We start from the raw sequence: 68,989 nt of genomic DNA on the forward strand, positions 1-68,989 counted from the left end.
GGCACTAGCAAACACTTCTAAACCTCTTTGAACCAGTTTTTATTCTGTCACATTAGTAGTTTTTGTTGGTATAGCGCAATATGCCATTTATTATTTCCATCATTACATGTCATTCGCTGCATATTTCCACATGGTCAACTCCAGATCCTATGCCAAAGGCATCTTAATTCAGGAAGTTTGCTATATTGAGCAGATTAAAGCTATTTTGGTCATAGATGGGCACTGGTAACTATGTGTGATAATGAATGTGTTATTTATTCCACTAACATAACCATTTAGTATATATGAGTCTTATAAATCTATTGTTTCTTAAATATACATGATAACAATTTTAAAAAGTCTATCTTGTTTGTTGAATGCAAATGGTCCATTGTAATCTTCTCTCAAAGACCAAACAAAGGCCTTTCATAGCAATATTCTCTGCACTGAATTTGCTGATCATTCATAAAAGGCTTGTCTGCCTGAGGAAATATTGAGGCTTTAACACGAGAGTCATAAATACTCAGACATTGTTCTGAGATTAAGAACCAAACGGCTACTCAGCAAAGTTAATTTTGATAGAGGTTTTACCATTTAGAAGGAGAATGTGAACAGATTTCCATATGAACTGTATGTTCCAATTTTGGAACTTTCATTTGGAACTTGATTATCTTGTTTTAAGTAATTACATTTGTACTAATGATATAAAAGTTTGCTTGTATATTTACATATAAATATCTACACACACACACACACACACACACACACACACACACACACTCTCTCTCTCTCTCTCTCTCTCACTATTTCATCATGTTGTACTTTAGATCTCCAGAATTTTCTCATTCTATATTTCTGAGAATTTCTGACCTTTGTACCTATATACATTTAATGAAATATTATTTAATCTGAAAAACAAAGACTTTCCATTTATGACAACATGGATGAACATGGAGGATTTTAAGACATTTATATTTAATTGAAAAATAATAATTGTATACATTTATTGGGCACAGTGTGACATTTTGACATAATTTATAGTAACATGAATGAGCCTGCAAGAAATAATTTCTTGAAGAAACACTTATTGCATTGATCTTTTAATATTATAATTTTCTAATACAGTAAAAATTTGGCTGACTCAAAAGCTATATCATATTTTCATTATCCTTAAATTCTAATTCTTTTGTGTCTTCTATTGTGGTTTATCTTCTTATGGTTATTGAGAAATGTATTACTTAATTATTGTTGGAAGCCCTCTTAGTTATCAGCTTTAAGGTCACCTCAATCCATTTTGGGAGGGGTACAGACTGCCCACACATGTAGGTTTGTTTGTACTGCAAGCAAGTTTCCAAGAATCACATGAGACTGATAAGCAGTGACCTTGACAACTTCCTTTTTTTTTCCTGATTCATCATTTGTTGTTTTTTCCTGACTCATTCCATGACTGCTTTGCTGTCTCCTGTGATTAATTATTTTTACAATGTTTTGGTTAAAATCCTCAAAATAAAGACACTGGTATAAGGAGAGTGGGAGACCTCTCTCTCTCCAAGCTGCCCAATTTCTCTAATAATAAATCTGACTGCCTGCCATTCATGTGAGAGACTTCTAATCTCATCAGTCCATCAACAACACCATTCACAATGAATTATTAAGTGTATATGATTTTTCTGTTAACATCAACATAAATTAGTATTTTCAATGTATTTTTTCTTACAGAAGCAAATAAATTCAGATTCTGGACTATTGTATACATCCTCTGATTCTTCTTCTTCATTGATATAAGCATAAATACTAGTCTCTTCACCTCAAATGAAATAAATATAGGTAATGATGCCTCCTAGCATGTATCAGTGATTCATCTTTGAGGCATAATTTAACCCACAGAAATTTGATAACACTATCTTAGAAGAAATATATTGCACTTGAAGTTGTTAGATTTGATTTCTTAGTTAGGCAAGTTGAATTTTTCCAGATTTTAGTGGAGTCCATTACCTGTTAAAAATCTTTATTTGGGCCGGCAAGGTGGCACACGCTTGTAATCCCAGCGCTTGGGAGGCAGAGACAGGAGGATCACACAGGTTTGAAGCCAGGCGCGCTGGTTTGAGACCCTGTTTCCAAATAAAAAGTATAAAATAGGTCTGGAGAGTGTAGCCCGGAGGTAGAAGGGCTTCCAGGAACCCCATTACCACCCCCCCCCAAAAAAAAACTTTAGTTGGTTCTGATAGGTTCTGATAGGTACCTGCATTTAAGGTTTTATTTCACAGAGGATCCAAAATATAAACAAATGATACTCATTGGAGCTCATATTAAGCCAAGTTAAGGGAAAAACACACTGGAGGTCATTATGCACTGTTTGCATTTTGGAAAAGAATTATTTTTTTTCTTGTAGAAAGAGTTGTTTAATAAATATTGGATTAAAATTAAATAACTGAATTGAAGAAATGGATATTGTTGCTGTTCCAACTGAAACAGATTCAAGCCTTGATCAAAAACCTCAACAGAAAGTGCAGAATTACAGTTTTCTTTCTTTATAAGAAATGAATGTTTATTTCAATAGACTCTTCAGTTCCAAGCTTCTTGCCTCTGAGCCTCAGAACTTCTTGGGCAGAGACTGTCACATTCAGAGTGAGAACATCGTTCGCTGGGTAAGGAACTGGAACTGTTTTCTCCTTCAGTCTGGTTTAAATATCACTTGTCTTACATTAATCTTTCAAAATTTAAAAATCACCTTTACCCTGTGGAACTTTTATTTTTTCCTCATTCTTTAAGTTTATTTCCAGACATGTTATTCTTTGGATACTATCATAACAGTCATTCCATTATACTTTCTAGAAATATTTAAACTTTTTAAAAAGAATTTTATTGGCACAATATAATTATACATTATATTGAGATTCGAAGTGATACATTAATACATGTATGCAACATCTCTTGGTGGGGTTCCCTCATAATCCACCATAGTATCCTTTTCCCTCCCCATATGTGCTAGTAATGTTGTTAATGATGCCTTCATATGAGGACATAATATTCTTTGGTCTGTTTTATTCCTCAGTCTTCCTTATCTCCTTCCTATCGTACCTCCCCAACCTCCTCCCTCTGTTCTATTGGTCTTTCTTTTAAATTATCTGAAGTCTCTTTTCTTTCCTATTTTCTCAATAGTTTTCACACACTAGAGAAAACGTAAGACTCTTGACTTTATGAGATTTCTTGATCTCATTTAGCATCACATTTTCACATTAGAAGCTTTTTTTTCAGCACTTGACAGTCAGCTACTCTTTCTTGGCAAGACTCACATCTTTTTCCTCTAAGGAATATTTAAAAGAAGAAACCAGTTTAGGAGAGATTAACTCATTTGAATTTGTTCCAAATGTGTTAACAAACAAATCTATTAAACAGAGTGATGATGTAGAAGTGTAGTAAACTGTATCTGTGTATATAAGTGGAAAAATTATTTCTCTATTACATAGTGCCCTAGGAGGTTTTTGAAAACTCAAATGTCTAGTCCTCGAGGCACCCTATGTTCATGTTATATCCATTCTCGTTTGCACATCTTAATTTCATGGTATGAGATTGTGGAAGCACAACTGTTTTTGATTAAGAAGAGAAGGGCCATAGGAAGATGCTATTTGAACGACTGAGAGACTGAAGAGTTCTGCTTGTGCTTGTGAGAAACTCATCCTCAGCTTTGTCATGGAATTACACCCCAGCCTTTGCCTTGTTAGGTGCAGAGCTTAATAAATAGAATTATAATATGTCTTCAAAGTAAAGGCCTTTTTTTTTGTTTTTTCACCATAATGGACTAAAAAAGAAATAACTTATGTAATTAATTTAGGTGTTACATTTTATTTTGTTAAAATTTATTTTGCCACCAAATAAATATTTGCTTTGGCTAAGTTAATTTACACTAATTGAATCACTTTTTTTTAGATAGTCCTACAAACATGATTATTTTTCTATGAAGACATTTCCACAGCTGGTAAGAATATTTAGTTACCTCTGTACAATAACACTAACATTATACTTAAATTTTTATTTAAGATTTCTCTATTTAATGTATTCACTTTTACATTTTCTGAAACACTCAAATAATGGGAGGTCTGTCTGGAAATATGTTTTACTGTGGCTACTTGATACTATTTCTGGATCCAGTGGTCAGCTATACTTCATCATGTGTTCTATGAAGAAACATAGGTACATGAGGTATCTGCAGTCACTCTCAGTAAGGATGCTTTTATTTTCTAGAACAAGAACAAGATTCCAGTTGTGAATTCTTAAAACAACTGAAAATTGAAAACTGAAAGTTCCTGTGATATGTTAAAATACAGCTAATATCATAAAGGTCATATATTCTCTTAGGAATGCCTGAATTGGGAAAATTAAATCGACAACAGAAATTAGTCATAACATACAATGTATATTCAGTTTTAAAGTTATAGCCTGATATTTATTTATTTTTAATTTTGCCAAATAGCAAGTGATATATGCTTCATACCTAACAAATAAATCAATCAAGTTGTTACTTTAGCTTGCGGGATATTATATTTTACATGATATGTTGACAAAGAAGTATAATTATTTTAGATATATTTATATTAATGAATTTATAATTGCATATGTACTGGAGTACAAGGGAACACATGACTATTATGTTCTGGAAACATATAGAAAATTTTATATGTGAATCTTAAAATTATCCCAGCTAACATGCTAGCATATATAGAGAAAACCACAATAAGGGAAGTACTTTATATACTATTGGTTAGATTCATAAAATTATAAAATTTGCATGAATTTTTTAAATGATAGGATTATCATTGCAAAATCCATATTCTTAAAATTGTGTTTTTTTCTATTAAAATATTAATTTCATGATTTCAGTTAAAGCATACTACTATTATTCTCCAGTGTATATAGTATCAAATCCTTTATAACTTAAACTATGTATTATATATAATAGATACAGTTTAAGTATTCTATTTTTACTCTAAATAAAATAATAATTAAAAAGTCCAATGAATTTGTCCTGGTGAAATCCAGCACTGATAATTAAAGGCACTAAACATTGTAAAAGTAAACAGTGAAAGAAAGAGAGTTGGATGTAGACAAGTTTATATCCATGTGTTCTCTAGCAGGTGTGCTTTCATTAGTCTACAACTTTGAGAGCTATGGAACTCCTGAGTCAGATGGAAGCAGTAATGTAAGATGTGTAGAAGGCCCAGAGCCAACTGGCTTCTAAAGAAAGCTCAGACTCTGCCTATGTCCTCCTCAACGACCGAATCCGTGGGAACACAATCCTTTTGCTTGCTGCTAGTCTAATTATGTTCCTTCACAGGTAAATATTTCTAGTAATATTTCTATATGTGATAAAATAGATAATTTTTAAGGTATATAATGTTATCTCATGCCCCAGTCGTGTTCATGATTTACAGGTATACTATTCTTTATATCCTGGTCTATGAATCATTTTTACTGAACTGACACAGATCCTTATTTATTATTTTTTGAAGGATGTGTATTCTAGCTTCTTCTAATCACAGGAGATAAATGAATGAATTTCTGTTGTCACAGCTTTCCGTATATGTGATGGGCACTGTAAAGGATTAACACAGCAGTGTGGACAATATCTAACCACACAAATAAAAGTGATAGGTTTGAAAATAGAGAACAAAAATACAACTATGACCAAATTCTTAAATTGAAGGGTGACTTTCTCCAATACATGTTAAAAATCCAGACCTGTTTTTCCTCTCACTACCTTGGTGAAATAAGAAAATGCAAGGTAACTGCATTATTAAATTAAGCAAAACATCATAATGTTAATTAGTTGTGCCAAAAACATATCATGCATTCATTATTTCAATTTACACTGGAGTTGAAATTTTAAATATACCTTTATTGGTGCACTGTAACCATACATCATTTTGAGGTTTACTGTGATAGAAACATACATGCACATAGCACCAGGTGCACCTACTCCTCCCCTTCCCTATTCAAATATCCTTATTTTTCTGATACAATACTCACAGCACAACATCCAAGAATATTATAATCAGATATGATTTATTTGCATTTTACTAGGAAGCAAACAGCACTCTAGGTATTTTACATGTAATCGTCGTCGTCATCATCATCATCATCATCATCATCATCATCTAAGAAGCAGATGCTAATGGTTATCCTTATTATAAAAGTGATGAAGCAGAGGAACAGGGAGGGTGATTAAGTTGCCAGAGGTCCCATAGATAGTAACTAGCTGAATCTGAGACTGAAACAGGAGTAGCAAAGCTCCACAGCACACCTATTCATCACTATGTTATTCTCATTCATTCTCTCCTCTCTCTCTCTTCCTCTCCCTCCTTCTTTTTTCTCTCCAAGGATGTCTTCTTGGGTCTTTTCTAGGTAAATACCTAATGAGAAACTTGGAGTTCTTACTTGGTTACAGTAGTTACCATATCCCATTTACCACTGGTTAGAAGTCTTCAAGAGACAGTGGTAAGCCTGGAAATTATTTGATTATGGAACTATTTAAAATGTCATGGGGGAGAGAATGGGGTGGGAATTGGGGAAGGATTAAACGAGTGATGTGTGCACGTATGCCCCTACCATCTTGTACTCCATAAAGATGTATGACTACAATGAAGCAATGAAAAATTTAAAAATAAAATGTCAACAGAATATAAAAAGGTAGGGATACACTAATGGTATAAATAGTTGAACTGGAAAGATGATCAACTAGTTCAATCCTTTTATTTTTTCAATGTGCAAACAAACATTTGTAATTCCATTTAGAAAATGACACAAACTTATGCCTTCTCATGCTGAGTATGGACTTTTCCCTTTACTTTGGAATTTGGAAGTTCTATTTATGAACACTCTTAATCCCTTTAAAAGTGTCAACTATAAAACTATGCCACACTGGGCGTGATGGCACACACTTGTAATCCCTGCACTTGGGAGACGGAGACAGGAGGATCGTGCTGGTTCAGAGTCAGCTCGCTGGTTTAAGAGATCCTGTTTCCAAAGAAGGGCTTTCATGAACCCCAGTACCACCAAAAAATAAAAAAAATAAAACTATGCCACACTATTCTTTACCTTTCTTTTAAGTTTTATTCTCTCTTTTTTAACTACCTGGAATTTGAGTTTGAAAAAACATGCTGTCTGCCAGTGTAGCAGTTGGTAACAGTCATGAGATAGTTCAGTTCAGTTAAAAAATATTTGCTGAAAATTAGGACAGTATATGTAAATGTATTAAGTATTTGGTTTAGGTACCAATAAAATGGACATAATTATAGCTCCTTTAAAAACAGATAGAGTCAGATGAAATAACTTCGACAAGGAATAAAGGTTAACTAATTTTGTAGTTATTTGATATATTCCAATTATTGTCTCTCAAAGTTTAATGAGAGATGTATGAAGATCGAAAGTGCTTTCAGATATACACATTGGGCAGATGTCTATATCATAGTACTGAGATTGATTTTCCAGAAGAGGTGCTATTTTGATACTACCCAAATATCACTGTAAAATAACTCCCCACAAATACTACTGACCCACAGGACTTATTCTGTGTAAGATTTCTTGCCATCATTAGAAAGTATGTTCCACTCTTTTTGTGACTGCTGACTTCTGTATCAGGAAAGAATGTATTTGAAAGAATTCTTAAATTTGTGAATGTTATTCCTTTGTCTTTTCTTTATAGAGACACGGTGACCTTGAGCTGAGAGATAGAATTCTTAAATTTGTGAATGTTATTCCTTTGTCTTTTCTTTATAGAGACACGGTGACCTTGAGCTGGGATCTATAAATTGTAGGTTTAATGAAATCATCTAATGGGAGTTAAAAATGCTAATAGAAGGTCTACTAGGCTCCTTGGAATAAGATCACAACATAAATTTGCTAAGTATATACCAAATCAATACTCTACAAGATATATTTATGGAGATGTGTTTTATGAAATAAAAGATTTTGATGGTCTTGTTGACAGTTTCATAGCAGATCCTATTTTGAGTTCTCTTCTCTGAATCAAGTCTTTTAGAAAAATAAATGGGACACAGCAACAATGTCACAGAATTTGTCCTCCTGGGCCTCACTCAGGATCCTGATGGGCAAAAAGCATTGTTTGTCATGTTTTTATTGATCTATATTGTGACAATGGCGGGCAACCTGCTCATCGTGGTGACTGTCATTGCCAGCCCCTCCTTGGGCTCCCCCATGTACTTCTTCCTTGCCTGTCTGTCACTCATGGATGCGGGTTATTCCTCTGCCATAACACCCAAGCTAACCATAGATTTGCTCTGTGATAAGAAGACGATTTCCTTCCCAGTGTGCATGGGCCAGCTCTTCATAGAACACTTACTTGGTGGCGCTGAGGTCTTCCTTCTGGTGGTGATGGCCTACGACCGCTATGTGGCCATCTGTAGGCCACTGCACTATTCAACCATCATGAATCGGCGGGTTTGCAGCCTCCTGTTGGTGGTGTCTTGGGCTGGAGGTTTTGCCCACTCTGTGGTTCAACTCATCTTTGTGTACAACCTCCCCTTCTGTAGTCCCAATGTCATTGACCACTTCATCTGTGACATGTATCCATTACTGGTACTCGCGTGCACTGACACCTACTTCATAGGCCTCACTGTGGTGGCCAATGGTGGAGCGATCTGTACGGTGGTCTTCATCCTTCTTCTAATCTCCTATGGATTCATCTTAAACTCCCTTAAAACCTACAGTCAGGAAGCAAGACGCAAAGCCCTGTCCACCTGCAGCTCTCACATCACGGTGGTTGTGCTTTTCTTTATTCCTTGTATTTTTATGTATGTTAGGCCTGTTTCCAACTTTTTCTTTGATAAATCTTTGACTGTAGTTTATACTGTCATTACTCCTATGTTGAATCCATTAATATACACTTTGAGAAATTCAGAGATGAAAAATTGTATGGAAAAACTTTGGTGTAAAAAGTTTACTATGGATAGAATAAGAATGCCCTAACCTGAACATGTCACTAATTCTAAAGCAACAGATAGGCAGAAAGTTCTAACAGAGGATGATTGATAGATTCAACTCAATGATAGATGAAGATTCAACTCTCTAGGTAGGCTTCTCTTAACTTTTACAAAACAAAAAAAAGGTACAGTAAATTATCCTTTGAGATTAGAATCAATCTAATAGAGAATTCATTGAAAATGTTCAAAATAAACAGGTTTTAAAAAATAAATCTAAGCTTACCTTGTAAATTTATTTTCCCCATTTTAGACTGAAGTGAGATTTAGAAGAAAGTGGTTTAATATTTTCACAAAATCTACTTAAGCTACTTGATTTGAAAATATACTATCACACACATTGGGAGGAAGGACTCTGACTAATTCTTAGACAAATTTTTGGGACTAAAAGAGATTTTTAAATTGTTTGCTCTTCTATCAGTATAGCAGATTGATATAGCTGCATTTTATACATTGTTTTAGGATTATTTCTCTTTCTCAGGTCTTTATCTCTTTATTTTCATCTCTATGTGTTTGGATGGCAGATTACATTGTGCTTAGCTAAAGATGCTATAGTGAACAAGTTTGTTAGATGGGATGTGGTTATGAGAAAAGCAGGTTCTAGTTCTTGAATGTAAGATATTTATTTTAGAAACCCTCACCAAATCAAGTTGTAAACATGTTTTTTAGAAATTACTTACTAGTTGACAAGTACATTCTTGTTATTCACAGAATAGGTATTCCCTTACTTTGTCTTCATGATGCTGAAGTAATCAGTTAAGAAATGTGTTTTTTTTTTTACACGAGGTGCAAGTTCCCTAAAAGTTGTAAGTAGTCTCAAGATTTTAATTGTAAATAAATTATTTTGCAAAAATAATATTTTGCTTTCAATCTTATGTAAAAACAACAATTTTTTTTCTCTACCTGCAGCTGTCTTGGAACAACACAAACCAAGAAGATGGTAGAAATTGCTTTCACTGCAGTATGGAAGCATCACCTCTGCTTTTAAGAGTTTTCTTTTATTTTTCTTTTTGTTGAACTATTTTTAGTGTGTATTTAAAAGTATGCTACCTGATGATATAAAATTTATATAGGTAATGAAAAGATTATAAAAGTGAAGCATATTAACATATTTATCATCTCATGTAGTTATCCATATTTTTTTACTTCATTGTTAAAGAAGCTAAAAATCTACTTAATTAGTATAAACCCGAATACAGTGCAGTTTTATTATATATGGTCTTAATATTGACCATGAATCAGAGATTACAAGGTAGCAAAGGCAGATATATAGTATGAATTAGTCTAGAGTTTTAATGTACAATAGGTTTATTTTTCTAACCAAAATATATATTTTAGAAATTTTAATAACTTAAAAATGTTACAATTCAAACCATGTCCAATAAGATATATAATTTAGTTATAAATTTTATAGGTTTACCTAGAATATTATTAGGATTGTTGAAACTATTTGTATGTACTGTACTTTCCTGATACCATTCCTCTCTCTTGTCAGAAGTAATTCAAATTATGAACTTTATGTTAATCATAGTTAAAAATTTAAAGTACAAATATAAGCATTCTTAAAATATATCTTTTAAATTTTATTTCTTACATTTATTAAATTCGTATTACTTAGTACCTAGGTTTTAGAATTTTCTTTTATGTACTGTGTTCACTTTCTAAGATTTGATCATGTGGTTTCATTCTCCTCCTCTTCCTTGATGAGTGTTAGACCCTGTGAGAAAATACTACATATTGTGTATCCATTGACTCATTGGCCATCCGGTTGTTTCCCATTTTTATCTTGCATGTAGTTTTATTATAAACATATATTCTGAAATACATTACTGAAGTTATTTTGTGTTAAGATATTTATACATTTACTTTTACAGATGATTGCCTTTTTATCCTGAATGTAGTATTCTAAGTCACACTCTTAACAGCATTATATAACCATTCCATTATTCCATTTTCTTACCAATACTTGACATTGTGAGATGTTTAATATCTTTGTGAGCTGGGCATGGTGGCACACGTTTGTAATCGTTCAGGAGGCTGAGACCAGAGGATCGTGGTTCGGGGACAGCCTCATCTACTTAGTGAGGCCCTCCGCAACTTAGTGAGACCCTGTTTCAAAATAAATAGTAAAATATAGGGCAGGGGTATAGCTCAGAGGTTGATGCCCCTGGGTTCCATCCCCGGGCCTGCAAAAAAAAAAAAAAATATATATATATATATATATATATATATATATATATATATGTATGTATGTATATCTTTGTGATATATATATATCTTTGTGAATGTAATAGATATAAGATTGTGATTTTAATTTTTCTTTCTGCAAGTGAAATTGGCATATTCTAATAGGTTTAGTGAACAACTTTTTTTTTTTTTGGTGGTACTGGGGTTCCTGGAAGCCCTTCTACCTCCAACCTATTTTTACATTTTTATTTGGAAACAGGGTCTCCTAAGCCAGCGCCCGCGACTGGCTTCGAACCTGCGCGATCCTCCTGTCTCTGCCTCCCAAGCGCGGGGATTACAAGCATGAGCCACCACGCCCGGCCAACAACAATTTTTTCTAATCTTCTATGGAATGTGTTCTTATGTCTTTTGCTAATTTTTTCTATACATTGTCTCCCCATTATTACAGTGTGGAAATTCTTTAGGTTTCCTCCCTTCTAAGCCTTTATTGCTTCACATGTATCATCAAGTCTTCTCTCTGTTTTTTTTTTTTACACTATCATCATTGCATTTGATAAATAGGAACTTTTTATTTTTTAATATTTTTCTCTATTTTATGAATGGATATAGAAAAATTATACATTATATGATATGGACATGTTGTTTTGAAATATATATATAGTAGAATGGTTAAATTGAAATAGTTGACATACTCATCATCTCCCACAGCCATTTCTGTGGTAAGAACACAATCTATTCTTTCAGTCTTTTTCAAGAATACAATACATTGTGATTAACTATTGTCACCATTCTGTGCAACTGAGCTCTTGATATTATTCTTCCTTACTAAAATATTTTGTCCTTTGACCAACATTACTCACACACTCCTTCCAGCACCCGATAATCAGCATTCTACTCTTTGCTTCTTTGGGAACTGTTCCATGAACACTTAAGAGATCTACCGAATAATCACATACCTGTTTTCTCTTTTCCTACTCTTGTACTGATACATATTCTACACATTGGTATTTTTAAACTATGTGATCAGTATGACTTCTCAACCCCCTTAAGCATAAAAAATGCTTAATCTTTATTTGAGTCAAGTTTTCAATGACTTGTTCTGAAATAAAACTTCTTCATCTTCTGGTTGTGGGTTTATATGTCAATTGATAAGTCCTGGTTAAACTGTAGACCCACCAAATTTATCAATTGTGTAGGTCATGATTTATTTTTATGAGAGTTTTTACACATTGTTATCAAAATCTGGACTTTATTACTCTTGTTGTTATTTACATACGTTTATTGGTACATTATAGTCTCATGTCATTATGTAGTTCAGAGTTACATTTTCATTTCTTTCCAGACTGGACTCTTTCCTTATATCAACTTTACCACAAGTTGTTCCTTTATGATATTTTCCCCAGAGAGTATTGTCTCCATAAATCTTGTTCTACATAGCTATTATCCTTCTGGCATCTCTGGAGATGTATATGCTGTCCTCAGAATTATGATTAAGGTCCCAGTGAATTTAATTAGAGAAAATTCACCCTTGGAGATGCAGAAGTTGAATGATTCAGTGATGTGTGCTATGGTTCAAATACAGATAAAGCATTGACAGGTCCCTCGCACTTGCCTCGGTGTCTGTTATCTGTGTTCAGATGACAGTTCTTTCAAGGAATGGAATTAGAAACTCAAAACATGAAATAGAGATTAAAATTATTCTTCCTCCTTCAGGCAGTTCAAAGTCCAACTATGCTCTATAAAGGCAGGTCAGTATCCTTGACTAGTAATTAGATTGTTTTAAAGGCTATTTTATTATTTCATTTTTATTCTTATCAAACATATATTGCAAATATTTTTGCAATTCTTGTTCCCACAAAATTCATTTTTTAGATCTCAAAATGCTTATTTCATATTTGTTTATTATTAGGACCAATTTTGTCAACAATGAAGACATTGGGATTACGATACAACGATGTTTATTTTTGAAAATACCAATTAATAGCCGGGTGTGGTGGTGCACGGTTGTAATCTCAGTACTTGGGAGGCTGAGACAGGAGGATTGCAGGTTTGAAGCAAGCCTCAACAGCTTAGTGAGACTCTCAGCAACTTAGACCCTGTTTCTAAATAAAATATAAAATAGGTCTGGAGGTATAGTATGGAGGTAGAAGGCCCCTGGCTTCTGTCCCCAGTACCACAAAAACTCCAATTATTTAAAAATAACATACTCTCTAAAATGCTGATGAATAAGGCTTTCTATAAGCAGGGATAGAGTTGATTACATAGACATATTTCAAGGTATAGTAATGATGCTTACATGTTTTAGTTTCTGAGTCCAGAGATGACATGAGTACATGCCATTGTTATCATGTGGGCCATTGTTATCATTTAAGGCCATGGAGAAGGCCCCACAATCCAGAACTTGGACTGAATTACTTTTTTTATGCAGGTAACCAAGAAAGTGTGTTTATAGGTGAGATTCTGGGATAGGCTTCACATTATGCAGCAAAACTCTGGTGGTGAAGGAACTCACAGTCTTTCAAAAATTATATGTGATTCTGATAACTGGTCACATTAAGGGTCCTTTTTTGATTGCTAAAATATTTGTAGATTGACTCAAATTTGTAATATTCTTTTGGAATATTATAAAATTATAAAATCCAGAATAAATGTATCTTCTCTAATTTCAGTATTTTTCAAAACTAATTTCACACACACTTAGTTGGGAGACGTACGGGCAGGTATTTGTAAATCTCATGATAAGATCAACCTCCTACAGATTTTAGGTCAGATTGAAGTGAATGTTAACAGAGATTTATATGTTACTCCTTGTCATTACTAGGATTATTTTTTGGTGGTACTGGGGATGGAACCTTTCTACCTCCGGGCTACACTCCCAAACCTATTTTATATTTTTATTTGGAAACAGGGTATTTTAAGCCAGCAAGGCTGGCTTTGAACCTACGTGATCCTCCTGTCTCCGCCTCCCAAGTGCGGGAATTACAAGCGTGCGCCATCATGTCAGGCCCAGGATTTTTTTAGAGAGGTAACTGGACTACTGAATACTTATTGTACATATGATGTAGGTGTTTGTTCTGAAGCGTCTTGCTCTCTCTGGTTTGGATTCTCCCCTTCTGTCATTGTTATCCTTCCACACACACCTCCTTGCATCTTGCAACAGCAGCTTTCAACAAAGTATACACTCCTTCACATTTATCCATGCTTGTATAATTATAGACAAACATGTATAGGCAGAGGCATGTATGATATTTTTACTTCTGCTTTATAACAATATCCCATTATGTCTAATTTTATACTTATTTTTCTTAATAGTCACTTGGGGCAATTTCTTTAAGAGTCATGGTTTATCTGTAGTTATTCTTTTAAACAACTCTTCTCTACTTGGTAAACTTTTATTTTATTCAATAATTTCTTAATTAGCCACTGTAGAAATGTTACAAAATTCTATGAAAATGTTCTTAAGTACTAGGGCTTTAAATTTTATGGAATATATTTTTTTATGTATAATTGTTTAGGCAAAAGCTATATACATTTTTATTTATAACAGAGACTGGAAAATTATAAAATAAATATTTAAAATATTATAGAATTTATATTTTCACTAGTGAAATAAAAAACACCCGTTTCATTTTTACCAGATTTTTTTTATCAGTCTGATAGAAAAAAATAGTTATCCCATTTTTTAATTTTCCCATTTATAGGTGAAATTCATCATGTGTCATGTTTATTGGCCATTTGGATGCACTTTTTCATTAATTGCTTTTTTTTTGGCACTAAGGCTTGACTCAGAGTCATTCTACCTCCAAGATATACCCCAGCCCGATTTTATTTCTTATTTGGACAGGGCTTCACTAAGTTACTAAGAGCCTCGCTAAGTTGCTGAGGCTTTGAACCTGAAGTCCTTCTGTCTCAGCCTCCCAAGTACTGGGATTACAATTGTGTACCACCACATCTGGCCTGTTTCTAGCCATTGCCCATTTTGTTTTGATTTATGTTTTATGTATTAATGTAATGTCTATGTATGAAAGTATCACTACCAATTTCACTAACATGTATGGGGAGGGAGAAGTGGGGTGGAATCCAGAGAGTAACACTCTAAGGGGTGCGTCCAAGTATGTTTGTATCACTTTGATCTTCTCTAGGATGTATGCTTACCATGCACCAATAAAAATATATTAGATATTTATTAGAGCTCTTCAGGTATTTTAGATATTCACTTTGTGTATGTCCTTTCAAATGTAAATTTCTTCTGCAAAGTGCTTGTGTCTATTGACTTTATAGTATTCTAGAGATTCAAAGTGATACGAACATACATGCACAAATCACTTAGAGTATTTTCCTCCCCCTCCGCCCTTCCCCAAACATTTATGAGATTGGAAATGGCACCTTCGTATATGGAGATAACATTGTTGGAACTGTCTCCTTCCTTAGTAATTCTTTTTACCTTCCCATCTCTTTCCCTTAATCTCCTCCCACTATTCTATTGATCTCTCTCTTATCTCTCTATTACCTAAAGTTTCTTTAGTTTTCTGTTTTCTTTTTTAGCCTCCCCCAATGAGAGAAAACCTATGACCCATGACGACCCAAGACTGGGTGGATTTCACTTAGCATAATATTTTCTCCTTCTATTCATTTTCTTGCAAGTAACATAATGTTGTTCTTTTTATGGCTGAGTAAAATTTTATTTATATTTTCTTTATCCCTCACTCTGCTGATGGATACCTAGCTTCGTTCTATAATTTGGCTATTATGAAGTGCTGCTATTACCATGGGCATGCCTATATCGCTATCATATTCTGACTTTAATTATTTTGGAAAGATACTGATGAGTGGTATAGCCGGATCAAATGGCAGTTCCATTTTTTTTTTGGTCTTTTGATGAATATCCATGGTGATATGCACAGTGAGTGTACTAATTTATAATCTCACCAACACTGTTTAAGACTTTCTGTTTCCCCACATTCTCGCCAGCATTTATTTATTTATTTATTTATTTAGTATTTATTTATTTATTTTTGTATTCTTCATGAATTCTGTTCTAATTGGACTTATATGGAACCCTAGTGTTGTTTTAGTTTGCAGTTCTGATTGCTAGTGATGTTGAATAGTTGATCATTTGAGAAATGTCTATTCAGTTCAATTCCCCAATATATATATATATATATATATATATTTTTTTTTTTTGTGGTACCGGGAGTGGAACCCAGGGGCTTTTCTTCCTCTGGGCCATACTCCAAGACCTATTTTATATTTTATTTGGCTATTGAGTAAGATCCCATTATTTTGATTGAGCTTTCTTTTTTTTTTTTTTTGGTTTTAAGTTCTACCTTTTCCAGATTCTTAAAAAAACTGAAATTTTGTAATTTGTTTATTTAAAATTTCATCTGTTGGGAGGAGAAAAATTTTCTAACTGTAGGATATAAAAAGGCTGGTAATAGCTAAGAGGTAAAATACCTGTCTTGCAAGCACAATACCCTAAGTTTGATTCCCAGTACCAAGAAGAACGATACAAAACAATGTTGAGCTAAGAACAAAACAAAACACACAACAAAACAAACAATATACAAAGCCATCTTTTCTTTCTTAATTTGAAAGTAAATATAGCCAGGCACGGTGGTGCAAACTTGCAATATCAGCATTCAGGAAGCTGAGACAGGAGGACAGCAGTTTGTGGACAGCCTCAGCTACTTTGTGAGGCCCTTTGCAACTCAGTGAGACCCTGTTTCAAAATAAAGAATAAAAAATAGGACTGGAGGCACAGTTCAGAGGTAGAGTGCCCCTTGGTTCCATCCCCAGTACCGCAAAAAAAAAAAGTAAATATGAAGTAAATCTTGCTTTATTCCATTCTTATAATATTAGTTACATGTGTAATTTTATTAGCTACTAAATGGAAAACTACTGATAGCAGACATTTACTTAATTATTCATCTTTGTCCCACATATATCTCTAATTTCTTCTCTCTGCATTCATTTGTAAGATCTCTGAAGTCAGTTCACCAGCCTTATATTCTTATAATTTCCAGCTGTTCTGGAACATAATAATGCATAATGACCATTGTTGGACTGAATAAACCAATTATCCTAAGATTTCATAAAGTCACAAGTCATAATTATAATTTCAGATGATTTTGTTCTGACTACTGAAATCAAGACATACAGAAGGGTGTATGGAACAAAGGAACAATGTGACTGAATTTGTGCTCTTGGGGCTCACTCAGAGCCTCCAGGGCCAGAGAATCTTGTTCGTTGTGTTTCTGTTCATCTACGTAGTAACAATGGCTGGCAATCTCCTCATCGTGGTGACCGTGGTGGTCAGCCCAGCCTTGGATGCTCCTATGTACTTCTTTCTTGGCTACTTGTCATTCATGGATGCCGTTTATTCTACTACAGTTACCCCTAATATGATCATAGATTTACTCTATGAGAAGAAAACCATCTCTTTCCAAGCCTGTATGACCCAGCTTTTTATAGGACACTTATTCGGTGGTGCTGAGATCCTACTCCTGGTTGTCATGGCCTATGACCGCTACGTGGCGATCTGCAAACCCTTGCATTACCTGACAATCATGAACCAGCGAGTGTGCATTCTGCTGCTGCTGCTGGCCTGGGTTGGGGGCTTCCTACACGCTGTAGTTCAGCTTCTCTTTGTTTACAACCTTCCCTTCTGTGGCCCAAATGTCATTGACCACTTCATCTGTGACATGTACCCTTTATTAAAACTCGCCTGCACGGATACCTACGTTATTGGCCTCACCGTGGTTGCCAACGATGGAGCAATCTGTGTGGTCATCTTTGCACTCTTGCTCATCTCCTATGGGGTCATTCTGCACTCCCTGAAGAATCTGAGTCAGGAAGGGAGGCGCAAGGCCTTGTCCACCTGTGGCTCTCACATCACTGTTGTGGTTCTCTTCTTTGTGCCCTGTATTTTTATGTATGTGAGGCCTCCTTCTACTTTACCCATTGACAAATCCTTGACTGTGTTTTATACTGTTATCACACCCATGTTGAACCCGCTAATCTACACTCTGAGAAACGCAGAGATGAAAAGTGCCATGAGGAAGCTCTGGACTATAAGAAGAAAATGAGGTAGTAGAGAAATTTATCACCAGTTTTTCAGTGAAGAATTGTTCCTTTAAGGAAAGCCACCTGTGATTATTTCATCTTAGTAAATTTCCTCTCAGGTTTAGTAATTGTTCATGATAAAAAAAAAGCTTTTATTATGTGAATCTTTTAATGATTGCCTTATATTTTAAAATCTTGAGAATTTATAGGGAAAGCAAAGGTTCATTCTTTATAAAATATTGTGTCAAGGCTATAGATTTTTGTGTTAAAATTAATACTGTACATCTATTTTACTTAGTGGAAGATTTTCTCATGTTGCTTTCTTAAATAAAGTTAATCCTTTTTCAGAAGTAATGGTCTCATAGATTTTGAAAGAATAAAATAAATAATATGTAAATACTTAGTTTATCCATTATAAACGAATCATATTGATAGTAATAATAGTTGAAAGTACATATTTTATTTTTGTACTTGTAAGACAATTTAAGTACATAATTTGGTTTATATTGCTTTACATATTGGGGTTGGATAGGAATAATATTTCAGTTTTACTATTAATTGAGATATAAGTATGCGAAAAGAATCTGCATGAACAAGGGGAATAAGAAGACCAATACTTGAATATTATAGTTTGACTTAATTGGGAAGTCATAGGAGTGCCTTAAAATGGAGTAGCTTTATTTGGTGTCATATTTTCATAAAAGTAAAAATGACCCATCAGTCTTCCTAAGTAACTAAGAATATCTAATACTTCTGCTATTTTTCAATACACTCATCTCTTTTTTTTAGAGGAAGAAATTTTATTTTTTGTTGTTTTTAATTTAATTTTGATTTTTTATAAGTGGAACATATTGAGAGTGGTGTCATTTACATTGTGCTTCATGCCCTTTCCCCTCCTTTTCCCTCCCCCCCAATAGAGAGTGTCCAGGTTAATCGTGTTGTATTTATGCTATTACACATATTTGTATGTAGCTCCTCCATTGAACAACCTCAGCTTTCTTCCTTTCCTATCCTTCTGTTCAAACTTTGCTGAGATTTCCTCTCCATTGTCTGGAGTCCCTCTGGTATTACCACTACTCCCTAGCTTGGACATTTTAGAGAAAACATATGTCCCTTCTCTTTCTGTGCTTAACTAACCTCACTTAACATAATGTTCTCCAGTTCCTTCCACCTTCTTACAAATGCTATTATTTTATTCTTCTTTATAGCTGAATAGAATTCCATTGTCTGTATTTCCCATAATTTTGCAATTCATTCATCTGTTGATGGAGATCTAGGTTGGTTCTACATTTTGGCTATTACAAACTGTGCTGCTATGAACATGGGTATGCATATGTTAACGTAGTTCTCTGATTTCAAGCCCTTTGGAAAGATACCCAGGAGTGGTATAGCCAGATCAAATGGTGGATCTATTCCCAGTTTTCTAAGGAATCTCCATACTGATCTCCATAGTGGCTAAATGAGCTTGCACTCCCACCAACATATACTCATCTCTTTCTTAAGTGTTTCTGGCCTACTGAAAGGGACCAGGCCCTGCCTTTCATATGTAAAATTAACAAAATCCATGATCTCTGGGCTATACATATGTAATGAGTTTGATGCTAGGTATTTTGGAAAATATTGTCAAGAAAGATGCTAACAATCTATGGTGTTTTCATTCTTACTTAATTTTACTTCTAAAAATTAGGAAGGAATTTCTAATTTACCTTTCTAATATTTTAATTGTACATATTTGTGGGATAAAATGTGATAGGCAATCTATTAAATAAAAGTATTTAATACTTTTATCTTCTTGTCATTACTTTAGGTTTGAGCTGCTTTTTAAATGAAATACAAATTACTAAGGTAATAAGGAGGCTAAAACATAAGGTTTTATTGAAGAGAAACCCCATTCATAAAATCTTTAAATTTGTTCTTATTCAGGCTTGAAATAAAATATTAACTGCCCCTAATATGATAATAATGTGTGATTTATAAAATAATTTTTGATTCTCCTATTTAGTTCATATAACGGAAAGCTAAGGTTAAGGGGGAAATGAGTGATTTTTACTAGCAAAGCATACTGTATGAGTAATTTTGTAGCATTATTTTCATCCCCATTATTATTACATAAAAATTGCTTATATAATTTTAAACTATTTCCATACATAATTCTATTGGAGTTTACATAACTACATCTGCCATTTTTATTTATCTATTTTTATGTTTATTTTTTGTGGTATTGGGAATGGAACCCAGGGGCATTCTATCTCTGAGCTACACCCCCAGCCTTTTTTTCCCCTTTATTTTGAAACAGGGTCTTACTGAGATGCAAAGGGCCTCATTGAAGAGCTGAGGCTGTTTGCGAACCATGGTCCACCTGGCTCAGCCTCCCAAGCTGGGATTACAAGCATATGCCACCACGCCTGGCATTTAATCTGTCATTTTTAGACATGAAGTGATTTTTAAAATTTGCATAGTTTTAACAAACGATTGTATAAAACTATTGTTTAATTATGTATTTATATTCATTGGTCCATAAGTTTCCTGAAGTCAGAAAATGTTTCTGACCTTTGTTCTTTCTCGTCCTTACTCAATATCTGGGACATAGAAAAGACTCCGTGAATTTTGTTGACTATGTGTCCTTGAATTTTTAATCTGTTGGAATCAGTATTTTTGCTCATGAATTTTGATAACCTTTCTATATTAAATATGCATTTGTATATACTATTATTCTTTGATATCTGTAATAAATATTTACCTTACTAGCTTATTTTATGTTATAATTGACTGATTTTATGTATAGATGTTTTAATTATTAATTGCTACTATCAACACACATGACAAAATTTCATTTTTATCCAGTGACAACAAATTTTGTTTTTATTTTTTATTTTTTGGTGGTACTGGGATTCCTGGAAAACCCTTTTACCTCTGGGCTTCACTCCCAGACCTATTTTATTTTTTTATTTGGATATGGTCTCTTAAGCCAGCGAGGCTGGCTTCGAACCAGCACGATCCTGTCTCTGCCTCCCAAGCATGGGGATTACAAGGGTGCACCACCACGCCCAGCTAGTGACAACAAATTTTAAAAACTTATTTTTAATAACTTTTCCAAATTTTGTGTCACAATCCATCGGTTACATTTTAATAAGGATAAAGGACATATCTAAGTTTATTTTTGTCAAAAAGATAATCTTCCCATGAAATATATTATTTTTTAGTAGCAATATAAAATTTCTTTCAATTCATCAATTTTTTTACATCTAGAAAGTTCATAAAATGGTACACTTGTTTATTCTTCTATAATTAATACCCTGTTTCAATGGTCACTGATTTTTTCATGTTAATATATACAAGTCAGAAATAGTCTCTCCTAATAATCATTCTTTTAAAAAGTTTCTCATAATTCTTCATGTTTATTCTTCCTGACAAAGGTTCAGCTATTTTGTAAAGCTTGAAAACTTTCAATAAAATTAGGTTTAGAATTTTAGTACTCTACATATCATTTTGAAGGATGTGGTGTATTATAATGCATAATTTTTCTAGTCAGAGAAAGATACCTATTATGAAGGTTTCTTTGATAAATCTCAATCAGATATTTCCTCCCTTTTTTCTTTTTTTCTTTTAACAGTTTTTTTATTGAACATAAATAGTATACATTTAAACTATATTTGGTGCCCTTTTCCCCCCTGCCCCTGTTTTCCCTTCCCCCCTCCCACCAATGGTTGTCCAGGTTAACCATGTCTTATTCATAATTTTCCTTCCTTCCTTCCTTCCTTCCTTCCTTCCTTCCTTCCTTCCTTCCTTCCTTCCTTCCTTCCTCCCTCCCTCCCTCCCTCCCTTCCTCCCTGCTTCCCTTTCTTCCCTTCCTCCCTCCTCCTTTCCCTCTCTTTTTCTTTTTCTTTTTTGTTCTGAGAATGGAACCCAGGGGCATTTTACCTCTGAACTATATCTCCAGCTGTATTTTTTGTTCTTATTTTTAATTTTGCGGGTCTGGGGATGGAACCCAGGGACATTCAACCTCCGAGCTATACGCGCTGCACTAATTTTTATTTTTAGGTTGAATTGTTTTTTATGTAAATTTACAAGGGTTTTTGCACAAATTACAAGGTTCTAAAACATCAAATACTTAAATATATTATGCATCTAAAATAAAATTATAATTTAAACTTCATATTACCCAAAGACAAATGTATGTTGCTCAATTATCTTTCGGCATTTGAAGTAAATTTTGTTAAATTACCACCACAGTAAGTTATAGACACAAACTTTACCATAATGTGCACATGTACCAAAATATTCTACTTTGGAGATTAAGAGATATCTTGTTGGAGATTAAATGTTTGATTGGCAGAACCTTACAAAATGACTTTAAAATGATGCAATAGTTTGAAGCATGGCTGGAAACCACATATCTGGTATTTTTTCAAACTGAGGAGTTACCATCTAGTGACAGATAAAAGTTTGTCTTTACAGGGTCAAAATGCTCTTTAGTTTCCTTTTCTATTCCTAATCTACTTCTGTCTTTCTTTGACAGAATGTTTTCCAGCGAAAAGAATTCAAAGGGTGTGATGTTTCAAATTTGGATATTTATGGAATTACAAAAGGAAATATAATTGACTACAGGAGAAAACCAAACTGGTTGACATTCCTGAGTACATGTGCTACAGCAAATTTTACCCACCAGTTATTACATCTTAAGAATTTTAAACTTATTTACTAAAGAAGGAAAATAAAACCCTGCACTATTTTTTATTCTTTATTTTGAAACATGGTCTCACTAAGTTCCAGAGGGCCTCACTGAGTAGCTGAGGCTAAGTACCTGAGATCCTCCTGTGTCAGTTTCTCAAGTACTGGGATTAAAAGTGTGCACCACCACACCCAGCTCAATCAGGTTTTTAATCATCTTCATAGTCTACATACATCTTGCTTTTTAACTTTATTATATATGAAAGACATTTTCTTTTTTATTGGTTCATATTAATACTAATAATTGTTATTGTTACTTGTGGTGCTGAGCATTGAATGCAGGGGCATTCTACCTCTGAGCTACACCCCAGTCATGTTCGTTTTTTTAAAGTCTGGAAACAGTGTCTTACTAAGTTGTTTGGAGGCTCTCTAAGTGCTGAGGCTGGCTTCAAACCTGAGATCCCGTCTCAGCCACCCAAATACTGGGATTAGAGGGACTGGCTGCCCAAGTATTGGGATATGTCTGGAGGTACAATATGAATTACACAGAATGGTGAGTTTTATTGTGGTACATTGGTCCATATGTATATATATAACTCAATTTGATAAATTTTACTCCCCACTACCTTCCCTTTTTCTCTTTTCCTCTCTCTTCCTGCCCTCCTTTTTGTACCCTATTGGTCTTTCTTCTACTTTCATGATGTCAAAAGGGAGATTTTATTATTTATATTTGATTCAAATTTTCAATGAACTTATAAAAAAAGCTCCATATCTTTTGCTGCCACTAACTGAAGTTCAATTCTTAATGCCACAAGCATAGATCTGGCATTCTGCATCTGCCACACATTGGGTCTGTATTTAACCTCATGTGGGTCTCTATGACCACACGTGGCCACATAGCCAATGATACCTAATACTGTATCCGTGTCAATAAAAGAGCGTTTGTACCAACACACGTGTCTGTGTCTGACAATACATAGGTCTGCATCTAAATTTTTACTATGAAAGCACCATACTTTCAGGTTTTATTCTTAAATATTGCTATCTCTTAACACATGACATAAAACTTCAAAGTTTTGTATAACTTAAATGAATCACCATTTTGCTTTATTTCCATTTTTTTTGTGGGCCGGTAATTCAACTGTGAGTTTCTGGGTTTTTCTTCTGCTTCATGTATCACGTCCTACAGATGTTCGTGCTGTTTGGTTGAGAAGTAGGTGCCCTGTAGAGTATAGGAAGATTAATTTATGTTCATGATGTGTTGGAAGGGATGCCTTGAAGGGCTCCAGTAGGTCCCTTACCCTGCCCTTTTAGATTCAGGACATTCAGGTCTGTCTAGTGAGAAAGTCAGACTTTCCAGGATGTCCAGGGATCCAGTCCTAGGAATTCAGTGAAGAATTATACCCAGAATTGTACCCAGAACTGACACACGATCACTCTTTAACCTTCTGTTGGCCAAAGCAGTCACATGGCCATACCATATTTGTGGCAACAAAGAAATCAATGATATCCTTGAGGGCAGAATGGCAGTCACATTGCAGGACAACTGTTCATGTCTCTGAAATAGTCTACTGAGTTTATTCAGATTGAGTTGAATCTATACAGCATTTTAGAGAATGAACATGTTAACATTTAATTTTCTATTTCCTGTACACATGTATCTATTTATGAAGATATTTATGAAGATATTTTCTTTTGAAAATTTGTGTTGTTTTTAATGGTATAGGAATCTTCTACTTATAAGTATCTAGGTTTTTAGATATCATTATAAATGCTCTAAATAGTTTTGAATTTTCCAATTGTTATTGATATCAGTATGAAGATGTCAAAGTGAATTTTTTATTTGCCATTTGAGTCCTGCAAATTTGGTTAATTTACTCACTCGTTCTAGTAATTTCTGTAGATTCTTTAGGGATTTCTGTGATACATTCATGCCTAGAAACAAGAATACTTCATTATTTAAAAAGAAATAGAATATTTAGCTTTTAAATTTTGGTGTCATTTTCTGAAAATTATAGTTTTCCTTTATCTTACTAATTTTATCCAAGTTACTAAGTTTATTGGAATGTTTTTATTTTTGTTAAAACCTTTTGCTTTCATTTTATTTTATTCATGTTATTGTTGTTGTTACACAGAATTGAGTAAAGAAATTTTGTCTCCAAGATCCACTCCCACCCTTATGTTTTTTTTTTTTATTTTGAAACAGAGTCTTACTAAGTTACAGAGGCAGACCTGAAATCTGAGATCTTCCTGTCACAGCTTCCTAAGTGCTGGGATTACAAGGGAGTGCCACCATGCCCGACTACCTTATTTATTTATTTATTTATTTATTTATTTATTTATTATATATCTATTTAGTTGGTGCATTGTAGTAATACATCTTAATGGGGCTATAGGATTGTAGAGACACATGCACACATCACTGATTTAGCTCTTCCCCAAATTTTACTCCATTCTATGCCCTGCCCCTCCTTCTCATGTTTGGGAGACTGAAACAGGAGGATCATTGTAGGTTTGAAATTAGCATTTGATAGCTTAGAGAGATACTGTTTCAAAATTTAAAAAAAGGGGGCCTAGGGCATAGCTCAGTGGTAGGATGCATCCTGATTCTATCCACAGTACCACATAAAGAATACTCCTTATATTTTGGAAAAGAGGCTCAAAATGCATGCTTCAGCTCTCATTCCATCAAAACTTCATTCACAGAAATTTCATTCCTTGTTCATTTTTAATGCTTTCAAGCACACACATTTCAAAATTTTCCGACTCTTCCAGTTGATCTTTTTTGGTGATTTGGTGCAAAACATGTGATTTATGATTTTATAGAACATTTATATTATTAGCACTGATTGGCAATAGATATGTTACAGAGAATTACTGTGGATAATGGAATCTTTGGAGAAAACACCTAGACTAGCTAACATTTTCAACATATCTTTCTTGCTGAAGCAAATAACTTCTGATCCTGGGCTGCTGCTGATCTAGCAAATGGGTTTTAACCCCTTCAGATAAGTAGAAAACATTAGTAGTTTTTTTAATACTAGTTCTCTATTCTGCAATCATTATTTATGCCACACAACTTTGATCATAATTATATGGTTCTTCTGAGTTCAAGATACATTAATGTATATGTTGCCACTTACCAATCTAGGCACATTGCTTAATGTTCTATATTAGAAGAAATACATACATTTGGAGTTGCTGTATTTAGCCCATTTGTTTGGTAAGTTGAAAATTGGTGTTTTTTATGGTGCATGCCACTTGATAAAGATTGTTAGCTGGTTAAGATAGGTAATTATATGACCTTGTATCTAAGGTATTTGCTATATAAAAATCCAGTTCACATCTAGCTGTATCATGATATTGCTCAGTGAAGCCACATTAAGATATTAACAATAGAGGACTTTAGTCACTGCTCAGTTGTTGAAAAATATTTTTTTCTTTCCTGTTGAAGTAGTTATTGGATTAATACTGGGTTGAAATGAAGGTACTGGAAGGGTAGAATAGAGATCATTACAATTCCACCTGATTCAGATTCAGGTCTAAATAAAAAGCCTCCATTCCAATGAACAGTGCAGAATCATGATCGCCTTTCTTTTTAAGAATTAGAACATAGACTTTAACAAATTCTCCAGTTACAAGCTCCCACTCTGAGCCAGAGCTTCTTGGGCAGAGATTATCACAGTCAGATGAGGCGGCCTTTGGCTGGGTGGCTGAGGAAGGGAACTGGGGTTGCTTCCTTATTCAGCCTAGTTTTAATATCACTTGACTTACCTAATATTGCATAATTTGTGATTCATAGTTTATTAATAATTATGCTTAGGCATTTTTTTCACATTAGATGTTGTTCACAGCACTTGGGAGTCAGTGACTTTTTCTTGGCAAGATCACAGCCATTTTCCTCTAGAGACTGTCCAAGGGAAGAAACCTGTTCAGGGGAGATTACTTCATTTGAATTCATTCCAACTATTCTAACTAATTTATTTTTAGAGATAATGTAACAGTGCCGTAGACTTTGTCCATACATATAAGTGGATGGATTATTATCCTGTTAAAATGACCCAGGAGGTTTCTGAACACTCAAAAGATTCCTTAGCTGGAATTTGTCTTTAGGCTACTGTCTAATCCTCTGGGTGCCCTTTATTTTGTTATATTCATCACTGCTTAGAGAATTTTGTGCAAAGTCTCAATTTTCAGAAATGAGATTGCAGAGATATAGGAACATGATTTTTTTACTTGGAAGTAATGGGCTTGAGGAAAATGTTAATTGAATATCAGAGAGATTGAAGAGTTCTTTTGTGCTGGTGAGAAACCCCCATCACCAGATTTGTGATGAAGTCAGAGCCCAGCCTTTGCCTTATTAGATACAAAGCTATAGAGGAAGATAGATAAAGTATAGATTCCTTTTTGTTTTTTCCTCACTATTAATTGAAAAGAGAAAAATGTGTAAGTAATCTTCCTGTTCTTAAATAGCCCTCTTTATGCTATTAACAATGACCTTGGCCAAGTTAATTTTCATGATAAGATCCATTTTCATGCAAATGTAGCACTTTAATTTTTTCATAAATGTTATTTTTCAAGCAGGTGAGATTATTAATCTGCCTTATGCATTAAATGTTTTTTTTTTTTACAACCGGTATGTTCATTTTTATACTCTTATTTGTGCATTGTAACTTTATGTTTTAATGAGGTTTGGTGTGTCAGACACATCCATGCACATGGTGCTTGCTGTTTCCCTCTGGATCCCATCCTGCTTTCTCTGCCTCCTCACACACATTATTGAGGTTTGGATTGATAATTTTGCTTACATACATAGCATTTCTTGAACAATAACCTTTCTCATGTCTCCATTTATCCATCTTCACCTCTGTCTTCAGATCCCCTTTCTCTATTCTATTGGTATCCCTTCTAGTTTTTCTGGAATTCTTTGTCTTCCTTATTTTCTTTCTAGCTTCCACATATAAAGGAAAACATCTGACCTTTCACTTTCTGAGACTAGCTAATCTCACTGAGCATAATATGCTCTAGTTCCATCTGTCTTCTTGCAAATTTTGTTCATTATGGCTGAGTAAAATTCCACTGTGTGTTTATATCACAGTGTTGTAATACATTCATCTGTCAATGAACACCTAGGCTGGTTCTGCAATTTGGTGATTGTGAATTGTTCTGTTAGTCCATTTTGATTATATAAAACAGTGAGTTTCATTGTGGTATATTCGTACATGTGCATAATACACTTTGAACATACCCTTCCCCTCCTTACTGTCCCTTATACTCCCCAGTAAATGTTGATATTTAGGTTTGTTGATATTAAAAGTTGATATTAAATGTTGATTAAATTTGTTGACATTTGTATCTTAGCTACCCACTTTGGACACATTTACATAGTTCTGAAAGATGGAGATACTGAGAAGCCAATGTGGAATATGGAAACTCTTGCTACTTAACTACTTTTAGATCCATTGACTCTTTCTGCACATGTCCTCTTTCTCTACCAAATGGAAACTTCTTGCTTTCTGTAGTCTAAGTGCGTTCCTTCACAGGTAACCACTGTTCCTTATATATAATAAGATACTTTTGTCCTATGTCCAAAAAAGGTTTCATGACTTATACCTATATTATTTTTTATATGTTGGACTATGTTTATAATTTTTATTAAGTTAAAAGAGACCCTAATGATTCATTTTTATTTAATGCTCACAGTGATACATTCAAAAATATTGTAATCAGCTATTATTTTGTTTATACTTTACCAGGTGTAAAACAGTGCTCTAAGTACTTTACGTGTAATTAAAATATAACCCTAAGAGGCAGGTACTATGGGTGATCCTTGCTAAAGTGATAAAGCAGAGGCCCAGGGAGGGTGATTCAGTGGCCTGAGGTCACACAGTCAGTAAATGACTGAACCTGGGAGGACAACATGAGCCGTGGGCTGCAGAGGCTGCCATCTTATCATCGTGCTGTGCTCTGTCTTCAAGGTTGTCTGGAGGCCTATGGGTACACACCTGGTGAGAAGCTGAAGAGTCATTATTTGGTCACACAAGTAGTTGCATCCCATTTGCCACTGGCTGGGAGAGCTTTAAGAAACAGCTATAAGGATGGAAATTTTATCTGATTATATGAATTTTATTTTTGAAATTTATTTATTTTTTAAAAAATGTTTATTGGTGTATTGTAGTCATGCTTCTTAATGGAGTGCAAATTGGTAGAAGCATACAAGCACACATCACTCAATTAGCCCTTTCCCAATTCCCACTCCATTCCCTTCCCCCTCCCTACTTGATTATATGAATTAAAAAAAATGGTAGGGTGCACAAATAATGTTGTAGTTATTTGTATTGAAAAGAAATCTGAGATCAACTTTAATTCCTCTATCAATGCATAAACTGAGACATATTGTTAATTACAGTAGGGTCTAACTGGGTGATGTGTGCATGTATGCCTACACAAGTTTTAGTTTTTTATCTTATTATGATGTATGAATGTATGAATACAATGCATCGATAAAAAATTAAGAGAAAGAAAATTACAAAAATCCATGTCCTCTAATATTGAGCATAACATTTTCCTTGAGTATACAGTTTTCTGGATCTGGACAGTGAAGTTTTATTTTCAGCATTCTCTAAATCTAGGAATTGTTACACAGGTAATCTTATCCCAATACTCACTATGTCTGTCTTCAGTTTCTATTTTCTCCTCGTTTGCTACCTAGATAATTCTTGAAAGGAAAATACTAGCAACTAATGCCATAGTTGGTAAAAGTCATGACTTAGGTCAGCTTCATTAAAAAATGTTTGCTGCGAATTAGTATGCTGAGTGGGAATGTTTCAAGGATGGCAGTATATGCAAAGATCAAATGGACAGAATTATAACTCTTGAAAAAGAAGGCAGAGTCCAATGAGTAAGCTACAAATAACAACATGCCTATTCTCCTGTAGTTATTTGATACAGTTCCAAATCCAGTATTTTGTAATTTAAGGAGAAATTCATGAAGGCTGAGCAGCCTTTGAGACATGAGAGACTAACCACCTAAGGTAGAGAGGAATGCAACAGAACTCACTGAGATCTTTCAGAAATGGTGTACTGTTTGGTGCTATGCACATCATGTTGAAAAGTTACCCCCCACAAACACTACCACCTTGAAGAACTGACTTGGTGTCCATTTATAGATTTAGTTTGTTATCACTACTAGAGAGTAAGTTTTTGAAAATAGGAACCTTTTCTTTGTTCATTATTGGCAAAATTTGGGCAAAGAAGAAATGTATTTTTAATATGCATTATTTTGCAGTACTGTGAATTGAACACAGGGACATTCTATATCTGATCTACATATCCAGCCATTTATTTTATTTTTAATTTTGAAACAGGGCATCACTAAGTTCCCAAGACTGGACTTCAACTTGTGATTTACCTTTCTTAGCCTTCCTAGTAGCTGGGATTACAGTCAAGTAGCAGCAACATATAAATGACTTCTGACTACACTTCTCAACTAAGGATTAGAGAAAGTACCATTAACCTTTAGGTCTCAAATAAAACTGTCTGAGAAGGAGTAGAATTATCTTGGGAATGTCTATTGGATTTTTTGTAAGAGGAACTAGGTAGAAGATTTTTAAATGTTTACCCTGTGTGCATCACTATAGAAAGTGTAATGATGGAGAAGTGTTCTACAACATAGAAGATTCATGGTCCTGTTAACAATTCTGTGGCAGGTCCTGTTCTTCTGAGCTCTCATCTACAAATTAAGTCTTTTAAAATTATAAATGGGACAGAGTAACAATGTCACAGAGTTTGTCCTCTTGGGCCTCACTCAGGATCCCAATGGGCAAAAAGCATTATTCGTATTGTTTTTTGTCACCTATGTGGTGACGATGGTGGGCAACCTGCTGATCGTGGTGACTGTCATTGCCAGCTCCTCCTTGGGCTCCCCGATGTACTTCTTCCTCGCATACCTGTCATTCATGGATGCGGGTTATTCCTCTGCCATCTCACCCAAGCTGATCTTAGACTTGCTCTGTGATAAGAAGACGATTTCCTTCCCAGCATGCATGGGCCAGCTCTTCATAGAACACTTCCTTGCTGGCTCTGAGGTCTTCCTTCTGGTGATGATGGCTTACGACCGCTATGTGGCCATCTGTAGACCACTGCACTACTTGAGCATCATGAATCGGTGGGTTTGCAGCCTCCTGTTGGTTATTTCCTGGGTTGGAGGCTTTTCCCACTCTGTGGTTCAACTCGTCTTTGTGTACAACCTCCCTTTCTGCGGTCCCAATGTCATGGATCATTTCATGTGTGACATGTACCCATTGCTGGAACTTGCGTGCACTGACACTTATTTCATAGGCCTCACGGTAGTGGCCAATGGTGGAGCAATCTGTACGGTGGTCTTCATCCTTCTCCTAATCTCCTATGGATTCATCCTAAACTCTCTTAAAAGTCACAGTCAAGAAGGGAGGCGTAAAGCTCTGTCCACCTGCAGCTCCCACATCACTGTGGTCATCCTCTTCTTTGTTCCCTGTGTTTTCCTGTATGTTAGACCTGTTTCCACCTTTTCTGTAGATAAATCCTTAAGTGTAGTTTTTACTGTTTTCACTCCTATGTTGAATCCTTTAATATATACCTTGAGAAATTCAGAGATGAAAAATGCTATGAAAAAACTCTGGTGTAAACAGTTATCTACAGGCAGAATACAAACAAGTCTTCCACAATAAACACTTTTGTTTCTACTTCTAAAGCAATAAATGGGCAGTAAGTCCTAAGAAAGGATGATGTAGTCAAACTGAACATAATCTCTGGGGATGAATCTCTTTATATAAAACATCAATGAGTAAAATAAATTATCTCATGAGAGTATGACCACTCTTAAAGAGAGTTAGTGATGATGCATTTGTCCAATCACAAGTAAAAATGAATGTAAGCTCACTTTACTATTAGATTTACAAATGACTTGTTTGGGTAGAAAAAATATTTGTCTACAATATAACAAGCTATTATAAGATAAACCTGATTTCATCTTAATATACATCATCATCTATGGTTTGTAGGAGTTTTCTAATTGAAAATTGTTTTCCATTTTAAGTAGGATATTTAAACATTCACTTTCACATATAATTGTCTTTCCTCCCTAGGTTTCACTAGCACCGGAAGTGTATAGTCATCCTTTGGTATAGGTAGAAGGTTCAAAAAACTAAATCAAAAGTCTTCTAGAGATAATAAACAAATTCATCATAGTAGGCAGATATAAATTAGCTCAAAGAAATCATTAGCTTTTCCCTATGCCTACCATGAATTCATTGAAAGACAAATTTGGCAAACAATTTCATTCCAAATAATCTGAAAACTATGTAGGACTAAACATAAGAAAGGAAATAAAAGACCTTTTTGAAGAAAATTATAAAAAACACTAAAGAAAGATATTGAAGAAGATCTCAGAAGATGGAAAGCTCTCCCATGTTCTTGAAAAGGCATAATAAATATGGTCAAATGGCCATATTACCAAAACTGACCTACAAATTCAATGGAATCCCTATTGAAATACCATTTATATGGAAAGAGTATTCTTTTGACCAGGATGTATACAATAATTCCACTATTGTATTTTCATCTTTTTATTCTAATTTTTACCCCCGTGTTTCTCTTCCAAGGCTCTTACCATTGAGTTCTGTTTTTATAATGGGAAATTTGGCTTACTTAGGTTTTTAAATAAAATTGATCATGATTTTGGTTATAATTCTTTTTCTGATTTTTACATTTATTAATGTTTCCTATAATTAATATTCATTTGATTCCATAATTCATTCTATTTTTTGTTTTTCCTTCTCTTTGTCTTTGTCTATCTCTTTCTTTTTTGGTGATGAAGGTCTATCCCTTCACTCTTTCCTACATTTCCTTTAATCTATTTTTTTTTTTTTTTTGGTGGTACTGGGGATGGAACACTTTTTGGGCTACACTCCCAGGCCTATTTTAAATTTTTTTATTTGGAAACAGGGTCTCTTAAGCCAGCGCGTCTGGCTTCAAACCTGCGCGATCCTCCTGTCTCCGCCTCCTAAGCACGGGGATTACAAGCGTGCCCCACCACGCCCGGCTCCTTTAACCTATTTTAAAGTCTTCCTGAAGATCATTCTGTAGATCTCCATATAGCACAGTTGGTTACAGATCTCTATTTTCATTATGTCAGGAAATTTATTTCATCATTTTAAAATCAATATTCAGTTATCAGTTGATACTTGCTTTCACTTAGCACCTTGAAGATGTCATTCCTTTTTCTGGTTTTCATTACTTCTTTTAAAAAATAGATTGTCAGTCTTATTTTTATTTTTTTTGAATACAGTATTTCCTTAAAATTTCTCTGTCTCTTGGCATTATTTTGCCTACCTAATCCATATTTTAGAAAACATTTTCCTTAAAAATTATATACAATGAAACTTTTAACTTTCCATGAACCAAAGCCTCGATCTTAATGTTTTTCAATAGGTTCAGAAAAATTGCAGCAGTATTTTTCAAATATTTTGGGTACTTTATTCTCTTTCTCTCCTATTTCTGGAATTATACTTCAGTTATATGCACATTACTTTCCTCCTCCTCCTCCTCCACCTCCTCCTCCTCCTCTTCCTCCTCCTCTTCCTCCTCCTCCTTTACCTTTCTTCTTCATAAAGGATAAGATTCAAATTTTTGGTCATGCTATGCAAGTATTCTACCAATAAAGTATATCTTTAGTCTTATATTTAAAAATTCTGCTTTATAGCATTTTCTTTATTTATTTTATTGTTCTATCTTTTGATATGCTTTTGTAATCTTTTTTCCAGTTTACTGTTTCTCTATTTATTTGTTTATAATGTGCTATTAAATCCAAGCATGAAGTTTTTAATTTCAGATAATATGTATTTTAATGTTTAAGTACACAAGATTCAATTTATTATTCATCTTGTATATTTTTCATTTCTACCCACGAATCCTCTCAGAAATATCTACTTCTATTTATTTGGTTTTTTTTTTTTTTGGTGGTACTGGGGTTCCTGGAAGCCCTTCTACCTCCGGGCTACACTCCTAGACCCATTTTTACATTTTTATTTGGAAACAGGGTCTCCTAAGCCAGCGCGCGCGGCTGGCTTCGAACCTGCGCGATCCTCCTGTCTCTGCCTCCCAAGCGTGGGGATTACAAGCGTGCGCCACCACGCCTGGCTATTTATTTGTTTTTTGTTCTTGCCTTTCAGTTGTCTTCTATACTTTACTATTTTTACTCAAGTGCTAGAGTTTGTGTATAAAAAGACAGAGACAAATCAAGATATTTTATAGTTTTTTCTTCTTTAAGAGGGGATTTCCTGTGTTTCTAGATAACGAAGAGGATTGAAAAAGCAAAAACCTCAAATAGCCATAATTCAACCATGAAATTAGATGATCCAAGCTGGGCTTGAGTTCCTTTGAGGACTATTGTATTGATGACTGACATTATTACAAGAATAACATCCTTTGCAATACAAAGTACACTTCTCCGCTTCATGGAAGACCGCAAATATTCTTTTTGTTCTTCAGGTAAAGCTTATACAGAAAGTTCCACTGATGTTTTGAGGCTCTTCTGTAAGACTTTAGAAATTATCCCATGTTTGTTCACACCTGTAATATGACTACTTGGGAAGCGGAGGTGGGAGGATCAAATCTTTGAAGACAACCTAAGCAATGTAGTAAGACTCTCAGCAACCTAGCAAGATCCTGCTTCAGAATGAAACAATATGAAGACTGGAAATGTAGACTGGTAGATGAATGCCTTTGGGTTTGCTTTCCTTAAAAATAAAAATTCTCTATTAGGTGGGCATAGTGGTGCAGATCAGTACTCACAATACTTTTGAGGCTGAGATAGGAGGAATGGAAGTTTTAGGCAAGCACCAAAATATGTAAAGAGTTGGGGTATAGCTCAGTGGTAGAATGTCCCAGCGTTTTCTCTACAGTACCATAAACCAAAAATATTTTATAGCTTTTCAAGAGAGACTTAAAATGCAGGGTTCAGATTTCTAAATTTTCTTCAAAATACTAGCACCACAGAAACTTTAATGTGAATTTTTAATTCTTTCAAGTCCATGCACTTTTACATTTCCCTAGCTCTTTTGGCTGATCTTATTTGGAAATTTGGTGCAAAATACATAATTTATGTTTTCATAGAAGATATATATATATATATATTCTGGTGTTCTACTTTGGCAACAGATATAGATCATCTCTATAATTACTGTGCATTATGATGATGTCATTGTAGAAAACATCTAGAAATATTTTAATATGTCTTTCTTGTTGGAGCAAATGAAGTTTTATTTTACTCTGTTGTAGACATCAGCTGATCTAGCAAAAGTTCTTTACCTCATTTAAATAAGTAAGAAAGCATTGGTATGTTTTGAATTCAACTGGAAGTTTTCTATTCTGCCATCATAATTTGTGCCACAATAACTTTGATCATAATTATATGGTTCTTCAGAATTCAAGATACATTCATCCAGAATTTGCCACTCACCCATATAGGAATGGTGCTTAGTGTTCTTAGAAAAGATACATACTACATTTTCTAGAGCCAATCTATTTGTTACATATGTTGAAAATTGGCAATTTACGTGTGCCTTTCACCTGATAAAGATCATTAGCTGGTTAATATTCATATTATGTGGCAAGGTCCAATTGATATCTAAACATAAATGTCTTATGCTCAATGAAGCCAGGTTAAGGGAGTAACAGTGGAAGTACTTTTGTTGGAAAATAATTGTTTCTTTTCTGTTTAAATAGATATTGGATTAATATTGGATTGAAATCTAGGGGCTGAAATAATGGAATAGAGATCATTACAATCTCAACTGACACAGATTCAGGAATGATCAAAAGCTCCCACTCCCCTTAAAAGTGCAGAATTACCATAATATTTTCAAGAATTAGAAAATCAACAAATTCTCCAGTTCCAAGCTTCTTGCCTCTGAATCCCAGAGAATCTTGGGAAGAGACCCTCATAGTCAGAGTGAAGCTGTCCTTGGCTGGGTTGGCGGCAGAAGGAAACTAGGGCTGGTTCCTCCTTCCACCTGGCTTAAATGTCATTTGCTTTATCCAAATATTGAACAAAATGAAACTCACAGTTTATTAAACATTACACTTTGTAGCTTTCTTTTTACATTAGAGATTCTTCACAGCACTTGGCAGTCAGCTACTCTTTCTTGGCAGGGCCCAAATCTTTCTCCTCTAGGGATTGTCCAAGGGACTAAACCTGTTCAAGGGAGATGACTTCATTTGAATTTGTTTGAAGTATTCTAACAAATTTATTTTTAGTGAGAAAGTAACAATATCACAGAGTGTGTCTGTATAGACAAGTGGATAGATAGATTGTTTTCTTGTTAGAAAGACCCAAGAGGTTTCTGAAAACTCAAATGCTTCCCTGGCTGGAGTGCATCTTTGCTGTCCAGTCCTCCGGGTGTCTTGTCTTCTTGTGATATACATCACTGCTTAGAGAATTTCATGGAAGCTCTCAATATCTTGGGGTGAAATTACAGAGATATAGGAACATGTTTTTAATTAGAAACGAATGGGGCTGAGAAAGATGCAGTTTGATGGAGCGATTGAAGAATTCTGCTTGCGTTTGTGAGAAATCTCCACCACTAGCTTCCTCATGAAGTCAAACCTCAGCCTTTGCCTTGTTAGGCACAGAGCTGAGGAGGAAGGCACACAAGTTACAAACTCTTGAAGTCTTTTTGTTTGCTTCACTGTATTTGATAGAAAAGAAAAAAAGAGAAATGTTGTGTAAGTAATCTTAGTGCCCTTTAATATTTTATTTGTGTTAACAAATCATACATTTTGCCAGGTTAAGGTCAATATTCATGTACACATAACAGTTTTGTTTTTCCATGAAGATCTTTTTCTATCAGGTGAGAACACTAACTGACCTTTATACATTAGCAGTTTTTTTTATTCACTATGTCTTCATTTATTTTTACCCTTTTATTGGTGCATTCTTGTTCTATACCATACCAAGTTTCAGAGTTTTAGATGTATACATGCATGTAGCACCTGCTATATTTCCCTCTGGATTCCATCCCCTTTCCTCCCTTTATTACCGAGATTTGAATTGATAACTTTGTATATGTGCATAGCATTATTTAAATTGTGTCCTTCATCAAATCTCCGGTTGCCCTTCCTAAAGTTCTCTTTCTCTCTTCTACTGGTATCTCTTCTAGTTTATTCAGAGTTGCTTTTGCTTTCCAATTTCTCCCAAGCTTACACATTTGATATTAAATATGGAACCCTACATTTTTTTTGAGACAGCTACTCTCAGTATAGTATTTTCTACTTTCATCTCTTTTCCTACAAATGACATAATTTTGTTCTTTTTTATGATGGAGTAAAATTCCATTGTGTGCCTGTAGCACAATTTCCTAATACATTTATCTGTTGATGGACTCTTAGGTTGGTTCCATAGCTTGGCTATTGTGACTTGTGCTATTAGTGAATTTTAATTATACAAAATAATGGGTTTCATTTTGTCATATTTGTACATGTGTATTACATATCTTGAATGTACCCTTTCACCCATTGCCACTGATAACCCTCTCTTATCAAAGTTGATATTTAAATAGCTTTATTCATTAGGATATTTATTTTCCTTTTTGCCAAATAGTAAGATATTCATTTTACATGCCCAAAATCAATTGATTTATTACTTCAGTTTATGGAATATTATATTTTGCATATATTAACAGAGAAGGACAATTGCTTCAGATATATTTGAATTTAAAAATTTAAAGTTTAAATTTACATATTATACCAGAGATATTAGAATATAAAAGGACAGATAGCTATTATGTTCTGGAAGATTATGTGGCCGTGTGTGTGTGTGTGTGTGTGTGTGTGTGTGTGTGTGTGTGTGTGTATTACTGGGGATTGAACCCAGGTGCATTCTACCCCCAGGCAATGCCCCCAAACCTTTTTATTTTTTGAAACATGTTTTGATAGGTTGCTGGGGGTTTTTCTAGGCATCTGAGGTTGTTCTGGAATCTGTGATTCTCCTGTCTCAGCTTCCCTGTCCTGGGATTATAGGCATGGACCACCATGCCCAGCTTTTATGAGCTTTTATGTGAGAATTTTAATATCATATTGGTAAAATGTTTATATTTATACATAGAGAAACTAATGCTCAGAGATGTGCTGTATATATTTTTATAGAGAGAGTTATATGAAACTACTATGTAACTACTATGTATGGTATTTTTTTATGGTACTGGGGATGGAATTCAGGGGCATTCTACCTCTGAGCTACACCCTCAGCCCTATTTTTTATTATTTATTTTGAAACAGAATCTCACTGAGTTGCAAAGGGCCTAAGTAGTAGCTGAGGCTGTTCTCAAACCATGATCTTTCCGTTTCAGCCTCCCAAATGCTGGGATTATAAGGGCCACACCCGGCTGTATTTTTGTTTTTATAGTATCGTTTTGACAAAAAAAGAACATGTTTGTAAGAAACTATGTTAGTTTTTTTCTAGAAAAGTGGTGTACTTAATGGTTTACTAAAGCCCAGTCATACTAAATTTTGGGCCTTATAGTATCAAATTTTTATGACTTAAATTGTACAACTTTTTTTTTTTTTTGGTGGTACTGGGGATGGAACCCAGGGGCCTTCTACCTCTGGGCTATGCTCTCAGACCCATTTTCTATTTTAGTTGGAAACAGGGTCTCTTAAGCCAGCTGAGGCTGCCTTCGAACCTGCACGATCCTCCTGTCTCAGCCTCTCAAGCGCAGGGATGACAAGTGTGCGCCACCACGCCTGGCAAATTGTACAACATTTTAAATATTTCTTTTTTGTCATGTAAATAATTAAACTTAGCTGACTGTGAGTTGAATGACTGTAATCTCAATTGTTGTGTGGCTAAGACCCGAGAATGGCAGGTTGGAGTCCAATATCATTACTTGGCGAGAGCAATTTCAAAATAAAAAAGAAAATAAAATAGGGGTATAATTCAGAGATAGAATGCCCATGGACTCAGTCTCTAGCAACACACACACACACACACACACACACACACACACACACACACACACACAACTGAGCTCTTAGATGTTTTTTCTGGTGAAATCCAACATTGTTTAGGGAAAGTTAATGCAGAAAGTAAGAGGTGATAATGAGACATGACTATAAACTATATTATACTCTTAGATTCTTTGTTTTTGTTCTTTTTTATTGTTGTTGATTTTTTGGTACATGTGATCAAACCCAGGCACATTATACCTCTGAGACACACGTCCATCCATTTCTGTATTTGTTTTGAAGTCAGTTCTCACTAAGATCCTAAGGATCTTGCTAAATTGCTGAGGCTGGCCTCAGGCTGCGATCCTCCTTCTCAGCCTTCCAAGTATTCCTGGGATTACAGGCGTGTGCCACCCCACCTGGAACTATGCCCCTAAGTTCTTCAACAGCTGTGCCTTTATTCATCTGTATTTTTAAAGAATATCTCCTGAATCCGATGGAAGAAGGAATGTGAACGAGAGATGTAGAAGGTTCATTACGGGTGGCTTCTAAAGAAGCTCAAACTCTTTCTCCATGTAACCCCTTCCACTACCAAATCCACAGGAAGGGAACCCTCCTGCTCACTCTAATCTAAATGCATTTCTTCACAGGTATGTATTATTCTTCTTTAAATACAATAAAATAGAGAGCTCCTCATAGATATAAATTTTTCCTATGTCTAAAAAAGGGTTCAGGACTTATTGGTTAAAAATTATTTATGTCTTGAATTATATCATTTTTATTAAATTGAGAACCTGATCATTTATTCTGATCCTATGCTCATAGCTAAATATTTATCAATCTTGTAATTACCTGTAATTTATTACTTAAATTTTACTAGAGACCAAATAGTTCTCTAGGCACTTTACATGTAATTTAAAAATTATCCTAAGAGGCAAGTGCTACCGGCATTTCTATGCTAATAGTGATAAAGCAGAGGCCCAGGCAAGGTGATTCAGTTGCCCAAGGTCAAATAGTAACAAACTGAACCAGGGATTGTAGAGCAGTGCAGCTACAGAGTCTAATTTATTCATCACTGGGCTATGCTCTCTCCATGGAGATGTTTTGGGTCCAACCTGGAAACATACCTGAGGAAAAACTTAGAGTCATTATTTGGCCACAGTAGCCAATATATTCCACTTATCACATGCTAGGATGTTTTAAGAAATTGTTAAAAGCTTGGAAAATATTTTTATTATGTAAATATCAAAAAAGAAAAAATGTCAACAGAATACCATAATGTAGGACTTATACTGTTATAGCTATTTGGACTGAAAAGAATTCTAAGATCTAGTTCATTCCCTCTGTTTCTTAATGTGCATTCTGAGGCATATGTGTATTTTTACTTAGAGAGTGACTACACCCAAGCCAGGCATGGTGGCACATGCTTGTAATCTCAGTACTCGGGAGACTAAGACTGGAGAATTGCAGGTTCGTAGCCAGCCTCAGCTACTTGTGAGGCCCTCTGCAACTTAGTGAGATCTTGTTTCAAATTAAAAAAGAATAAAAATGACGCTAGGGGTATAGCTGTGAGGTAGAATGCCTGTGAGTTCAATTCCCAGGACAAAAAAAAAAAAAGAAAAAACTAAACAAAACAAAAAAACAGAAAATAGCTAAATCCATGCCTTCTCACACTGAATAGGATTTTTATTTTGAATACACTTTTTAAAAAAATCTAGATGCTGAAATTCTATTTTGAGCACTCTCAAAAGCTAGGAAGCCTATATATGAAACCTTGTTCCAATATTCCTACCTCTGTCTTTAATTTCTATGTCCTTTAAAACCTAGATAACTCCTGAAAAGAAAATACTTGCAGCTAACACCATAGTTGGTAAAAGTAATAAATTAGGTAAGTTTAGTTAAATATTTGCTGAGAATCAGGATGGTGAGTGGAAATGATTCAAGGATGGTGATGGGCAAAGATAAAATGGGCAGAATTATAGCTCCCGAAAAAGATGGCAGAGTCAGATGAAGTCACTGATATAGGCATCCATGAGCTTATTCTTATGTTATTATTTGATATAGTTCAGTGTCCAGTATTTTGAAATTCAATGAGAGGTTTATGCATCCATTGAGGCATGACAAACTAATCCTCTAATGCCTACAGTGATAAAATAGCATTCAGTGAGATAATTCAGAAGTGGTGTGATTTTTGGTGCATAGTTTCAATTTGCATTTTTTCTTGTCATGCTGGGGCATTGATCCAGGGGCATTCTACCTGTGAGCTATATTTCTAGCTGAAATTATTTTTTTTAAATTTTGTTTTGAAATGGGATCTCACTCAGTTGTAAAGGTTGGCCTCAAACCAGGGATACTCCTGTCTCAGCCTCCCCAGTAGCTGAGTTGCAGGCATGTGCCACCAATATGTTAATGGATTTTGGATTTGACTGCTCTCCTGAAAAAAGGCTTAGAGAAAGAACCACTAACTTTTAGGCTCTAAACAATATAGTCTGAGGAGAAGAAGAATTGTGACAGAAAGACCTATTTGGCTCCTTGTCAGATGAACTAGATAGAATCTTACTAAATGTTTACTGTTCATTGTACAAGGTATAATGATCGAGATGTACTCCATGGCATAGAGATACATGGTCCTGTTGACGATTTCATGGCAGGTCCTGTTCTTCTGAGCTCTCATCTCTGAATCAAGTCTTTTAGAGTAATAAATGGAACAGAGAAACAATGTCACAGAGTTTGTCCTCTTGGGCCTCACTCAGGATCCCAATGGGCAAAAAGCATTGTTTGTCTTGTTTTTATTCACCTATGTGGTGACGATGGTGGGCAACCTGCTGATCGTGGTGACTATCATGGCCAGCTCCTCCTTGGGCTCCCCGATGTACTTCTTCCTTGCATACCTGTCACTCATGGATGCGGGTTATTCCTCTGCCATCTCACCCAAGCTGATTCTAGACTTGCTATGGGAAAAGAAGACGATTTCCTTCCCAGGATGCATGGGCCAGCTCTTCATAGAACACTTATTTGGTGGTGCTGAGGTCTTCCTTCTGGTGGTGATGGCCTACGACCGCTATGTGGCAATCTGTAGACCTCTGCACTACTTGACCATCATGAATCGGCGGGTTTGCAGCCTCCTGTTGGTTATTTCCTGGGTTGGAGGCTTTTCCCACTCTGTGGTCCAACTCATCTTTGTGTACAATCTCCCTTTCTGTGGTCCCAATGTCATTGATCACTACGCGTGTGACATGTACCCATTGCTGGAACTTGCGTGCACTGACACCTACTTCATAGGCCTCACTGTGGTGGCCAATGGCGGAGCAATCTGTACGGTGGTCTTCATCCTTCTCCTAATCTCCTATGGATTCATCTTAAACTCTCTTAAAAGTCACAGTCAGGAAGGGATGCACAAAGCACTGTCCACCTGCAGCTCCCACATCACTGTGGTTGTCCTCTTTTTTGTTCCTTGTATTTACATGTATGTTAGACCTGTTTCTACATTTCCTATTGATAAATCCTTAAGTGTGGTTTTTACCATTTTCACTCCTATGTTGAATCCTTTAATATATACCTTGAGAAATTCAGAGATGAAAAATGCTATGAAAAAACTCTGGTTTAAAAAGGTAGCCACAGGCAGAATACAAACAAGTCTCCCACGTTGAACACTTTTGTTTCTACTTCTAAAGCAATGGATGGGCAGTAAGTCCTAAGAAAGAATGATATAGTCAAACAGAACATGGTCTCTGGGGATGCATCTCTTTATTTACATAAAGCCATCAATTATTGGAATAAATTATCTTATGAGAATATCGCCACTCTTAAAGAGATCAAATCACTCTTAGTGATGATGTGTTTGTCCAATCACAAGTAAAAAAAATAAAACTAAGCTTCCTTTACTATTATATTTACAAATGACTTGTTTAGTAGAAACCAATTTTTTCTACAAAATAATAAACTATGAGAAGATAAAACTGATTTCATCTTAATATAAATCATCATCTATGGTTTCCAAGAGTTTTCTAACTGAAAGAAATTCTTTCATGTTAAGTAGGATATTTATACATTCACTTTCACAGATGATGGTTTCCCCTTAAATGCGGTTATAAGTTGCACTAGCACCAGTAGTGTATAACAGTTCCTTACTATGCTTGTAAAATCCACACCTCAACCAGAAGTCTTCTAGAAATAATAAAGAAATTCAGCAAAATAGCTGAGTACAAATAGTAATACCTTTTCTTTACACCCACCATGAATTCACTGAAAGAGATATCTGCAAAATAATTTCATCCACAATAACATTAAAAAATTTTAGGAATGAATCTAACCAATGAGGAAAATGATATCTACAGTGAAAATTATTGAACACTAAGTAAAAAATTGAAGAACACTTTACAAGATGGGAAGACTTCATGTATTCTAGAATAATAATAATAATAAACATTGTCAAAACGGCCCTACTACTAAAAGAAATATACAAATTCATCACAGAATAAACAATGTTCTTTGGATGAAGATGTATGCGATTTATTCCACTATTGTGCTTATACCTCCATATCCTTTTATTTAGGTGTTTCTCTGCCAAGGCTGTTACCATTGAGTTCTGTTTTGTACACATATAAATATAGGAAATTTGGCTTATTTATGTTTTTAAATAAAATTGATCACACTTTTTGGGTACAGTCTATCTTGTTATTTTTTATTTAATACTTTTAAACTTTTATTGGTGCATTATAGCCTTACACTATAATGCAGTTCATACTGAAAATGACATACATACACATAACCCTTGATGGGCTTTCCCTGGGCTTCTTCCACTGTCCCCATTACCCATACAGAATACTGAGATTGACCTCGGTATTCTCACATTTGTCAATAATGTTAATAGAAGTGATTCCTTTATTGGTATTCTTCCCCACTCCTTTCTCTCAGAACGCCTTGGCTCCACTGGAGTTCCTCCTCTCTTATCTTTAGTGTCCTGATTACTCTTTAGCTTTCTTATATGAGAGAAAACATATGACATTTCAATTACTGTGACTGGTTAACATAATATTCTCAAGGTCCATACATTTTTCTGCAAATGACATAAGTTTGTTTTTCTTTATTTCTGAGTAGAATTCTATTCTGTATATATCTCATAATTTTGTGATCATTCATCTGTTGATGGACATCTGGATTGGTTTCATAATTTGGCTATTATGAATTGTGCTGCTATAAACATAGATATGATTATGTTCCTATAATATTCTGATTTTAGAACCTTTGAAAAGATACTCAGGAGTGGTATAGCTGCATCATATAATGGATCTTTTCTAAGTTTTCTGAGGAATCTCTTCACTGATCTCCATAGTGGGTGAACTTATTTGCCATCCCACCAACAGTGTAGCAAAGCTCTTCTTTCCCCACATCTGCACTAATCTTTATTGTTCTTTTAATTCTTGATGATTATCATAATTTGGGTTTGATGGAATCTCAGTGTTGTTTTGATTTTAATTCCCTTATTGCCAATGATATTGAACATATTTTCCATATATAAACATAATATATAATTTTATATAATATATATATAATGAATATTATATATAATAAAATATATATAATAATATATATAATAATATATATATAAAATTTTTGCGGTACTGGGGATGGAACCACCAAGGGCATTCTACCTCTGAGCTACACCCCAGCTTTATTTTTTCTTTATTTTGAAATAGGGACTCACTGAGTTGCAAAGGGCCTCACTAAGTAGCTGAGGCTGTCTACAAACCACAATCTTCTTGTCTCAGCCTCCCAAATGCTGGGATAACAAGTGTGCACCGCCTTGCCTGGCTTCATATATATATATATATATCGAACCTGCACAATCCTCCTGTCTCCGCCTCCCAAGTACGGGGATGACAAGTGTGCGCCACCACGCCTGGCTTCATATATATTTTTACCTTAGTCATCTCTTATATTTTATTGGTCGAGTCTCACTTCATAATGTAGCTCATAGTGATAGTGACATACATGAACATGATTTGCATATATTTATTTCCACTAGCATTTCTTCTTTTGTGAAATGTCTACTTATTTCACTTGCCCATTTTGTGATTGGGTTGTCTTTGTTTTCAGCAATAAGTTTCTTAAGTTCTTAGTATATTCTAGATACTAGTCCTTCATTAGAAGAGTAGCTGGCAAAGATCTTCCCATTCTCTAGGCTCCCTATTTCAGGTCTGGATAGCTTTGCTGAACAGGAGCTCTTTAATTTAATGCAATCCCACTAATTAATCTTCATTTTTAATTTCTTGTGCCTTGGGGGTATTATCGAGGAAATATCTACCTGTACTTTTAAGTTGTAGTTTTGTACCTATGTACTCCTTTACTAATTTCAAAGTCTCTGGTCTATTTACCAGGTCTTTGATACATCTAGATTGGATTTTTGCGCAAAGTGAGAGTTTGGGAATTTAATTTAATTTTTCCAAAAATGAGTAACCAATTTTTCCAACACCATTTGTTGAAAAGGCTTTTACCCTATGTGTATTTTTGGCACCTTTGTTGACTACCAATTAGCCATCAGTGTGTGGATTTATTTCTTTATCTTCTATTCTGTTTCATTGGTACACATGCCTGTTTTTGTCCCAGTGCCATGCTGTATTATTACTACAGTTCTGCAGTGTATTTTGAAGTCAGGTATTTGATGCCTTCTGTTGGGTTATTATTGCTCAGAATTGCTTTGGCTGTTCTGAGTGTTTTGTTTCTCCATATAAAATCTAGGATTGATTTTTTTAGCTTTGAGAAGGTCATTGGTATTTTAAAAAGGATTGCATTAAATATGTAGGTCACTTTTTGTAGAATGACGTTTTGATATTTATTGTGCATAAGAACAAGGTCCATTAGTTTCTATTTTTTCTTTTTTGATGGTATGTATAGAACCCAACCCTTTACTCTTTCCTGAATTTCCTTTTACCATTTTAGAGTCTTCTCATTCTTCCTGAAGTTAATTCAGTAGGTGTTTATATAGCTCAGTTGATTGATCAAAAACTTTTAAGTATTATGTCATTTTGTTAGAAAAATGTCTGCATTTTTACCATATTTACTTGAGTTTTTAAATCAATATTCAATGATATGTTGATAATCACTTTCATTTAGTACCTTGGATATGTCATTTCTTTTTCTGGCTTCATTAGTTCTTTTACAAATATATTGTCAATCTTATTATTTGTGTAAATATTTTGGCTATTTTACATATTCTATTTCTGGAATTATAATTAAATTAATACATATAACAATCTTCTTTTCCTTCATCTTCATCTTCTTCTTTTACTTTTTTATGGGTGTAGTCCAGGGCCTTGTGCATGCTATGCAAGTATTCTATCACTGAGCTATATCTTCAGTCAGATGTTAAACATTTTCCTTGTCATTTCATTTATAGTACTTCCTGAATTTATTTTACTGCCTTACCTAAATATTTCAATCTGCAATTCATAGTGTATTAATCATTACACTTTTAAATTTTTGTTCTTATATTAGAGGTTGTTCATGACACTTGGGGTCTGCCATTTAGACTTATCCAGAAGCATTTTTTTGTTTCAGTCACATGGGACCCTGTGAATCACTGACATGTGTGGATGCCAGGCACAAACTCTGCTGGCAAGTCTTCCTCCTCTAGGGATGGTCCAAGGGAAGACGCCTGTTCAGGGGAAATTACTTCATTTGAATTCATTCCAAGTATTCTAATAAGCTAATCTATTTTTAGTGGTAATGTAACAATGTCATAAACTCTGTCTGTATTTATAAGGAGATGGATCATTTTCCTGTTAGAAAGACTCAGGAAGTTTCTGAAATGCAAATGCTTCCTCTCTGGATTATGTCTAGTTCTCTGGGTGCAATGTTTCCTTTCTATATTATTGCTTAGAGAAGTTTGTGGAAGATCTCAAATTGCTGGAATGAGACTGAAGAGATAGAGGGACATATTTTTAATCAGAAAGGAAGGAACCTGAGAGAAAGATTCTATATGAATGGAGAGATTGAAGATTTGTGTTTATACCTGGTGAGATGCTTTAATCACCAGCTTTGTTGTGATGTTAACTTCCATCCTTTACTTTGTTTGGTAAAGAGTAAAAGAGAAGATACAAGAATTGTAAATTCTGAATGTCATAAATTTTTCTTCACTGTAACTGACTGAAATGAGAAAAATTGTGTAAGTAATCTTAGTGTCTTTAAATGCTTTTAATAGGCTATTCAATAATGGGTTTGACTCAGTTTCCATGAATGAAGCCAATTTTCATGCAAACATAGCAGTTTTGTTTTTCCATGAAGACATTTTTTTTCAAGCAAATGAGTATACTAGCTGACAGTTATACATTAAGTGCTTTTTAAAAACTTGTCTATTTTTATACATTTATTTTTGCATTGCAATTTTGCATTATGATGAGGTTCAGAGTGCCAGACACATACATGCACACAGTACTTGCTCTATTTTCCTCCCAAATACATCCCCCTTCCCCTGCCTCTTCACACATTATGAGATTGGACTTGATACCCTCATACATGTACACAGCATTATTTCACCTGTTTTCTTCATCAAGTCTCCCCTTTCCCTTTCTCACCTTCCTTTCCAAATCTACTTCCTTTATTCTTACTGGTAGCTCTACTCCTTTATCTGGAATCCCTTTTGTTTTCCCGTTTTTCTCTATCTTCCACACATTGGAGAAAACATAGAACTCTACACTTTCTGAGATATGCTACTCTCACTTAGCATAATATTTTCCAGATATATATATAGGTTCTTCTTTATGGCTGAGTAAAATCCCATTGTGTATACATAACACATTTTTGTAATCCATTCATCTGTTGATCAATATCTAGGCTGATCCCATAATTTGGCAATTCTCAATTGTTCTGCTGGTATATTTTAATTATACAGAATAATGGGCTTCATTGTGGCATATCGGAACACATATATAACATACTTATTATACCCTTCACCCATTATGACTCCTCACTCTCCCCTGTAAATATTGATATTTAAACATTTTTATAGCTTTGTATTTACATGTTTCTGAGATAATGGAAAACCAGCGTGGAAATGTGAAAATTGGAGTTACTTCTTGATAGAATGATCAGCCATACATGATGATGTGTTCTATGATTATATATTGTTAGTGAGATATCTATAGTAACCTTCAGTAAAAGAATTACTATTTGCACAAGACCAAAAAAGTAATTTCATAAGCCAATTCACAGTTGATAGTAGTTTAAAATTTTTGTGATATGTTGAAGCACAGGTAAAATCTTACATGCCATTCTCATAGGATGTATCTGAATTGGATGAATGAAGCTAGCAATAACAGAAATTAGAACATACAAAATATATATGTTTTTAATTAATTTTTGTTGGAATGTTGCACTTATTCGTAAGAATGAAATGCATGGTGATAATTCATACATCAGGACAAACACTCTGGAGACCAGTGTAGAGTAGTCTAGAGTTTCCTTAAAATACTAGGATTGGAACAATTATATGATTTATCTAGCTCTATCAGTGCTCGGTATCCTTTTTGATATCCTTTGGTATCTTTCTGATATCCTTTGGTATCCTTTGATATCCTTGGTATCATTTTTATTATTACTCTTGATAGGTGTTTATTTTCCCTATTTCCAAAATGCAAGTGATACATTTTACATGTCTAAAAAACAAACCAATGAATGTGTTACCTCAGATTACTAGATATTATACATTGCATAATATATTATCAATGAAGTATAATGAATTTAGATACATTTGAACTAAAATTACATATTATACTAAGCATATATGTATTTGAAGGAGCAGATGTCTATCATGTTCAGAGAAGTCGAGAAACATTATTATTATTATTATTATTATTATTATTATTATTATTACTTAGTGGTATTGGGGGTGGAACCCAGGGGCTTTCTATGTCTGGGATATACTCTCAGACCTATTTTATATTTTATTTGGAAACAGGGTCTCACTAAGTTGCTGAGAGCCTCACTAAGTAGCTGAGGCTGGCTTTGAACCTGTACAATTCTCCTGTCTCAGACTCCCAAGTGAGGGGATTTTTAGAAGTGTGCACCACCATGCCCGGCTAGAGAAACTTATAAAGCTGTATTGTAAAGTACTACATATGGTATTTTATGGTATTATGCTTTGAAAAATACTATTTTAAGAACATATGTGAAATTCTTTTTTAGAAAAGTATTAAAGATTTAATTTGAAAACCTGCTACTATTACATTTTGGTTTTAGAGTATGAGATGTTTGTGACTGAAGCTGTACAGCATATTTTACATACTTTATTTTAATGTGTAATTAATTAAACTGTCCAATATGAGCAATATATGATTTCCTGTTTGCCTTTTGATACCTCTCCTTTAGAGAACATCAACAAAGGCTTAGAGAATGAACCATTAATCTTTAGGCTCCAAACAAAATTTTCTGAGGAAAAGTAGAATTATAACAGGAAGGTCTACTGGGATTTTTGAAAGAAAAAAGCGTGAACTGAATATTTACTCTGTCCATCATTGTAGAAGACACCGTGATGGAGGTTATTCCATGACATGGGAATTCATGGTCCTGTTGATGATTTTATGGCAGGTCCTTTTCTTTTGAACTCTCATCTCTGAAGCAAGTCTTTTAGAGGAGTAAATGGGACAGAGTAACAATGTCACAGAATTTGTCCTCCTGGGACTCACTCAAGATCCTAACGGGCAGAAAGCATTATTTGTCTTGTTTTTATTCATCTACCTTGTGACGATGGCAGGGAACCTTCTCATCATGGTGACTGTCATTGTCAGCCCCTCCTTGGGCTCCCCAATGTACTTCTTCCTTGCCTACCTGTCGCTCATGGATGCAGGTTATTCCTCTGCCATGTCACCAAAGCTCATCATAGACTTGCTCTGTGATAAGAAGACAATTTCTTTCCCAGCATGCATGGGGCAGCTCTTCATAGAACACTTATTTGGTGGTGCTGAGGTCTTCCTTCTGGTGGTGATGGCCTACGACCGCTATGTGGCCATCTGTAGGCCACTGCACTACTTGACCATCATGAATCGGCGGGTTTGCATCCTCCTGTTGGTGGTGTCCTGGGCTGGAGGTTTCACCCACTCTGTGGTTCAACTCATCTTTGTGTACAACCTCCCCTTTTGTGGTCCCAATGTCATTGACCACTTCATCTGTGACATGTACCCATTGCTGGAACTTGCGTGCACTGACACCTACTTCATAGGCCTCACTGTGGTGGCCAATGGTGGAGCAATTTGTATGGTTATTTTAACCCTTCTCCTAATCTCCTATGGGTTCATCCTAAACTCCCTTAAAACCTACAGTCAAGAAGCAAGGCGCAAAGCCCTGTCCACCTGCAGCTCCCACATCACAGTGGTCATCCTTTTCTTTGTTCCCTGTATTTTCATGTATGTTAGGCCTGTTTCCACCTTTCCTATTGATAAGTCCATAAGTGTGGTTTTTACAATTATCACTCCTATGTTGAACCCTCTTATATACACCTTGAGAAATTCAGAGATGAAAAACTGTATGAAAAAACTCTGGCATAAAAAGCTAACTACATCAGAATAAGAACTTGTCTTCCACACTGAGAACAATTGTTACTACTTAGAAACAAACAGGCAGTAAATCCTAACAAAGGATGGTGTGTCCAACTCAATATACCCTCCAGGGATGCTCATCTATTTATACAAAACACCAATGAGTAAATCATCATGTGAGAAAAGAACCACTCTTAAAGAGGATTAGAAAGGATAAATTTGTGATGATTTAGTTTTCCTATTACAAATAAAAAATTAAACTGAGCTCACTTTACTTTTAAATTATCAAATGATTTCCTTTGGTAGAAATAAAGTTTTGTCTTAAATAGAACAAACTAGGAAAAGACAATATAAATCTTCATCTTTGGCTTGTAAGTTTTCTTAGTGAAAGCAATTCTTTCATGTTAAATAGCAAACGTATCCTTTCTACTTTCACAGATGATTGCCTTCTCCTCCAATGCTATTATAAATTGCACTAGAACCAGCAGTATGTAATTGTTTCTTGCTATACTTAGAAGATTCAAAACACAAACGAATTTCTCCTAGAGCTAGAAAACAAATTCAGCAATGTAGCCAAATTAAAAATTAATTCACAAAAATCATTAGCTTTTCTATATACCTACATGAGTTCACTGAAAACGAAACCTGGAAAACAATGTCATTCACAATAACATTTAAAAATACTCTGGAATAAATCTACTCAGTCAGGAAGAGGACCTCAACCATGAAAATTACAGAACATTAAAGAAAAAAATCCAAAGAACTTGAGAAGATCAAAGACCTCCCTTGTTCTTTAATAAGCATAACAAAAATGGTCCAAATTACCATACAATCAAGTGATCTACAAATTCAGTGTAATCCCTATCAAAATACAATTTATATAGAAACAGTGTTCTTTTAAACAGGACGAATGCAGTTTATTCTATTGTTATATTTTCATCTTTTTATCCTGTTATTTCCAATGTTTCTGTTCTTTTTTTTAGGACAAGAAACTTGTAACTTTACTTACACTTACCAATGTATAGCATTTCCTTGCTTTTTACCTGTTGAGAAATTTTATTTTTTATATTTTTAAAACTTTTTATTGGTGCATTGTAGTCATACAGATGTAATGGGGTACATGATGGTAGAGGCATACATGCACACATCACCCAATTAGCTCTTACCCAATTCCCACCAAATTTCCTCCTCCCTCCGTTCTCATTTTTGGCTTAGTGATTGACTTTGATATGTTTGTGCATGTACATCATAAACATTAGGGAATTTCCCTCTTCCCCCCTCCCATCACACTCATTTATTTAGGACATCTTATTTGCTCATCTATAGTATCTCCTTCTTTGTCTAGAGTTCCTCCTATGACCCATTTTCTCCCTAGCTTCTGCATATTAGGAAGAGCATCTGATTTCTTTTTTTTTGTGATTGACTAATCTAACTTTGCATAATTCTCTCCATTTCCATCTATTTCCCTATAAATGATGTAACTCTGTTCTTTTTTATGGCTGAGTAAAATTCTACTGTGTACCTGTCCCAATGTTTCCTTAGCAATGCTCTTACCACTAAATTCTGTTTGATTATCAGAGAAAATTTGGCTCATCTTTTTAAGTAAAATTGATCATATTTTTGGTTGTAATCTATCTTATTGTTTTTTATACTGATTAATACTACCTATAGTGATTATTCATGTTTATTTATTCCATAATTCTCATTTCTATTGGTCACTTCTTTCGTGGGGATGGGAGGGGGAAAGAAGGAAGCTCTCTAAAGCACATGATGTACTTAAACACATTAAGGTCAATCACTAAGCCAAGGATGGGGAGGGAATGGGGTGGGGATTGGGTAGGGGCTAACTGGGTGATGCGTGCATGTATGTCTACACAATTTTTAAAACCCCATTAAGATGTATTAGTACAGTGCACCAATAAAAAAATAAAATAAAAAAGAAAAAATATTCTTTATGAGCTGGGTGTGGTGTTGCACACCTGTAATCACAGTACTTGGTAGAATGAGAAGAGTATCACAGGTTTGAGACTGATATGCTTGTGGTAACTCAGAGAGACCCTGTTTCAGAATCAAAATAAAAAGGCTGGATTATACATGAATGGTAGAATTCCCCAGGGTTTTATTAGTACCACACACCAGAAATATTCCATATATTTGAGAAAAGAGACTCCAAACTGCACAATTCTTCTTTCTAACTTTCCTTCAAAATATTGACCCTGCAGAGACTTCGTTACCTGTTAGTTTTTGATGTTTTCAAGCACATGCGTTTTACGTTTTTCTAGATCTTATTGCTTATATTATTTGGTGATTTGGTCCAACCAGACCACTTATGTTTTTATAGAAGATATATAGTGTAGGACCAATGTTCTACTTTGACAATACTTTATGGGTTTTGGATAATTACTGTGGATGACAGTGTTTTGGAGGAAACACCTAGAACACTTAATATTTTCAATGTTTCTTACTGGAGTAAATAAATTCTGAATCTGAGCTCTCAGAGATATCAACTGACCTAGCAAATGCTCTTTACTTCATTTAGATAAATAGAAAGCATTAGCACTTTTTTAATTCAAGGGAAATCCTCTATTCTGCAACCATAATTTATGCCATAGTAACATTGATTATATCATACACTTCTTCAGAATTTAAGATGCATAAATGCATATTTTACCACTAACCACATTGCTTAGGGTTCAATCTTAGAAGAAGAGATACATACTGCATTTGGAGTTGCTGGATTTGATCCATTTGTTTTTTAAGTTGAAGACTCCATTATCTGATGAAGATTGTTAGCTGGTTAAGATATGTATTTATATGATCTTGTATCTAAGGTATTAATGATACAAAAGATCCAGTCCATATCTAATCATACCATAACATATGGTCAGTGGAACCAATTAAGATAGTAACAAGATAGTAACAGAGAAAGCCTGTAAGCACTGTTCACTTGTTAGAATTTTTTTCTCTTTCATATTTTTAACATTTTATTTTGGTGCATTTTATTCATACTTCTTGATGTCAGTACTCATTTAGCTCTCCCAAAGTTCCCACTTTATTTCCTCCCCTCTCCCTCCTTCTCATGGTTGGCTCAGTGATCGACTCTGATATATTAGTGAATGTACATCATTTGCATTAGGGATTTCTCTCTTCCCTTCTCCCATCCCCCTCAGGTCATCTTCTTTGCTCATCTATGTTTTCTCCTCCTTTGTCTAGAGTTACTCCTCTGTCCAATTTTCACCCTAGCTTCTGCATATTAGGGAGAATATTCAATTTTTCACTTTTTGTGACTAACTAATCTTACTTAGCATCATGTTCCATCCATTTACCTGCAAATGGCATATTTTTTCTTCTTTATGACTGAGTAAAATTCCATTATGTACATATACCAGAGTTTTGTAATCCATTCATCTGTTAATGGACAGACTGATTCCATAGTTTTACAATTGTGAATTGTGTACCTAGAAACATAGATATATATGCATTAGTCTGGTAGTTTGGTTTCCATTATTTGGGTTGATATTCAGAAGTGATGTTGCTGGGTCATACAGTAGGTTCTTTCCCATTCTTCTGAGAAGCCTCCATACTGTTTTCCAAAATGGTTGCACTAATTTTCAATCCCATCAACAATGTACTAGAGTTCCTACTTTTCCACATTTTTGCCAATATTTCTTGTAGCTTGTGTTTTAATGATTGCCATTTTAAGTGGAGTTAGGTGAAATCTCAGGGTAGTTTTATCTCACTAATTGCCAATATTGTTGAACATTTTTAATACACTTTTAACCATTTGAATTTCTTCTCATGTGAACTGTTTATTTAGTTTACTTATGCAGTTTTTGATTGGGTTATTTTTTTCTTAGTGATGAGGTTCTTGAGTCCTCTGTATATTCTAGATATTATTTCTCTATCAGAGGAGTAGGTGGCAAAAACCTCCAATTTTGTTGGCTTTCTGTTGAGGTTCTTGGTAGTTTCCTCTGCTGTTTAGAAGCTCTTCAGTTTAATTCAAGCCCATGTATTAATCTTCATTTTAATTTATTGTCTATTGGATTAAAATTGAGAGACTCAATTAATAAATAGAGATCATTATAATTCTTTTGGTACAAATTTCACCTGACCAAAAGCCTCCATTACAACTAACAGTGCAGAATCATGATCACTTTTCTTTTCAAGAATTAGAAGGTGGACTTCAGCTATTCTCTGATTCCAAGTTCCTTGCTCTGAAACCAAAGTTTTTTGAGTAGAGACCCTAAAAATTAGAGTGAGGCCATTGTTAACTGGGTTGGCTGGAAGGAAACTGGGGCTGTTTTCTCCTTTAGACTGGTTTAAGAATTATTTATTTTACTTGAATATTTCACAACCTGTAACTCATAGTCTATTAATCATTACACTCTGGAATTTTTATTTTCATATTTGAGGTCTTTCACGGTACTTGGCAGTCATCTACTCTTTTTTGGCAAGACCCTACTCATCTTCCTCTAGGGACAGTCCAAGAGACTAAACCTTTTCAGAGGAGATTGCTTCATTTGAATTCATTCCAAGTATTCTAACAAACAAATCTATTTTTAGTGATAATGTAACAGTGTCATGGAGTATAACCGTATACATAAATGGATAGATAATTTTCCTGTTAGATTGACCTAGGAGGTTTCAGAAAACTCAAATGCTTTTCTCTCTGGATTCTGTATTTAACTGGTGTGTAGTCCTCTGGATGCCCTGTCTTGTTCTATCCATCACTGCTTAAAGAAGTTTGTGGAAAGTCTCAATTTCCTGGGATGAAAAATTGTGGAGATTTGAGGACATGTTTTTTTTTTTTTAATTAGGAAAGAAGTGGCCTAAGTAAGATGATATTTGAATAATGAAAAGACTAATACTCATGCTTGTACCTGTGAGCCTGTATCACCAGTTCTTTCATCAAGTCAAATGCCGGCCTTTGCCTTGTTAGGTACAGAGCTAAAGAGAAAGACACATAGATTATGAATTTTCAAAGTCTTTATTGTTTGCTTCACTGTAATTGGCTGAAAAGAGAAAAATTATGTAAGTAATGTTAGTGTTTTTGAATACTTTATGTCTTCCATTAAATAATGTAGTTTATGTAGCCCTCTATATGGGAATTTATCTTGGTAACAGAGAAACTCTGGCTCAGGGAAATACCTCATCCACTGTTACTTATAGGGTTTTATAACATTGTTACTGTAAGTTATTATGTATTGTATTTTTACGATATTGTTTTAAATATATATTTAAAAGCCTATGTTACTTTTTTCTAGAAAAGTATACATTTAGTGGCTTAGATCGAAAGCCAGTAATACTACGTTTTGATTCTTATAGTAGCAAATCTTTAATGACTTAAATTGTAAATATATATATGGTACTGGGGTTCCTGGAAACCCTTCTACCTCCGGGCTACACTTCCAGACCTGTTTTATACTTTTTTTTATTTGGAAACAGGGTCTCTTAAACCAGCTTGTGCCTGGCTTTGAACCTGAGAGATCCTTCTGTCTCCGCCTCCCAAGGTCAGGGATTACGAGCATGTGCCACCATGCCTGGCTTTGTAAAGCATATTTTTTTTATAATCCCTTTTAGTATACAAATTATTGAATTGAGCTGAGAGCACTGGCTCAAGCCCGTCATTCCAGTATTTGGGAAGCTGAGACCAGAGGATTGCATGTTGGAGGCCAATCTCCAACCTCCTTTTCCAGACCATGTTTCAAAGTAAAAAATAAAGTCAGGCATGATAGTTTACCCCTGCAATCCCAGTGCTTAGAAGGCTGAGACACGAGGATTGCAGGCTCAAGGCCAGTGTCAACAATTTAGTGAGGTCCTCAGCAACTGGTGTTGTTCAGAGATAGAACATCCATATATTTAATGCCTAACATCACAAAATAAAATAAAATAAAATGAAGCTGTTGGCTTTCTGTTGAGGTTCAGATGTGGAATGCCCCTAGACTTGCATGCTCACTGGTGCACGTACATGCACATACACACAAACACATGTTAGCCAACCAAGAGGAGGTTTATCCTGGTGAAATACAGCATTGTTGATTAGGGAAATTAAACTTCGAGGAAAGTAAGATTTTATAATAGACTCACTGTACTCTTCTTTTGGCACTAGGTGTCAAACCCAGGGGCATTCTATCTCAGAGCCATACCTGCATTTTTTTTTTTTTTTTTTTGGTGGTACTGGGGTTCCTGGAAGCCCTTCTACCTTAGGGCTACACTCCCAGACCTATTTTATATTTTTATTTGGAAACGGTCTCTTAAAGCCAGTGCGGCTGGCTTCGAACCTGCACGATCCTCCTGTCTTCACCTCCCAAGCGCGGGATTACAAGCGTGCGCGACCACACCCGGCCATACCTGCATTGCTTAAATTTTTTTTTTTTTTTTTTTTTTGTGGTGCTGGGGATGAAACCCAGGAGCATTTTTACCTCCAAGCTACACCCCCAGCCCTATTTTTTTATTTTTTATTTTGAAACAGGGTCTCACTGAGTTGCAATGGGGCTCACTAAGTAGCTGAGGCTGTCTGCGAACTGCCATCCTCTGGTCTCAGCCTCCCAATTTTTTTTTTTTTTTTTAATTTTTGAAACAGGTTCTCACTAAGTTCCTGCGAATCTTGGTAAATTGCTGAGGCTGGCCTCTAATCTAGGATCCTCCTGTCTCAGCTTCCCAAATAATGGGATTACAGACATATGCTGCCATAGCCTACACTGTACCCTTACATTCTTCAACAATTACCAAACCCATGGGAACAGAATCTTTCTTCTTACTATCAACTAAGCTCATTCCTTCACAGGTAAATGCTACTTTTACTTATATATAATAAGATAAATAATAAGATAATTTTATCCTATGTCCAAAAAGGGCTTTATAGCTGGGCGTGGTGGCATACACTTGTAATCCCAGCATTTGGGAGGCTGAGACAGGAGGATCGTAGTTCAAGGACAGCCTCAGCTGCTTAGTGAGGCCCTTTGCAACTCAGTGAGACCCTGTTTCAAAATAAAGAATAAAAAAACAGGGCTGGGGAGTAACCCAGAGGTATATTGCCCCTGGGTTCCATCCCCAGTACCACACAAAATGTGTTTCATGACTTACAGGTATACTATTTTCTATATCTTGGACTGTGTCTATGATTTTATTAAATTAAGAGACCCTAATACTTTATTCTAATATAATGCTCACAGTGAAACATTTAAGAACATTGTAATTAGCTATGATTTATTTATATTTTACCAGGTGCCAAACAGCACTCTAGGCACTTTACATGTAATTAAAATATAACCCTAAGAAGCAGATGCTATGGATGTCTCTATGCTAAAGTGATGAAGCAGAGGCCCAGGGAAGGTGCTGTCTCTTCAAGGATGTCTGGAAGCCTATCCGGGTGAGAAGCTTAGAGACATTATTTGGTCACACCAGTCATCACATCCCATTTGCCACTGAAAAGTGTTTTGAGAAGCAGAGATAGGCCCGTGAATTTTATTTGATTATGTGAATATTAAAATAGAAAAAAAATGTTGCCAGTATAGGAAAAGGTAGAGTTAGTTGCACTACAAGTGTTTTAGTTACTTGGATTGGAAGGAATTCTGAGATCTAATTCAATCCCTCTATTTCTCAATGTGCAAAATGAGTCAGCTGAAGTCATTGCTGTAGGCATCCATATGTTTATTCTCATGTCATTATTTAATACATTTCAAAGTCCAGTATATTGAAATGTAATGAGAAATGCATAAAGATTCAGTATCCTTTGAGACATGACAAACTAACCCCCACCCAAGACACAGAGGAATGCAACAGAACTCAGTGAGATCTTTTAAAAATGGTGTAATGTTTGGTGGTATACAAATCATGTCGTAAAGTTACTTCCCACAAACACTACCATTTTTAAAGGACTGAGTGTGTCCATTTATATATTTAGAGTTTGTTGTCACCAGTAAAGAGCAGGTGTTTGAAAGCAGGAGCCTTTTCCTTGTTCATCATTGCTGAATCATTTTCAATATGATGTATTTTTGGCTATGCTACAGACTGAACCTAGGGGCGTTCTAACGTGTAGTTATATCTCCAGCTCTATTTTTTTTCTTTCTTTTATTTTTTTTTAAACAAGATCTCACTAAATTGCCATGGCTGGCCTCTAACCTGTTATTGTCTTGTCTTACCCTCCCCAGTAGTTGGGATTGCAGGGACATGCTGCCAATAAGTAAATAACTGTTTGGTCTTTGACTAAAAATCTCTATAAAATATCAACCAAGGCCTAAAGAAAGAACCACCAACCATTAGGCCCCAAGCAAAAATTTTCAAGAAGTAGAATAGTCACAAGAAGATTTATTGTGCTCCTTAGAAGACAAAATAGATATAATGTACAAAGACAAAATAGATATAAAAATATATATAATGATGGGGATGTGCTGTTCACAATTTCATGGCAGGTCCTGTTCTTCTGTGCTCTCATCTCTGAAGCAAGTCTTTTAGAAGAGTAAATGGGACAGAATAACAATGTCACAGAGTTTGTCCTCCTGGGCCTCACTCAGGATCCTGATGGACAGAAAGCATTATTTGTCATGTTTCTATTCATCTACCTTGTGACAATGGCGGGAAACCTGCTGATCATGGTGACCGTCATTGCCAGCCCCTCCTTGGGCTCCCCGATGTACTTCTTCCTTGCCTACCTGTCGCTCATGGATGCGGGTTATTCCTCTGCCATAACACCCAAGCTGACCATAGATTTGCTCTGTGATAAGAAGACAATTTCCTTCTCAGCATGCATGGGCCAGCTCTTCATAGAACACTTATTTGGTGGCTCTGAGGTCTTCCTTCTGGTGGTGATGGCCTATGACCGCTATTTGGCCATCTGTAGGCCACTGCACTATTCGACCATCATGAATCGGCGGGTTTGCATTCTCTTGTTGGTGATATCCTGGGTTGGAGGTTTCACCCATTCTCTAGTTCAGCTTGCCTTTGTGTACAATCTTCCTTTCTGTGGTCCCAATGTCATGGATCATTTCATGTGTGATATGTATCCATTATTGGTACTTGCATGCACTGACACCTACTGGATAGGCCTCACTGTGGTCGCCAATGGTGGAGCGATGTGTATGGTCATTTTAACCCTTCTTCTAATCTCCTATGTGTTCATCCTAAACTCCCTTAAAACCTACAGTCAGGAAGCAAGGCACAAAGCCCTGTCCACCTGCAGCTCCCACATCACAGTGGTCATCCTCTTCTTTGTTCCTTGTATTTTTATTTATGTTAGACCTGTTTCCACCTTTCCTGTGGATAAATCAATGAGTGTGTTTTTTACAGTTATCACTCCCATGTTGAATCCTCTAATATATACCCTGAGAAATTCAGAGATGAAAAATGCTATGAAAAAACTCTGGCATATAAAGTCGGTAGCATAGGAATAGGTATACCACACCGAACACATTTGTTACTAATTTAAAGTAATGGACAGTCAGTAATTCTAACAAAGTATGGTTTGGTCTACTCATGTGTTCTCTAGGGATGCTTTTCTTTATTTATGTAAAGCATCAATGAGTAGCATAAAATCTCTCAAAACAGCCGAGTATGGGAAAATATGCTTATAATCCCAGTACTTGGGAAGCTGAGAAAGTGGATCTAGTTCTGGCCAGCCTCAGCTACTTAGTGAGGCCCTGTTTCCAAATAAAGAATAAAAAATCAGACAGGAGGTATAGCATGGAGGTAGAATGCTTCTGGGTTTAATCTCCAGTACCACACACACACACACACACACACACACACACACACACAAAATATTTTATGAAAGTAGAATCATACTTAAAGAAAATTAGGAATGATCTATTAGGGATGATTTATTTGTCCATTTTCAATTAAAAAAATAAACTGACTCTTTTGAAACTCTATTCTTTAGTTTATATTGACACTATATTTAAAGGACATATTTATTTTTGAATAATAAACAAGCTGTTATTGAAAACTTAATGTCATCCAAGTTAATTAGGAAGCAATTTGGCTAATACTGAAATTAATTTTTGAATTAAAAGATTGAGTTTTAAATTTTACTGTTCATTAATCTATCAGAATGATACATTACTGTAGCTAATGTAGATTCTCTAGATTAAGATTAGCTCTGATTTGGTTCACTTTTTCAGCTCATGACATTTGGATGCAGATGTCATGCATTGTTTTTGGTTAAAAACATTAGCAGTGGACAGCTTGGTCAAAGCAGATGTTGTCCATGGTGAGAATCCCTTTGAGTTCTTGGTGACAGGGTAGGTAATTTGCTTTAGAATGCCATTCTAATACAAATTGTTTACATATCTTTGTGCTTCTCCTCCTTAGTTATCACATGCATTTTTGCCTTTCCTTTAAGAACAAGTAGAGTGTCTTAATCTGTTTTTATGATGCTATTATTAAAGACACATGTTATTTTGCTAATTATCATGTCCCCTGAATGTTGTATTGAACTTAAATATTTTAGTTTTAGATTTAAAATAATTTGTATTGGTAGAAACAAAATTCTGTCTGCAATATCACAAATTAGAATAAAATAAAATTGTTTTCATTTCAATAAAGATCATCATCTGTGGTTTGGAAGAGTTTTTCTAACTGAAAGAAACTTTTTATGTTACCCATTCAATTTCACAGATGTATTTTCCTCTAATTCTGTTATAAGTTGTACTCAACAGAAGCAGTATATAATAGTTTCTTGCTCTATATCCATACTAATACCTGCCATTATAAGATGTTTGACATATTTGATATAATTAATGCAACACAATAATCCCCTTGTGGAGCTGAGCATGCTGGTGCACACTTGTAATCACAATACTTGGGAGGCTGAGACAGGAGGATTGCAGGTTTGAGGCTAGTCTCAACTCCTTAGTGAGGCCCCTTGAAACTTAGTGAGACCCTGTTTCAAAATAAACATTAAAATAGGGCTGGGGGTGTGGCTAGGAGGTAGAATGCTCCTGGGTTCTATTCCCTGTAGCACAAAAAACATAACCCATTGTGATTTTAATTTGTAATCTGTATTGTTACTGAAATTGCACAAGTTTTACCATTTATTAGATGTCTATTTCATCTAATCTTCTAAATAGTAAATATATAAATTTTTTCATCAACTTACAAAATACACTAAAAAGTTTTTATACATCAAATAAAATACTATTGTATAGAAAAAATAAAAAATAGAGAGTTCACAATGCATATAAACAAAAAGAATATATACACAGGAAACACAACATTTTAAAAATAGTGAATACTCAGTACTCCTTTTATTTTCGTACTAGAGATTGAACCCAGGGTTTAATCTCTGAGCTACACCCTTAGCCCTATTATTTATTATTTATTTTGAAACAGGGTCTCACTAAGTTACAAAGGGCCTCACTAAGTAACTGAGGCTGGCTGCAAACCAGGACCCTCCCGTCTCAGCCTCCCAAATGTTGGGGTTACAATGTGCACCACCATGCTTTTTCATATCTTGATTGGGTTATTAGTTTATAGACTCCTCAGAAAACTGGGGATGAATTCACCATATGATCCAGCTCTAACATTCCTACGTATTTTTTTCAAAGAGACTGAAATCAGAATATTATGGTAATATGCTTTCATGTTTATAGCAGCACAGTTTATAATAGCCAACTTATAGAAAACCAATCCAGGTGTCTATCAAAACATGAATCACAAAATTATGGATTATATACAAAATAGAATTCTACTGAGCAATAGAGAAGTACAAATTATGTCATTTGTAGGAAAATGGATGGGCTTGGAAAACATTATATTATGTGAGATTAGTCTGTCACAGAAAGTGAAACATCAAAAATGGTAATGGAGGAAAGCAGCACATGCCAGTCCTGCTAACACCTGATCTCAATTGCCTCAGAAACACCATTCTACAGAACCAGAAAATACTATCAGTAGAGGAATAAAATGGTAAATACAAGGGGCATACAAAAAGATTAGAAGAACAACCAGAGAGCAGAAAAGAAACCTATCTGCCCTGCTGCAGTGGGAGCCATGATTAAGCCATCTTGTCTCACAGAACCGGATTCTAGAGATAAAAGGAAAACAAGTACCTGAAGTGAGCTGCTGCAACTGATGGGTTGTAAGCCAACAGTTCTACCTGTGCAAACACTAGCTACAGCTTCCAGCAGTGGTTGGCAAGCTCACCATGCCCTCCAGGCATCCAGAGCAGCGCTCAGCACCAGAAAAGAAACTCCCCACCTGCCAGCTGAGGGTGCCACAGCAGTGCCATCTTGACAGTGGCAGGCGAGCTCACTACCAGAGATCCAGATCAAAATCGTGCCCCAAAATCCTAAGTGAAACTGATGTCCCCACAGGAGAACTGGCAGCGCTGCACCCCAGGGCCTCATGCAGCTGTGATAAACTCCAAGGAGCTGAGACTTTGTGGTTCAAACCAGTGAAGGAGTGGTAGCAGATGAGATTAACACACCCTCCAGGGATCCAGAGTGGTGCTCAATAACACCTTAAGTAAAGTCATGGTTCAACACAGGAAAATGCCCAACCAGCATCTTCAGAGATTCATATGCCATGATAAACTCCCTGGGTCTGAGACTTTGTGGTTCAACCCAAAGAAGGTGGGAGTTGGGGTCTGCTGTTGGACATAGCAGCGGCTCAGACAGAATCAGGCTCTGCATGAATGGAAAGTGTGACAGGGAGATCTACACTTAACACTAGACCCAACTAGTAGAATCTCCAGGATCAACACAGAACCCCTAATCATGGTGAATGGAGAGAAGTCAGACCAGCCCAGCCCTAGCTGTGAAGAACAGAGACTCTTAAATTTAGTGTGGTCTCAGAGGCATACACCACTAATGGAGGCTGGGAGAGACTGAGATTCCAAATCTGTGGAAAGTGTGGAAGGTGACCTGCATTTGACACTAAATCCAGCCCCATTGATACCGATCATCTGCAGACTGAGAAAGACTCAGAGAACCAGACTCACAGCAGGAAAGGTGCCATCACTTGGTATCTGCACAGAGAGTCACCACAGAGGCCCTGTCTGCTGAATAGTCATTTATTTGTAGAGTTGCATTAATTTTTTGTTGGGGTTGTTTTGGTTTTTTTCAGGCATGGATTTTCAAACATGGAGCAATAGATTCATACACAGGTACAGGAAACTTAAAGAACCTCCTTTAGACAAGATTAGATAAAAGATTCCCCACACCACATGATAGTCAAACTGACAAATGGCAGAAGCCATGGAGAGAATCTTAAAGGCAACAACAACAACAAAAAAAACAAATGAATTTCAGAGGCAAACCAATTAGAATCACTCCAGACTTCCCAAACCAAGTCATGAAAGCCAGAAGGGCCTGGAGTAACATATTCCAAAATCTGAAAGAAAACAGCTTGCAAACAAAAATTTCTTACCTGGCAAACTATCTCTCAAATTATATGAGGAAATAAAAATCTTCCAAGACAAACAGAAGCTGAAGGAATTTATGCCTTCAAAACCAGGACGAGAGAAAAAAGAGATTAAATGCAAAGAAGAAATAAGTAATATATGCCAGAATCAGAGAAACAAAAATTTTCATCAAGCAGACAACTAAGCAAAGAAGAACAAACAGTATTTCAAACAGAAGTAAATCTCAACATGTTAGGAATTAAAAATCATCTCTCAATAATTACACTGAATGTAAATGGCCTCAACTCCCCAATAAAAGATATGAAGTGGCAAAATAGATTAAAAATGAGAATCCATCTATCTGCTGCCTGCAAGAAATATGCCTTGCTAGTAAAGATTGTCACAAATTTAAGGTAAAGGTAAAGATATAAAAACGGAGATATCACTACTGACAGTGTAGAAATCCAGAGGATTATCAGAAACTACTTTAAAAAACTGTACTCCAACAAAATGGGAAATATGGAGGAAACTGACAACTTTTTAGATAAACACAACCTGTCTAAACTGAGTCAAGAAGATATAGAAAATTTAAATCAACCAACAGTAATCAAAGAGATTGAAAGCACAATAAAGACCTTACCATTAAAGAAAGCCCAGGACCAGATGGTTTCCCAAGTGAATTATATAAAACCTTTATAGAAGAGCTAATCCCAATACTCCTCAATCTGTTTCTTGAAAGAAAAAAAAAATGGGACTCTCCGAAAGTCCCTTGCCACCTATTCCTCTGATAGAGGACTAATATCTAGAATATACAGACAACTCAAGAAACTCAGCACTAAGGAAACAAATAACCCAATCAAAAAATGGGCAAGTGAACTAAATAGACACTTTAGGAAGGAAGAAATTCAAATGGTCAATAAATACATAAAAAATGCTCAGCATCACTGGCAATCAGAGAGATACAAATAAAAACTACCCTGATATTTCATCTAACTCCAACTAGAATGGCAACCATTCAAAACACAAACAACAACAAATGCTGGTGAGCATGTGGAGAAGTGGGAACTCTAAAACATTGTTATTCGGATTGCAAATTAGTGCAATCACTTTGGAAAATACTATGGAGGATTCTTGGAAGAATGGGAATGAACTTACCATTTGATCCAGCAATGCCACTTCTGGGTATCTACCCAAAAGAAAGAAAACCAAACTACCAAACTAATGCATGTGTATCTATGTTCATAGCTGCACAATTCACCATTTCCAAACTATGGAACCAGCCAAGATGTCCATCAACAGATGAATGTATTACAAAATTGTGGGATATGTACAAAATAGAATTTTACTCAGCCATAAAGAAAAACACAATTACATAATTTACAGGGAAAGGTATGAAACTGGAGGACATTATGCTAAGTGATATTAGTCAGTCACAAAAAATAAAAATTTGGATGCTTTCCCTAATATGCAAAAGCTGGAAGAAATGGGTAACAGTAGGAACTCTAGATGAAGGAGGGGATTCTATAGATGAGGATATGGGAGGCAGAAAGAGGGAAATTCCCTAAAGTACATGATGTACTTTAAGAAACATATCCAAATCACTAAGCAAAGCATGAGAATGAGGGAGGGGGAGGATATTGGGCGGGAATTCAGTAAGGGCTAGTTGTGTTCTGTGTGCATTATGTCTCCGCCATCTTTTATCTCATTAAGATTTATGACCACATTGCACCAGTAAAACATTAAGAAATTTTAGAGGAAGTTACCAACAAATGCCAGAGGGAATGTCTTCTCCTAATTGTATATTTTAAATAAATCTATAGAATTTATTGTTATTTTTACATGTGGATGTTAAAATAAACAATGATAGCAAGAGAAATAAAAAGAAAGAGAAACATCATATATTTTCTTTCATATGAGGAAACTAGGGAACAACTGAAATTGAGAGACTTTAGAAAATGAAGAAGAAACTCCAATGGAGCAGGGTTTTGGGGAAGGGAGAGAAGGAGAATAAATGAAGGAAACATTTCCGTCGATGTTTTGTACATTTGTGAAAATCCAATGTCAATCTCAATATTTTGTTTGGGGAAGGGAAAGTGGAGAGAGAGCCAGGGGAAACTCATCAAGTGCCGAGTGCATGAATGCCACTATCACTATGAAGAGCATTATGATGTGAAACTACAATGCCCCAATAAAATTATTACAAATAAAAAATTAAAAAGAGGTAAAGGTATAAAAGCGGTAGGGCATCTCTGGGTTCAATCCCCAGTACCACATGCACACACAAAATCAAGCTTAAACTTTGAAGGACGTGAATGAAGTAGGTTCATTAAGCAAGTTTTTTATGAGTGTTAGGTGTCAAAGTGACCAAGACAACACTGATCTTTACATTTGATCAATAGACTTTTTCTTTATGACTACAGGAAAGATGGTCTTCAGTGCAATCTTGTCTATAATTGTGGCCCAAATTTCCATCTGAGTTGCTTCTTTTGCTTCCTCACTTTTATTTTTTATCTATGCTTAGAGCTTTATGAAGAATAATCTAAGAGAATTAACATATTTTTTAAAGTGGCATGTTTTCTATAGACGATTTTATACAGTATACTGATCTCAGACAGAATATTATTATTTCACAGTCCTCCAAGTGTATCCTGAAAGGAAGAGTAAAGGGAATATCTAGAATCAAGTCTAGGATGATGCTTTGAATTTTAATTGTTATGTCTTTATGTTTATTTTGACTTGGAATGGCTCTTCATTACTTTGGCTTTTTATTATATTAACATTTTGATGAATGCCTCTCATTTTATTCAGAAAATATAACTCAATATAAATTTGACACATATTTTATTATGACGTTAAAGTTATGTATTTGACAGGCACGCTGCACTATGGCTCATATTTGCCTATATCTAATTATTGGTTGAATTAATGGTTCATTAGTCCAGCCCATTGAATTGCATTCATATTATTTCTTATCTATGTCCAATCAGTTTTGTTATAGGTGTTATTTCCTAGAGCACACACCAGTATGCCAAACACATTCAAATCTCTACTAGAAAATAAAAATTTATTTGGAAAAATTAACTCAATTTTTTGTGAAAAATTTCTTTGCTTTTGGTTATTTAAAAAAGGAGTCTTGAGCCAGATGTGGTGGTACATACTTATGATCCCAGAATTTGGGAGGCTGAGACAGGAGGATAACAGTTCGCAGACAGCCTTAGCTACTTAGTGAGACCCTTTGCAATTCAGTGAGACCCTTTTTCAAAATAAAGAATAAAAAATAGGCCTGGGAGTGTAGTTTGAAGGTAGAATTCCCCTGGGTTCCACCTCTAGTACCACAAAATGGGGGATCATGACATAATTTTGTTCTTTATTTACAGGAAAATGGATAAAATTGGAGAACATTATGCTAAATGAGAGGGTAATTCCCTAATGTACAGGATGTACATTCACAAACATCTTAAAGTCAATCAATAAGCCAAACATGAGAAGGAGGGCGGAGGGAATGGGGTGGGAATTGGGGAAGGGCTCAGTGAGCGATGTGTGCATGGATGCCTCTATCATCTTGTACCCCATTAAGATGTATGACTACAATGCACCAATACAAAATTCTAAAAAGGGGTCATATATTGAATTGCTTCTGTTTCATTTTTCTGGCTTCCTGTTACCATAGCTTTGCATGGAGTTAGAATAAATTTTGTCTTCTTTTTACTTTGAAATCCTGAAGTATGAAATCTGCTATGTGGATAGAGTGAGAATTGAAAGTTTGGGGTATCTTAGATGACGTATTTCACAAATACCCTATTTTTTACTTTTTTACATGGTAATTTTTTAATATAGTTTTATTAGTACATTGTAATTATATATCATAGCATGATAGAAATGTGTATGCATACAGTACCCAGTGTGTTTTCCTTTGTGACTCACCCTGCTCCCTCCTTTTCCCTGTAAATGGTAATGAGGTTGATTATGATACCTTATATGTGCAAAGCATTTGATTTGAACTGTTTTTTTTTTTCTTATTGAGTTTCCCTTTCTCCCTCCTTGTCTCCCTTCTCCAGTCCCCTTCCACGATTCTACTGGTCTCTCCATCCTCATTTATTTGAGGCCACGTTTGTTTCCTAATTTTGCAATAACTTCTATATATGAGAGAAAACATGTAGCCCTTCATGTTCTGAAACTGACTGATCTCACTTAGCATAATGCTCTCTAGTTATATCCATTTTCTTGAAAATGACATAATATTTTTCTTAGTCACTGGGTAAATTTTTTAAATGAATTAAGGATTAAAATATTTTCATATTTTGTCGTTCTTTGTTTTCTCAGAACCTTAATGTTCTCTTCTTACTGCCTTCTTTAACCATCAAGTCTATTCTCAAGTATGATTTCTTTCTGAGAATAGCATCTTAGGCTTTACATACTTGCATTTTGTCCTTGTATTTATAGTTCACCAGAACTCAGACCTTTTTCTCTAACAAGCTAAATGCTATTGTAATTTACTTTTTTTTTTATGGTACTGGGGCTCCTGGAAGCCCTTCTACCTCCAGGTTACACTCCCAGACCTATTTTTACATTTTTATTTGGAAACAGGGTCTCCTAAGCCAGTGCGCACGGCTGGCTTCGAACCTGCGCGATCCTCCTGTCTCTGCCTCCCAAGCGCGGGGATTACAAGTGTGCGCCACCACGCCCGGCCTGTAATTTATTTTTTTATGGGCATTTTTGATGTGCTCCATCTCCCCTGAACTTCCTACTTCCCTCTCTTCTTTGCAGTCTATTCAGGCTTCCTGTACCCTTCTATATCTGTGTAATATTTATTTCTATATTTGAAAATAATTTGAAGCTTTTGTAAATACTATTCTGAGTGTCTTCAATGCACTGAATGCATTAGTTACGTGTGATATTATAAGCTATTGTGTTGCATGTTTTGGGGAGGATGTGTAGAGAGATTTAGATTTAAAGATTTTCTATTGTTATATGAAACATCTGAATACCAACAGTCATATATTCTGGATTTAATTTTTTATTAAATATATTTAAAATTATAGGTCCTTTTTACTCATTTCTGTATGTTAAGATTTTTTTCTTCTGGGCAAAAATTCTGAGTTTCTTCTGGGTGAAATATCATCTCATATGTGTTGTATTGAAGCTTCTTTTAGTAAATTGATTAGCAATGATCTTGTGCCACTATCTTTAAGCATGTTTGCACTACACCGACCCTTACTCTTTTCTTTCACTCAGTGACT

At 35.2% G+C, this 68,989-nt stretch overlaps 5 protein-coding genes across 6 annotated transcripts; all 5 read left to right on the forward strand.

The window, feature by feature from the left end:
- Nucleotides 1-8,025: 8,025 nt before the first annotated feature.
- On the forward strand, nucleotides 8,026-8,964 carry LOC308259700 (olfactory receptor 4A16-like; the record flags this gene model as incomplete). The annotated part of the gene is made up of 1 exon (XM_080690892.1): nucleotides 8,026-8,964. One exon carries the CDS (start codon nucleotides 8,026-8,028, stop codon nucleotides 8,962-8,964), a length of 939 nt encoding a protein of 312 aa, XP_080547018.1.
- An 8,365-nt stretch (nucleotides 8,965-17,329) lies between these two features.
- Nucleotides 17,330-18,247, forward strand: LOC308265770 (olfactory receptor 4A15-like; the record flags this gene model as incomplete). The annotated part of the gene is made up of 1 exon (XM_080699677.1): nucleotides 17,330-18,247. One exon carries the CDS (start codon nucleotides 17,330-17,332, stop codon nucleotides 18,245-18,247), a length of 918 nt encoding a protein of 305 aa, XP_080555803.1.
- A 12,408-nt stretch (nucleotides 18,248-30,655) lies between these two features.
- On the forward strand, nucleotides 30,656-31,603 carry LOC308259711 (olfactory receptor 4A5-like; the record flags this gene model as incomplete). The annotated part of the gene is made up of 1 exon (XM_080690903.1): nucleotides 30,656-31,603. One exon carries the CDS (start codon nucleotides 30,656-30,658, stop codon nucleotides 31,601-31,603), a length of 948 nt encoding a protein of 315 aa, XP_080547029.1.
- Nucleotides 31,604-41,578: 9,975 nt separating this feature from the next.
- On the forward strand, nucleotides 41,579-50,441 carry LOC308265746 (olfactory receptor 4A5-like; the record flags this gene model as incomplete). 2 transcript variants are annotated; one of them, XM_080699588.1, is made up of 2 exons in its annotated part: nucleotides 41,579-41,693; nucleotides 49,630-50,441. In XM_080699588.1, 2 exons carry the CDS (start codon nucleotides 41,579-41,581, stop codon nucleotides 50,439-50,441), a joined length of 927 nt encoding a protein of 308 aa, XP_080555714.1. The 2 variants fall into 2 exon arrangements, with proteins under 2 accessions (XP_080555714.1, XP_080555713.1); XM_080699587.1 differs by lacking the exon at nucleotides 41,579-41,693 and having other exon boundaries at nucleotides 49,515-50,441.
- An 8,434-nt stretch (nucleotides 50,442-58,875) lies between these two features.
- LOC308259714 (olfactory receptor 4A16-like) lies at nucleotides 58,876-59,796 on the forward strand (the record flags this gene model as incomplete). The annotated part of the gene is made up of 1 exon (XM_080690928.1): nucleotides 58,876-59,796. One exon carries the CDS (start codon nucleotides 58,876-58,878, stop codon nucleotides 59,794-59,796), a length of 921 nt encoding a protein of 306 aa, XP_080547054.1.
- Between the last annotated feature and the right edge of the window lie 9,193 nt (nucleotides 59,797-68,989).

The sequence above is a fragment of the Muscardinus avellanarius genome, assembly GCF_963383645.1.
Source record: "Muscardinus avellanarius genome assembly, chromosome: 1".
Lineage (NCBI taxonomy): Eukaryota > Metazoa > Chordata > Mammalia > Rodentia > Gliridae > Muscardinus > Muscardinus avellanarius.